Raw genomic sequence first — 64,439 nt, 5'->3', positions numbered from 1 at the left:
CATAATACACCTGTACTGTATGTGTGCTCAGCCTTTTGTAAACCTCTAGAGACCCTGTACAAAGATGTTTTGTAAGTAAAGATAAATCCCATGTCAATGTGTTTCCAGCTCTGTTTTTATGCCTCTGCGCCGGCTGCTGTGGCTAGAGGCGTCATGTTCATGTGTTGTCTGTCTGTCCGTCTCTCCATCTCGTTCTCTCCAATGCAATTTTACAAACGCCTTGAGGGAATTTCTCCAAATTTGGCTCAATTGCTCACAGGGGATGCCAATCTTTGACCTCAGCTTGTAGTGAGGTTTGTTCCCTGGTGAGGGGGGCGATTTGTGCTTGATAGAAGTCTTTGCGAGCGTGCTGCAGGAGCTTAATCTTTCTGTCTTATTTAAAGGTGCACTATGTAGTGTTGGGGAAGACACTTCAGATGAAAAAGACCCTGCCACTTTTCTAATTTCAAACAGTGTTCTGGGACCTTATTTTCCTCTGAGAACAGCTTGTTTATTCACTCCTGGGAAAAATAAATATTTCTGATTCCGTATTATTACCTCATTAATACTGTAAATATTAAAATCTGACTGAATTTCTTCTCCAAAACTACATATTGTCCCTTTAAGTGTGCTAATCTCTTAAATCGCTTGGAAATATCAACTTCCAACATGCAATGGATTGCATCATTTGATTTTGGTGGTCATGGGACAAAGGTCAGCATCACTGTGACCTCATGTCCATCCCACTGTTGTGAATGTGATATCTCAGGAACGGCTGAGGGGAAAACATCCACGTGGACAATGGTCAATAATAAACTTTATAATAATACATTTTATTTATATAGCACCTTTAAAAACAGAGTTTACAAAGTGCTTTGACAATCCATTGTTCAGTTGCTAATTATGACAAAATTTTCCACAAATGTCAAGTAGAATAAAATGACAAAGTAAAAGGTCAAAGCTCAACCTCACTGTGACATTATAACGTTCTGCAAAAACACTTTCCTGGCCATCATTCAGCACCATAACTCAGGATCAGGAGGGGAGATTATGACCGTATTTCACATTTGGATGGACGCTGAATTGGTGACACTATCTTGGGTATCCACCTTGAAACCGTGCTGATTGTAGAAATCTGCTGGAATATCGGGTTGAGGACGTGTGTGAAACAACCATTTATATCTGTTACATTGTAGTCCACCACAGGCTGATTGGTTTTGTTGATTTTGACAGGTGATGGTCAGTGCACCGTGTGATGGTGCTCTCTATCAGGCCTCTGTACTCCTGTAAAAATAGTCTCTAAGTAAAGACAGCATGTAATTCACTCAGATCATACATGTCCACATAATGATAACTACCATTTGCTAAAAAAATACTCTTAATACCTTTTATTAAAATCCATCCGTCTTCCCTGCATATATGGTGGAGACAAACAACTGTGAGGCGGTAATTCCAGTTAATTTCTTATTATTTGATCTTTTTTCTCTCTCTGCTCCCTCATCAGCATTTTTCTCCAGTATCTGGCAGTGACCTATGTCTGTTGAGATAATTTATAATGATGGTGTAACCAAGCTCTATTCCTTAGGGGAGAAGCAAAGCCATGAGAAAACAAAGATCTGCACTCTAATTCTACCTCCATTATTCTTGAGTTGGTGCGCAAACAAAAGATTTGAAGAAGCCCCCAGGGATATAGTATGTGCCAGTACGGATGTGTGCCTTTCTACACACACACATACATACACACACGCACACACTGCTGAGAAACTATCAAGGCTAAGCAATGATTGCATCACGCCTCATTCCTCATATTCACACGCTTATGGTATTTTTCACGGTGCATGCATGTGTCACAGGTACTGGCAGACATGTTAATGCTCCTCACACACTTTCCACACAAACATTTTCTGTGTACCTCCCTCAGACATAGAGAAAATAGTCCATAGCTGCTGTTGTACTCAGATCCACATATCAGAGTGTCAGGAGCAGCTATGTTTAGTCTCCCTAATGCTCTGCATATGATAATGAAGCTCAGATGTAGTGCATCTCCATGATGAAGTATCATCTGAAACACTTGCCTGCAACATGACAGAGGATGAATGTTCTGCAGGAGGAGGCTGCATACAGACACACAGTGCAGGGAGTCTATTTGGATAAGAAGTAGATTAGCCTGGAGCATAAAAACACATCTTTACGCAGGATTTATGACCATTTCAAGGTTTTTTCCCCAGCAAGACTAAATATGTTTACCACTGTGGAGGGAGGAGGAGAGCATAATAAAGCAGACAAGAACAGATATTCTTTATTACGTTAAAGCCACTCTGAGGAGGGAGTAGGTGAAGTATAAAGAGAACTGAAATGATGATATATTTTTCCCTTAAAGATGCAGTTCACCAATTTTACAAATGAAGATCAGTTTACGTTTTTATTAGAGTCTAGAAAATACTCAAAAATAATTGAAGGCAACTCGATAATTCCAGTCACTATGATCCTGTGTATTCTGTGTTTATTTAAACTGACATGTTGGTCCCATCATGTGGTTGATTGTGATTGTGTGGGAAAAAAACAAGCCCTAATACAGAGACAGGATTGTTCTCCTCTGCATAAAACACTTTTATGATCCATGGAGCACATAAAGGCAGTGTGGATGATGAACTATTTTGATGAAACCATTTAAGCCCCCCCCCCCCCCCCCCCCCCGTTTCCCCAGCGGTGTTCAGGGCAATGTGTTTTTTAAAAACATTAGTAAATAATGGCTCTCCAAAGTCCTGCATAAAGCACAATAGCAGTTTTATGACTTCAGTCTGTGAAGTCAGATATGAATTAACAAACAATACCAGACTTGTGGGTGTTTCACATGTTTGCGGTAACTTTTCGGGTCACCTACTTAGAAAATGTGCATTTCATTTTCTGCATCCTTAAATGATTGTGCACCGCAGAGGGTGCAGATCACACTTGGTGTTTTCAAAAATTGCACGACATCTCATGCACGCTGTGAGCTCAGAGTGTTCAGAAGTGCCCCCTCCCCAAACACTCACAGAAGTTGGCCTTGGTCGAGAGGACTCATTCTAGATGAAAAAAAAAATGCTATATTTGATGTGTTAAACATCAAAGGCGGTGTGTTTTTTCCTTGAAATGGACCGTGTGAAACGCGCATTTAAAGGAATTGGAATGAGATGGCGACCTGCTGTGCTGGGACCGGCGTGGGGCAGAGCGGAATGTTTTATGTCTATATGTTTGTTAGAAATGCATTCTTCTGATTATGACTCTGTACTTCAATCTAATCGCACACATCTGTTGGAGACATTCACACATCCCTCCTTTCTCTCTAAAGCATTCATTTATACTTTCGTGATCATGTGGACAACCATAATTAATGACAACAACATCCAAAATGGTGCTCCAGCTCTTGTAATGCTGCAAGGAATATTTTAGTGCTCTACACATCATGATTTTATTGATTATGTGACACGCAGGCTGCCTTGGTGCTAATGTCCTGTGTCTGTCTTTACTTATTTAGTAGTGGTATGAGCGGTTTACAAGGACAAAGCAGGACAAAGATATTTGATAATGAATTCTTGGCTCCAAATGAGCAAGAAGACCTTGTAATGAAAATGGAATTTTGTAATTTAATTTGATGGAATGTGCCCTGCCCTGTGGAGGGCTCTCCAAAGCTGCTGTGCACACAATACCCTCAATACACTGAGGTAAGACCACTTAGACAATCAGACAGAACCAGTCTTTACATCGTGAATGTACACTGATCATTTGTTCTATGTGTGGACATCGAAGGCCATATGCCAGAAATAAAAAATACCTCGGCTGGGTTTATAATCTGAAGTTCTTCAGGTGCAGCTGAATACTGAATACTCGATTCTGATTGGCTGCAAGGTGTCAACTAAATCCTGATATACAGACACATATGGAACTGCTCACCATTCTAAATTAATACGTTACAGCCTGTATCTAAATTGAGTGGCACTGGAGTCAGCTGGCTGCAGACAGCTCAACGTTACAGACAAATTAAATAAAAAGCAAGTCTGAATGTCTTATTTACTACACAGAGCCTGACTTCAATTGAACATCGGATAACCGAGCTTCAAAACTCCTTCTATCCTGCTTTCTTCCCTAATGTAAATATTCAAGCTAACGTTGTGTGAGTGGTTTGCACTGAACTAGCGTGTAGCCTTATGAAGAGAGACAGAAAAGAAGAGATCAAATTATGCACGTGTGACCTGCCCAACGAGAGGATAAGGAACTAATAAGTCACACCTTCTTCAGGTCAACATCTGTATTTAATATACAATGATGAATAAGTCATTTAGATTCAGCCACTTCTCTAATCTTATATACTTCTTGTAATTGGACAGTCCTGGATGTGGGGGCTCACTTGATCTGCGGCTGTCTGTGGTGGGAACTGGCACTTGGGACATCTATACTGGAATAGTCAAAGTGTACCACTGTAGCATGTGAACACTCACTATTGGTCTTTTATGCGATTAGTTCCAGTCATATCCACATTAAATAAAGACAGTAGTGTGCTGATGTTTTTTTTTTTTTAAGTTTTATTTTTATTTATTTATTTCACAAGCTACTTGCAACTCAAGATTGTGATGATGGCCAGCTTGTTTTACACTATGTATGCACAGTGGACAGGCACAGGATCAACATCTCTTGTTGCTGTGGATATTATTCTTTTCATTTCTGTTGTTGTGAAGGCATTTAATTTGTAACATTATAACCAGAGCCCAGCAGGACGCATGTTTATCATTGAATACTTGAGAAAGTAACTCTGAAGTCATGAAAATCGACTATTTTCTTAGCACCCCACATATTGTCAAGCTCCCCCTTAGCACAGGCAGAGAAAAAACCCTGGCGCCGACCATGGTGGTCTGCTAGTTCGTTCTTATGACTGCTCCGATTGTTATGTATTCTTTCATTTTGAAACAGTAACCTTTGGGCTGATGACCATGTAAAATTTTTCTCTCACCGCAAAAGTGCTTCATTCCGGCACTCTTTATGGACACACACCCTTATGTTGTTATTTAGCCTTTCCGAGGCTACAGCAGTGTTGAATCAATACATTTTATTTAATAATTTAATAGTTTTTAACACTTTGAAGCTTAAGGCCACTGACCCAGCTGCCATATTTAACGAGTTTGGAGTGAGAACATGTTGTAAAGAGACACCTTTCACAGTAGTAATACATGCAGTCAGTGGATCCATAATTTATTTAGATATATTTTTAATGCAACTTTTTCTGTGCAGTTGATAATGACAATTGTATTACTTTCTAGGTGTTCCAATACAGAGGGACTAGATAAACAAAGTCCTGTCAGATATCAGAATAAAACAATAAAATAACATCTTCCAGTCCTTCCTTCCTGTTGGCGTGAAATACACTGTCAAAAATGATTAACTCAGCTGTCGGGGGTGGAAAGAGACTAAGATCAGAAGTTCGATACAGAAATGACTCATCCTCCTACAGTGCATGCACCAGCTTACTAATAAGGCCCACAATGATATATAATAGAAACCAGAGGTATTGGCAGCGCAGTGGTTGGGCTCAAGGTAACACACCGTGAACGATGTTGACCTCTGTCAGCCTGTATTCCTGTCAATATTACATTGCTGTGGAAACCCACAGTGAGCTGTGTGGCTGCAGAGACAAACCTCTCCTCGTCATTTGCATGTCCTCCAGGTGACACAGAGGGGGAACGGCTTTTGTTCAGAGCTGGAACAAAGAGCTGTGCATGCCTCGACCGGAGGCATTGTGTTAGTCCATGGTCAGCAGAGTGAGCCACAGTGTTGATTACAACCTTGGATTCATTGATCTGTGCGTTTTACCTCATATAAATGCAGGCCAGTGTTGTTGCAGCCTATTCATTAGATGATGGCTATTGATTCCACTGCATTACTGGATCTCCTAGTTGAGGAGACAGCATATTCTAGAGTATTTTTTCACCCTCGAAATGATACATTTTGTGTCATTTTATTCAAAGAGTTAACAGAAGAAAAGGTTTTACACCTTTGCCGGCTCCCTGGCTCGCCATCATTGCACTAAGAAAGAAGCTCTGAAGAGAAAAACTTAAATAAATGGTGACACAATTCTTCATTTCGCATCCTTCTCACCAGCTGCTTCCTCCACGCAGGCTGAAGTGTTAAGCAGATGGACTGTGAAAAATAGCTAGGAGTGTGTGGAGCACATACAAAGAGGAGTGCAATCGCATGCGTGTGATAATGTGCACCCATACACATGTAAGAACACACCACAGTTGGATGCAGTTATCCCCCCAAGATCCAAATGATGGGGTCTTTGAAGAAGTGCTGTCTGGCAGTTTTTCCTAATGCTGATTTGTGTTCCGTGGCTTATCCTACTCGGCTACAGGTCCTCTGGGATCCACAGAATCACTTGCCCTGTGAGGGAAGAGGCCTCACAAAAGGAGACTCACAGTGAAAACGATCCATCTCAGGCTGATTTGCAGTGCAGTTGCTGCCCTTTCAAAAAGCTCCGAAGTACTACGGTGTTACAGAAGGAGTAGCAGCGTAGTCTAGAGGAGGATTGCTCACTTCAGCCATGAAGGTTATGCAGATGATGATGGATTAAAGCTGCCAAATACAACAATTATTTTGGCACACCCTCGTCCTCCTCAGATGGTCATATTTGTGCCCAACACTTGTCATCAGGGGTCCCAACACATTTTTGGCCCGAGTTTGTTCTCCACGTGTTATCGCTTTATTGATGTCACAGGGCTCTGCCTCTGTTTTTCTGAAAAATACACCTCTGATCTTTGAGAACTCTAGTATTCGAAAACATTTACCATTGTTGTGAAGGTATTTTCATAGTCCTCAGAGACTTTGTGCATAGGAGTGCACAGGAAAAAGAGTTCAGTTTTCCCTAACCAGTCACTAGAGACCAAAGTATGATGTCGTTTTGCGTCGACACTGATGCATAGCCATGCCAATACACAAGTTTTGCAGAGGGTTTAAGAATGGCAAAGTAAACACAAACTACATTGTTGGGCAATATTGACTCCCTGGTGCACAGACTGACAACAGCATGAGTCCTGCCCAAGGCTCTCATTGGAGTGAAAAGATTCAAATGTCTGGCAATAATATGTCTGCAGAAGTGACAAAATCATGCTCTCAATAGCACATTGTTTTTCAGTTGGCAAAATCCAAAGTATATCCCAACACATTCTCACTCCCAACTTGTCAAATACAGCAGCTTAGTCAGTGGTCTTAAAGGAATAGTTCACTCTAGAACGAAATTCAGTCATTATTGACTCACCCACATGCTGAAGAGAAGTCCGGTGTAGTTTCTTATTCCTCAAAGTGCAGCTGGAGACCCGTGGGGGTACCCTCCGGCAGCAAAAATCCATATAACGAGCATAAATTGTGCCCGAGAGGAAAAGGTCCGTAAAACTACACAAAAACTTTGTAATATTCCTCCATACTGCTCGTCCGCTGCAATCCAAGTGTCCTGAAGTGGCGACATCCAGAGTTTACTCGAAAGGACGTCATTTAGTACATTTTTCTAGCCTAAACAGTCACTAAGCTATATCTGCCTGGAGGCACGCTCCACGTTCACGTGAGTCTCCCTCACAGCGTTTGCACTACGGAAGCCGCGCCGGACAAGATGAACGAGACTCGCGATAGATACATACCGGTATTTACATCCAGCTGTGAGTGTCAAAGTTTCAAACCACTAGTGCAGCAGATCCCTCTTGTGTTTGTGTGTCGCTCGGTCGCTCAAAGCAGGAAGTAAATACCGGTGTGTATCTATCGCGAGTCTCATTCTTCTTGTCCGGCGCGGCTTCCGTAATGCAATCGGCTGTGAGGGAGACTCACGTGCACGCGGGAGCGTACCTCCAGGCAAATATAGCATAGTGACTGTTTAGGCTATAAAAATGTACTAAATTACGTTGTTTCGAGTAAACTCTGGATGTCGCCACGTCAGGACACTTGGATTGCAGTGGACGAGCAGTATGGAGGAATATTACAAAGTTTTTGTGTAGTTTTATGGACCTTTTCCTCTCAGTCGCCACTTATGCTCGTTATATGGATTTTTGCTGCAGGAGGGTACCCCCGCGGGTCTCCAGTGGAATAAGAAACTACACCGGACTTCTCATCAGCATGAGGGTGAGTCGATAATGACTGAATTTTGTTTTAGAGTGAACTATTCCTTTAAGCTTCAAACTAAGTCGCTCTACATAACCCTCTGGAGTCAGTTTTGCACGTGAAAGTCTCCTCGGTTGAGTTAACACTAATAAGTTATATGCAACGTGATGATGAATTGAGGAGTCTCACGGCCTCGGGAATGAAGCTGCGCTGTAGTCTGGTGGTACGGCAGCAGATACTTCTGTATCTTTTGCCAGATGGCAGCAGGGTGAACAGACTGTGGGTGGGTGGGTGTTGTCTGTTAGTGTCTTTGGGCTCAGTGCAGACATCTCACTTCACTGATGTCGCTGATGCTCTGTAGATGGTACCAGTGATGTTCTGCGCGTTTTACTGTATTTAGGCAAAATAAAGTACTTGGTTGGGGTTAGGCAGGACAAAAACTTAGTTAGGGTTAGGAAAAAGATCATACTTGGGTTTGAGTGAGGTCATTTACATACTTTCACTTACATGTGTTAAACATGTCCTTTCACACTTGGCAGCATTACACTTTAGCAGTGGATCACATTTTATAAATTTGCCCGTATGATTTTCTGTGTTGCTTTATTCTGCCAGTGCTACAGAATTCTACTGGAGTGCAGAGTGCTGACTGGAGTTCCCAAATGCTTCGATTCAATGATGTGTGCCCATAACGCGATGAACAAAATGGGTGAAAATAACTTTTGCACCTACATGTGTTTGCACATGAGCCTCCTCGCTGATAAAACACAGACAGCCTCATGTTGGTTGTGAATGCATCAGAACTGTCAAGAGGGAAGAGACAGCTGCCCTCATTTCCCAGGTTCTCTCCTCCAAAATGCTAATGCTGTGTTCTCCTGTAGGTCTAAATTACAAGCTGTCCGCTTCATTTAGCCTTACTCGGGCCGTATTGGTGGGATTAGAGCCTTTTAGCTGGCTCACATCATGGCTGTACAGGTTTCATCAGCTCTCACCATGACTAATGTAATTTCCATCAAATCCAAAAAGGAAAATATGCCAAGCTATGTTATTGTTGTCTTTTAGTCTCTGATGAAAAGCTCACTGGCTCCTCCATATGCTGCTGATGGATGATGATTAGGGGTTATTGATATTTCTGACACACTACTCACACCACACAGCTCTGCTTGAGGGGGAGTGTTTATTGACATATGATATGTCGTCAGTGCTTAACGATCAGCTGCAGATATTATTGGTAAACCTTAATTCACTTCCAGCATTTAGAATTATGATCTTAATGAAACAACATTCATGTGATCAACAAAGACCTATTCAGAGTTTAACAGTAAATCATTAAATGTGATGATGATGTGTCTGTAGCCATGCTTGCAGCTCTGTGAGGCTGTATTTTGAGCAGTGTAGAGCTAAGCACTGCTGGCATTCTAACAGGCTCACAGGGGCAGATTATACCATTATTCTATCATCTTAAGACACACTTTGACTCATTAGCCTTTAGCTGTGCCTAATTCTGATTCATTCTTATTATTCTGTTATTGTTACTGCTGTTGGTCCTGCTACAATATGATAGCAACATATATTTTCCTGACATTGTTCTTATTATTAATGCTATGATAACAATAATGATATATTATCATTGTTGTAATTATTTTTAAATTATTGCTTTTACTGTATCATCACTCTTATTTCCTTTTCCTCTCTCGTGTTTGTTTCTTTTTTTGTTTTATTTTGTTGTCCTCTGTATGCTGTAAAGCACGTTGGATCAGCTGTTCCATGTGTAAAGTGCTATATAAGTGAAGTTGAATAGAGCTCATTGTATTGCATTTTTCATGATACCTTAAAGACACTTTACGTAATCATATTATAAAAGGAAACAACACATTAGCTAATTAGCACCATGAATGTATTATTTAGCCCATACGGTGGCGCTACTGAGCCTTGTTTTCAATTTTGCCCAGTGGCCACTTGTGGTATTGCAGTAAAAAGATCCTCTGCACCCCAAAAAGCCCATAGAGCATCATTATGAAAAAGACATCTGGGTTGGCCGGACACAAACAACAGAAAAGTTTGATTATGACTCTTTCTATTGTGAGTTTTTGATCCATGGAGGTCTAATATTTGCAAAACTTTCCTCAAACCGAGTGAAAGCAATTTGACATCATCACAATGCAAAGCTAATGGGCCAAGCAGGATCTTGTGAGTTGGGTCAGTAGGAAAAACACTACAGTGCATATTCAGTGGCCTGCTGCATAACAGGACAACCCACTCTGGACAGACACAGACACCTTGTATAATTACATTCAGCGTACACATTAGTGATGGTATACTCGATTCCTTTTACTGACTCGAGTTTGTATGAGTCACTCACTAAAGTGAATCGGGTTTTTGAGTCACTTGAGTCACTTGAGTCAGTCACCCAGAGTGTGCGCCACTGAATGCGAGTTTCTCAGGTAAGGGAGGGGCTCTACGAGCTGGGAGGGAGAGCGAGTGAGCTGTGAGCTGCCTGTGAACTGCGAATCTGAGATGCTGAGTCCTGAACGGTGCGGAGCAACGAGTTTCACAGGTAAGGGAGGGGCTCTACGAGCTGGGAGGGAGAGCGAGTGAGCTGGAGCTACTGGGTCAGTCAATTGTTCTTTTTCTGTATCAGCCTGTGATACAGCTCAGCTCGGGGCAGAAAGGAGAGGAGACAGGCAAGTTGAGTTGAAATAATGACCAGAGCCGTTGCTTCAGCCACGGAGCTAATACAGCAATTAGCTTGATACATTTACGCAATTGCAGTTAGAATAACAGCTGTGTGACATGTCTCCTCTTTGCAGTTAGCTGGCGGTAGCAGCGGTGAGTCAGTGAACGAGTTAATGGAGACAATGACTTGTTACTCCCGAGTCAGTAAAAAAAATCTTGAGTTTTGAACGATTCGTTCATGACTCGCACATCTCTAGTGCACATGTCATTCATAGAAAGAAAAAAAGTGTTCTTGCGAGATGGAATGGTTGGTTTCATGAATATGTTTAGGTACAACATGAATTACATAGACACAGATCAAATTGGAGCTGCAGATGCAAAGCCATCAATTCACATGCTCAGTGGAATGATGAAGTTGTTTTCTCCACCATTAGGTGTTAATATGTTCCGATCCATCCTCAGGCTGTGTTTTACTCACACAAGCAGACACACACACACACTTTCCCAGTTTTCTCCCCTCTGAGGTACAGAGTCAACACGTCTCACAGAGCACAGCTGAATCAGAGCTGAAGGAATTTTTCTCAGAGCGTTTAGCAGCCGTTTACACGTATGTGCATGAGGCGGCCAGTGGGCAAGTCAACGCTGAGATCAGCAGGCCATCTTTTCTCTGTCTTCAAGAGAGCTTCAAGCTACTTTCAGAAATGACACATCTGCGAAGTGTGAGATGTATTTTACATTCCACATAGGGTTTGAGGGGGAGAGCCCAGCACAGTGTGTGTACTGCAGAATCTGACAGGAGAAAGCAGTGGTGGTCTGTTTAGTATACAACATGTCTTATATGCAGTAAAAGACTTCATGTGGGAAGACTGTTGAGGGACCCCTACGATGTGTGAGAGGATTTATTTGGCTCTGGGTGGGCATCATGACAAGTTGAAATGTGTTAAAATGATAATAAATGATTTGCTTTTTGTTTTTATGTCTTTTAAATGCAATTTTAATATTTTCTCAATGTTTTAACGTCTTATTTTAATGCATTCCTATGTCTCTGTAAAGCACTTTGAATTGCCTTGTGTCTGAATGGGGCTATAAAATTTAACTTGCCTTGCCGTGCCTTATCCATTTAAGGGTCAAATAGAGCTTTACATGGGTTCCCCTATGTGCCTTGGACCAGAGTCATCTGTACCCGGGCCTGAACAAAAATACAAGCTATATATGCTTATCATGCTTTATGTCAATGCAATGGAACTTACTATGTAGCTATTGTATTGGTGTGGCAAAATAATGTACATAATTTGGGTAATATTCTGTCTTTTAATATTATCTTCTTATTTGTCTTATTCAAAACACAAGTCAGTTAAATATTGATAAGAAATGAGCGCTTACAAAAAAAGGAGTAGAAATATGCAGAAAAAGTTACCTTCTGAGGGTAACTTCTTCTGGGATCAGCATGCACATGTCACACATGTGCTTTGACAAATCTGATTGACTTACAATATAAAGTTTTATTCACATAACAAGCCATTTAATGGAAAGAAACAACACACAGCAAAAAATGTATGGTATTTACTGACTCAGAAGGTGCAAGTGGGCTTATATGGTACCTGGGCTTAATAGCACATTACCCCTAGTGTGTCCTATGAAGGCCACTGTAGAAGAAGGAAGAAGTCAAATAAAGTCAGAACTCAAACTAGCATGATGGCACAATAGTACAAAAAGCAAAAGGAGAGGAGCTGAGTGATTACCAGTCTCTGCTTCTCCAACAAAAAGCTACAATTATGAAAAGAAATACAAACAATGACAGCCTCCCTATGGGGACTCTTGATTGACTACTCAGCCAATCACCCATGAATCCCATTGTTTCATTAGTTTTTCTTTGATGCATTTATTTACACACATTAACTTGTATTAGAAGGAGGCTAGTGTTTTATCATTGTGTTTGTATGGCTCGGGCAGTGTCTATCAGGCAAATCAAAACAATTGTATTCATACTGTATAACTTCATTCTGAGAAATATTAAAATTCAAACTAAATCCAGAGTATGAATCCATGAGTTTCTTACTTTAAGGATGATCATCTATTTTGACATGCTCAGCAGTCATTAATCAGAGTTTTAAACAATGTGTGGAACTGTCACGTATGTTGGCTTTATCTAATCCAACCTGTCACCTCAGCAAAAGTTAGACATCTGCTCTGAAGAGAGAGAGAGAGAGAGAGAGAGAGAGAGGACCAAATTAAATGCACCATTACCTTAAGTAAACTTATGGGTTTCTCTGGGTTCGACCATTGTTGGAAACATTTGAGATAATGTTAGTACACAACTCAACAACATGTATGACCAAGGACTAGTCGACATTTTAATGCAGAATTCTTACATATTAAATCTTTAAATGTTCTGCAGTGTCCAGTGTAAAAGTAAGAGGAAGAGGAAAGTTTAGTTTTTAGAGTCAGGTCAGTGTTAAAAGGAGGGAAAAACAAAGTATGAAGGAAGAAGACAGAGGAAAGAAAGACAAAAGGAGGGGCAGGAGGCAGGATGGGAGAGAAGAAGAAATGGAAAAAAGAATAAAGAGGGGAAAAGACAAAGCAACAAGCACAGATGGTAATAGGTTGATAAACAGTAACAAACAAGACAGAAAGTTGTTATACAACCCTGTCTCGAGGAAATGTCAGAAAATGTTTTCACTGGCTTCTCCAGCTTCCTTGAACAGTCCAAAGACATGCAGGCTAGGTTAATTTGCACCTCTTAATTGCTTTAGATTTAAAAATAAACCTTTTGCCATGTACCTCAAGTGGTTGTTCGGTTCTATGAGTCAGCCCTGTGACTGACTGGTGACCCTCGTGGGTGTATCCCGCTTCCAGCCAATGTTAGCTGGACTGGTCTCCAGCCATCATGGGAACCCCCAAAGGAGAAGCAGGTATAGCTAATGAATGGATGCAAGTTTGAGGTTTGTAAATAAAATCAACTCATCCTGATGCCTTTTTATAGTATCCATCACCCTTAAGAATACTGTACAGCAGCAGCAGCATACATACAGTGCCTATAAAAAGTATTCACCCCCTCGGATGTTTTCCCATTTTATTCCTTTTCTAAATGGAATCATGGTCAATATACAAAAAATGTACAATAAAAAAAAACCCCTATTTAATATCAAAGTCAAAACAGATTTCTACAAAGCAGTGTCAATTAATTAAAAACGTATAATGTAAAATAAGTGTGTAAGTATTCACCCCCTTTAAAGTGACTGATTAATAATGACTAATTCAACAGAGGTCCAAGAAATTGGTGCTAGTAGTCTCACAATTACTGAAATGGAGATCACCTGAGTGCAGTGAGTGTGTCTCAAGGGATTGTTACACTCCAAGCAACTCCGTGAGAAGGTTATTGAAAGTATAAGTCAGGGGATGGATACAAAAACATTTCCAAGTCACTGAACATCCCCCGGAGTTCAGTTAAATCCATCATTAAGAAATGGAAGGAATATGGCACATGTGTAAATCTGCCTAGAGCAGGCCGTCCTCACATACTGAGTGACTGTGCAAGAAGGTGACTAGTGAGGGAGGCCACCAACTATTCATGACTATTCTGAAGGAGTTAAAAGCTTCAGCAGCTGAGATAAGGGAGACTCTGCACACAACAACTGTTGCCTGGGTTCGTCACCAGTCAAAGCTTTATAGGAGTTCACCCAAATGCATGGAGGTCAACTGGAAGAAGGTTCTTTGGTCTGATGACACCAAAAAAGAGCCATTTTGTCCATCAGACTAGATGCTATGTTTGGCGGACACCAACCACTGCACATCACCACAAACACACCATCCCCACCGTGAAGCATGGTGGTGGTAGCATCATGCTGGGGATGCTTCTCTGCAGCAGAAGGCTTGTAAAGGTAGAGGGTAAAATGAATGCAGCATAATGTAGGGAAATCCTGGAGGACAACCTGATTCAGTCTTCAAGAGAACTACGACTTGGGAGAAGATTTATTTTCCAGCAAGATGACCCAAAGGATACAGTGAAATCTACACAGAAATGGTTTAAAGACTACAAGGTGAATGTTCTGGAGTGGCTGAATCAAAGCCCAGACCTCAATCCAAAAGAGAATTTGTGGCTGGACTTGAAAAGGGCTGTTCATGCCCAATCCCTGTGCAACCTGACAGAGCTTGAGCAGTTATGCAAAGAAGAATGGAGTAAAATTGCAGTGTCCAGATGTGCAAGCCTGATTGAGACCTATCCACACAGACTCAGTGCTGTGATTGCAGCCAAGGATGCATCTACTACATACTGATTTGGAGGGGGTGAATACTTATTCAATCACTTATTTGATGATATATTTTTAATTAACTGACATTACTTTTATTTTGTAATGTTTTTGTTTTTTATATCTTTTGTATGTTGACCATGATTCATTTAAACAAAAGCAATAAAAGGGGAAAACATCTGAGGGGGTGAATACTTTTTATAGGCACTGTAATATTTATTACATCTACAGTGTCATTTTCAATTCTTGAATATAACAACAAACAATGGAAATCTGTGACTGCATCACTGATTTCCTCAATAAAATACAACACATCTGTGATGCAAGCTGATGTCTAACAGTTTAAAATGGCCTTTGGCTGCACAGGAAGTGATGTGTGCAGGATTACCACTATAACTGTAAAACTGGTTACATTGTGAAAATTGACTGCAGACACTGAACTCCATCGATGTTGGCCAGAGAACTGAGCCTCTAAATTAATGCTCCCAACCTTTGCATGTCCTTCCTACAGTCAAATGAAATCAACATGTGGAGTCTGTCAAAGTGCCAGTACTGAACATCCAGCTAATTAGTTTGATTTTAGACGTCTCCTGTGATCTCTGCAATCAGTCAATACATGCAGATACAAAACTGAATGAAATCAAATGAATATGCCATCATCATGATCAGAGGAAACAAACCATTGTGCAGATTCACTTTCTTTAATTTCTGAGTCAAAAGACATGTATTTTCAGTCTTATTGGATCTTTGCTCTTCAGTGAAGTTTCTTTGTAAGACAGCGTTCAAACTGTTTCTCTCTGCATGACTGAAACCCCGGGGGTCAGGAGTTTTGATTAAGTCTGTTTTATTTGTATTTTTGTGTGTGTGTTGTTTTTCTGTTACTGCAGTGCTGTATTGACTCACGTGCACGTTCATCTGCATCTCCCCGCTGTCACATGCACAGATGCCCCAATTCTGCCGTCAGAGCCGGGTACAGATCTCTCAAACTGCCTCAGGGTGCAGATGCCTTTCATGGCTCTGACCTGGAGTTTGTGTGTGCGTGCGTGCATGTGTGTGTGTGTATACAACACACACACATACACACACTGTATAATGTATATACACACAGGAATGCTGTCTCATAACTCCATTAAGGTTTTATAGAGTGTTTGATTTAGCTCTGAGGGAAATCAAAGCCATCAGCCATCTGCTGTGGTTCAGACCCCTCTACAAAGCAAATAACAGAAAAAATTGTGCATCATGTTTGTAGCCTTTGCTCTGTATAAGTATCAACTCAAGTATTCTATGTATGTCTGCTATGTTCCTATCCTGTTACGCCTTGTGTTTGTTGACTACAAAAGTGTCAGGAACATTTGAAAAGTACTGATTCCTTTAAGTAATAACCTGCTGTTATGATCTTTATGATCCGACTGTGTTGGATGGCAATAAAACGCTGTGTGCAAAGAATAGATGTTCTCAGTGTTATTGGACTCAAATTTGCATCTTAATGTGTGTGAAATGCTGTCTGCAACATTGCTGCGTTAATGGTGTCAGCAGGGGTTAGATTTTCTTACTGAGTGGGTGTTTGACTGTTCAGGTGTATGAAACTTAAAGAACAAAATATTTTCATGATTTAAGCTTATGCATGATTGCCTTGGATATTAGTTTCCGCTTCGATCAGACAGATATTTACTACTTGTTAAAGGTTCATTTATCAGTCATTTTACACCACCAGGGCTGCAGAACCAAATTGAGTGTATATATATTATTGTGAAAGGTTCAGATAGGAAAACAATAATGGCAGTGGTCTGGTGGTGTATAAAACTGTATCTTGGCAATGAGATGGCAATAGAGTGAACAGACTGTGACTGTGGTGGGTGTTGCTGATGATCGGTTGATGATTTTATCACCTGCTGTAGAGCTGTCCTGTCCTGGGTCATGCACGAACCATGCCAGTTTAAGTGTAGTGCAGTAGTAGTATATAGTGTAAAATAATAACAATAATAATGATAATAATAGGAGATTACGTGATATAATCATGAAGGGTTCAGATAGGAGTAGTGGTAATCCTCGAGCTCTCCATCCTGGTTGATTTGGTGACACCTACGTTCAGAACAGAGAAGCAGCTGGTGTGCAGCCAAAAAACACACACTGATCAGAACATTATAGGAGTTTTACAGAGTAGTTGTAGGTGTGTCGCCTGCAGCTCTTTATCTAACAGGCTGCTCACACTCCAAGATGCATGCTCTCTCTCCTCTCTCTCTAACTCAAAGCGATCAGCTTTTCCTGCTTTGTGTCATATGCTCCTACATGCGCTTAAGGGTTAAATCAGGTGTGAATTAAAAAAGCTGTTTTTTGGCACCAGGTTTAGAAAAGGAAGAAGAGTGTATGGTGATATCTCTGGCTCTACTGTATAGATTTTGATCATTTGTTTTTAAACTGCCCATTGTCCAACAGTGTTATAGGAGTGCAGTGTTAGACCAGTGGACTGCTTTTCAGAAGCTTTTGCCTACATTACCCATAATGCAACTTCTCAGTGACATGACTGGAGGCATTTTATCAGATTACATGTAGCTTCCTCTGGAGCGGTAAAAGGTTATATACTACTTTTTTCACATACGCAGTAGTACTCCCCAAGACCTGTAAACACACTTCAGTGCAGAAAATTAGTGGTGTTACCCTTTAATACAGATGTGACACAGCTGTAAAAGGGTGAACACTGTAGCTGATATCATTGAACTCTTGCAGTATAGCTGTGTATCAACATTAACACAGCTTTAACTGTGCGTTTCAGTGTTCCTTCACTGGGTACAAGAAAGATATTTTCATTGTAAGGCACATAAATGGAAAGAGAAGCAAGACAGAGTGATGCTAAACGACCAGTGGCTGTTCTAACTGTGTGGCAGCTGATCAATATTCACTCGCACACTTCAATATTCACTGTATCCAAGAGCTCATGTTATTTTCATTGCTCGTGTTACCCTGAAGATTGAAACATTCAACACAAAAACGTTTTACTTTCTCTAACAGTTCTGATGCTATGTAATGTTCACACTGAGTGAAGTATTCTCTCCAAAATGTTGTTTACAGCTGCACCATTCCACCAGTTAGAATCATCCTACATGTCTTTGTTGAATGCACATTGCCCCCAATTCCAGACAAGTCTAGATTTCAAGCTAAAGTGCTGTCTGAACAACACCAGGCTGAGTTGTTAGGATAGAAAAATGTTGAGGAGATGATCACAGTAATGGAAGGAAATCCAAAGAAATGCTCAAAGACATGCTTGTTTATTGAAGGTTGAAAACCTGGAATCTGTCCATGGACCTCCCTGGTCAAAGGACGCATTGCTTTTTAAAGGTGCACTATGTAGTTTTAGGGAAGACATTTTAATCAGAAAGAAATGTCTTTATTAACAGACTTTTTAATGCCTAAACAAACTAAATAAACAAACTCTCTCCATTTACATGACTGAATAAACAACAGCACAATTTTATACTGTTTTACTTTGTTTATATGTGGCGGACCCTGCCACCTTTCTAGCTTCAAACAGTGTTCTGTGTCCTTATTTTCCTCTGAGAACAGCTTGTTTATTCATTTATGGAAAAAATACATATTTTTGAGTTTGTATTATTACCTCATTAATAATGTAAATATTAAAATTCTGAGTTTAAGTTTCCTCTCCAAAACTATAAATAAAATAAAAGCTGCCTAATGATATCACACTATGGAGTTACCTCTGTTTTGGGACAAACAAAGCATTGTTGCATCCTGCAGTGCTGCTCAACATCAAATTACTGCGTGCTGACCCTGTGACTGATGCTCCAAATTCCCTTTGGGATTGCTTAACAACACTGCACCCTGCTGGTGACACTGCAGCACCCTCTCATTCACCTTTTCATCTGTTCTTCATCAAAACTGCTGAACTGTAAATAACACAAATAATAACAGATCAATGCAACATTTAAAACAAGTGTATAAATAGTTTTGTCGTGTTTGTTTATTCATGTGCATATGTTTAATTGGTGGGGTCCACCGTATGCAACTGAGGAGAGTGTCCAAAGTTAATTTGCACAAATTAAAAGAAACCAAGGAGGGAAATTAATTCAAAGCTTACTAATTCATGCTCACCTTACTACAATCACCTACAGGTACCGGGGACAAAGATCTCTATAAACTACATTCAGTGAGGTCTCCATCCAGTGAAAGCTGGACTCAACAGCATTACATCTTTAACTGTTTTGGTGGTGAAAACAGAGCTGGGAGACACAAGGCGAAGCCCTCCATTTACCGGTTGATTTTCCTCCAATCCTCACCTGTGGCCGTGAGTTGGTCACGGTCACTGAGCAGAGACAAGGAGAATCTGTGGAGCTCAGTGTTGAGCTTCTGCTCCTCTGTACTGACTTATTTGCTGGGATTTGGGCACCTGTGCAGAATGCCCTAAGGTGCTTCTGTTTCATGGTATAGCGAGAGCAAGACACTGGGGGAGGACATGAAGGTGAATCCACAACACGAAGGGTTGTGTGGGATGCTGTGCTTGACCTGCTACTTCAGCTAAGTATATAGCTGTGCTCGTCCACAAGGTACACTTAAACTTTGACCTCCAAACACACTGACCTCACTTAGATGAGGACTGCTGGAGCCCTAAATGGTGCAGGATTTTCTGTGGGAGCAACTCTTGACTAAAAGAAAGGAAAAGTTTTTTTTTTTTATGTGTCTGAATTCCCAGACCCCACCTCTTCATTAACATCACCTATTACTGCTGTGCAGCTGATATTCATTTATACATCTCGTGGTATCCTCAAAATGTCAAATACTGCCAAAGGTGATAAAAAATGGATGAATTTCCAGCTTGATGCTGACAAAATAAAAGTTTCATTTTTTTCTTTCCTTTTCCATTAAATCTACCCTCTGAAATCTAAATATCAACGTGTGAAGTGTTTGATCTGGTTTGTTTGATTCCAGGCTAAACTCAGGCCAAGTGTGTCTCAACTGAGATTAAGATAATTATAATATCATCAGAAATTCCTTTATTAGTCCTGCAAACGGGGATTCCCCCTTTTATTTCATCTCATGCTGACAATTAAAACTATTAAGATCTATTCCCATCAAAATCTGAATCCAGATTCTTAAGCAGTTTCTCTCAAAGTTCTAAAATTAAATTGTTTCCTCACAAATTGAACAGTCTTACGTTCTGTACTTAAATGGCAAAGCTGATTGGAATGATAGGAACTGAAAGCATTAACTCACAGCTTGGGTCTTATTTTTGCAGTTTTGTCCATCATATATCAGTAATGTAATGACAGTGGCTGTAGGCTAATAACAGAGTGGTGTAGCAATGAGTCTCAAAGTCAATTAGTTTTTTTAATTGGTTTTCGGTTAAATGCCTGAAATAAGGTCTGTGGTTACCACAGGCTGAAGATATTTACACGTTTTGTTCTACAAAATAAAACACATCATTAAATGTCCCACAATTTAATTATAAAGCGCTTACGTGTCTTAAAAATAGCAGTGGCTAAATGAGACTACAGAGGTTGACGGGGACATTAAACATCATCACACTGAACGCAGAGACTCATCTACTCACTAGTCCATCTTTACAGGCCCACTTTAGTTGCTTATTATTCTAACTCTGACTTTAAAACTTGTAGATTGGTTAATTCACAGAAAATGTGTGCAGTATTTGTGGTGAAAGACGCTTATTGGTGGTGACTTTCAAGTGATGCGACCCTAATGTAGTCTGTTATCTTTTTACTTCTAGCGATTTAATTTACGCTTCAAAAATCACAAAAATGGTGTTCATCTGAGAGGATTATCTTGATGAACAAAACTTGTAAGTATCATAAACTTGTGTTTGCCACAGAGATTATTTTGACAATAATCCAATATCCAATTCAAAAATCCCACAGGCTTTTTGTCGAAGGGAACCAGGGTGATGCTAAGTTCCAGGTTAGCCTACAAAAATATGTCATCCCCGCACCACTATTGCTTGGAAACATAGAGAAATCTGTAAAAAAGTCACAACAGGTAAGAGAGACATGAGCAGTTAGGTGATCAGACAACATACATGCCAACCTGACACCCCCAAAAATAGGGAGGATTTCGCAACCAAAGCAAGGGTCTGGGGGTCCTCCCCCTGAAAAAGACAACATGTTCTCACTCACACCTTGTCAAATATGACAGCTTGGTCAGGGACCTGAGGCCGCAGTCACATATACACGAATGAATGCAAATGAAATCGCCTGCCAGTGCGGAATATGGACTGTGCAAGTAGTGAGGCACATGGAATTTGTTTGCTGATTTATAGTGCATTTTTGGGGTCAACCACAAACATGTCTTTGGTATTGGTTGTGGCAGTTAGACTTTCAAAACAGTTCACATATTATGACATATTGTGACTTTTGGACCATTATTAACGTGGTCAAACAGTTCTTGGTTTGGTTCAGACATAAAAACTACTTGGTTGGGTTCCATCTGCTGAGGAAGCTCAGGTCCTTTGGAGTGCAGGGGGCACTCCTGACAACTTTCTATGACTCTGTGGTGGCATCAGCCATTTTCTATGGAGTAGACTGCTGGAGCGGCAGCATCTCAGCAGCAGGTACGAAGAGACTTGATAAACTTATCAAGAAGGCCAGCTCCATCCTGGGATGCCCTCTTGACCCAGTGCAGGTGGTGGGAGAGAGCAGGATGATGGACAAGCTGTCATCGCTGCTGGTGAAGGAGTCCCAGCCCCTGCAGGACACTATCACACAGCACTGGGCAGCTCCTTCAGTGATAGACTGATACAAGTGTGTGAAGGAGAGGTATCACAGGTCCTTCCTTCCTGCTGCTGTCAGTCTACAATCAGCACTGCTCCCAATAGACCTCATTCTGCACTCTGCACTGTCAATTTTCCTAAAACCCATATTTATTATTATATAAATACAATTTCACTGCTGTTAATTTTGTACAATATCATGTTTATATGTATATACAAGTCTATTCTATTTCTTACCTTCTTAATTTATATAGTTAATTTTTTATTATTGTTTTTTTGTAAATATTCTGTCCTGTGGCTGCTGTGGCAAACAAATTTCCCCGTTGTGGGACAATAAAGGAATTCTGATTCTGATAACTGTATGTTCAGTTTCATCATATAACATCAGTGATGTAAGTACGTCACTTACATAACTTAAGTTATGTCATCTACGAGCTGATTGTTGGTCACAAACAGGACGCGAATCACACTCTTTGGAAGAAAAGTGCATGACCAGTGCATGACCCATCCAACCACCCCATGGTTGGTTCGGATTTGGTTTTTTCTCCCTCTTTACTCTACTGCACTAGAGAGATGCTTCAAGAAGTGATGCTTGATGGATACCTACAGCGTCAAACTTTGAAGCATAGGGCTACTGACCAGACTGATGTGTTGCCATTTGCCATGCCCTGTTGCCCATAGTGCTGTTTTAATTCAAAGTGGTTCACAACAAACTTATCGGCATGCGTCTGATGCCTTAGTCTTCTCTCAGGTAGGTGTTCTAGCAATTCAACCTGCAGGAGGCTCTGTTCTCCAGCCTTTGTGTTAGAGAGGGCTGACAACCAAGCAGTCTTTGAAGAGGCCTTGAAAGAAGAAAAAAGCTTTAATGCATCAGATAGTACAGACAAGAGAGCAGTGTTTTTAAGAGCCATGCCCAGCGGGAGCGGCAGAAACCTGCAGGGATGTGACTTGGCTGCTCAACACGATGCCTACTGTTAGATTCATGGCAGATGGATAGCAGTGTAGTCAAGTGCGGATGGTCTATTATGTGCACTGCAAGCCATCAAGTGGTCAGCCTTGTCGCAGTGCACTCATTCAAGAAACAGATGCGCACACACAGGCAGCAGTGCATGATATTATCTGAATACACACCCGCACATCATTCACTTTGTATTACAAAGATTCTTCCTCTCCCAGCCCCAGGAGGAGCAGCTGAGCTTCAGCCACTGGAGCTGTGACCTCAGTGGCACTGGTCAGTGTGGATGTTGGTTGTTAATGTTAACAATGATGTCAACTAAACACTACTTTTCTTGCATAGTAGGCTAATGTCAAGCAACACAAGACTAATCACAAGCCTTTTATAAGTTTGCATTTTTGCACTTCTGTTTCCCTCTTCCTAAAGTCGATAGGTTTTTAAATTGGTTTCTGTTAGATGCCTAAGGGTCTGTGGTTAACACAAGCTTCAGAGATTTTCATGTTTGGTTCTATGTCATAAAATATGTCAGTAAACGCCCCACTCATGTCTTAAAGGGGCTCCATGTTTGATATTCACTCTTCCTGCAATGTTTGACCCTAACAACAGATGCCAGTGTTTCCCCACACTTCCACTGCCTCCTAAATTCATCAGAATATCAGGTGAAGGAAGAAAAATGAAATAGATTTAGAAAGCTAACTGAATAGCAAGGACATCTGACATTTGGTGGACTGAAAACATGGTGAGGCTGAGTATGACACGACCATGAATTAGAAATTAAAAAGCTACAGCACTTACAAGTTCTTGATGGATGTGAAACATTGAGTGCTAAAAAAAAAAAATCACACATTTAAAGACAAGAGGAAAAGATTATATAACAACAGACCACAAACAACAGGTAAGCATAATTATAATTCTCCACATCCTCTCCAGCTCCTCTTTCAGCCCTTGGTTTCTGTGGAGATTCTCATGTTCCTTTTTTCAGATGTTTCTGTCGGTTGGGATTGCTAAATCTATCACCACTGCCTTCTTCTGGTGTTTGTCCACCACAACTATGTCTGGGTGTTTAGCTATCACCAATTTGTTGGTTTGTATCTGGAAGTCCCAGCGGATCTTGGCTTGGTCACTCTCCACCACCCATTTTGACCTCAGGGCTTCCAGCCCATACTCGTCACAGATGTTCCTGCACAATATTCCAGCCACTTTGTTATGGCGCTGCATGTATGCCCCGCCTGCCTGCATCTTACAACCTGCTGTTTTGTGCTGCATTGTCTCAGGGGAATCTTTGCACAGCCTGCATCTGGGGTCCTGCCTGGTGTGGTAGATTCCCGTCCTCAATCGATCTTGTGCTTAGCTCCCGTTCCTGTGCTGCCATGATCGTGCCTCTGTGCTGTCTTTCACACTGGTAGGATTTCTTGATATTCCTCCTGCTTTTCCTTCTCCTCCTCACTGAGTTTCTGCGGCCTGAGGTACTCACTTAGCAGTTCATCACTCGGGGCCATCTTCCTGGATGTCATCCTGGACGGTGGCTCTGACACTCATTAGTCCTTGGCCTCCTTTCTTCCGCTTAGTGTACAAGCTCTGGATGCTGGAATTCGGATGCAACCTTCCATGCATTGTGAGGAGCTTCCTTGTCTTGATATCCTTTTCTTTACAACCTCAACACACTGCACCTTCAAGGGAGAGAGGTGGTCTTTGATCTGCAGGCTTAGTAAAATCTATATGCTGTAGATTTATAGATTTCCCTTTAATTCCAGGACACATAAGGCTTCTTCCACTGTGAATATGACCCAGAGTCTTATGTACACTTCCCATAAATCTCCGATGCTGCAGAATTAGCTTTAGGGATTAAAACATAACGATGTTCATGATGATCATCATAATGATGTAATGATGACCAGTGGTGGGCAAGTTACTTCCAAAATGTAATATATTTCATATTACTAGTTACTTGCATTTGAAAGTAATACGGTTCTTTACAATATTATCTTCTGTGTAGAGTAATGAGTTACTTATTACTTTTTAGTTACTTTCACCAAAATAAACATTTAGGACAAGGCATTACAAAATGAAGGCGCGCAATATTTTGTCATGGCGAATAGTCCTCAATTAACTGTAGTTCCTCATAAATATAGTGGTATAGTATGGTATGGTATATAGTACATATTTGTTCATTACCACCCACAGTCACATTTATGAGTATTGTAAAACATGGAGATGTATTATTTATTGTTTTACTTAACTGTTAAAGTATTCTGAGATGATGTGACAATAACAACCATGAAAATCCCTCTGCAAACACAACTGACTTAACAAATTAAAACAATGTTTAATCATAGTTTTGCTCGCGCTGTCATCTTCCACCTGTTTGCTAGCAAGAGGTCGTTTAGCCGCTAGCTTAAGGTTGCTGTGCGCTCTCTCCAGGTGTTTCTTGAGGTTACTTGTACTATTTTTAGCCGTAGACAGTTCCCTCGGCCTCCCACCAGCACATAAAGTGCACCTTACTGTGAGGTTCTTATCCATTTCTGTGACAAATTCAAAATAGTGCGAGTATAACCACTTAGAAAACGTTGAATTATCAGTTGTTGTTGTTGTTGCCATCTTGACATCTGGGTGTGTGACGTGACATGGCAATTTTGCTGTCTTCAGTGTCAAACATGTATAAATATAAAATATTTTTGTCAAAAACCCTCTCAATATTGTGCAGAAGATTATGCTTTATGTGAACATACTCAACATTTAAACAGTTCATCACTCATTTTTTCAGAATTTTCAACCAAACACAACAAAACTCATGTAGTGTGACTGTCCGACACTCTTTTCTCAAAGTAAGAACTTGAATAAAGCTAAGAAAAATAAATGCAAAAATTCTCAAAACAATACAGAAAAATAATACAGATGTCTATTTGTGAGCCTACTCTTTTCAAAGTCCAAGCATAATGTTTTGAGTCAGTTCTGATCAAAAAGATTTTGTCCCACAAATCACAATCACATGGTGTGACACCATTTTGGGATATTTCAACGGGCAACTGTTTTGACATCCTTGGGAATGAGAGGTCCTTCTTCAGCAAGGTTGTTCAGTACTATCAATACCAGACAATGACAGGTTTCTGAGGTGAGTTATCATTTTTATATTTTCAATAAATCAGATTTTGTTGGCACTCTGACAAAAGTCCCACTTCCGGATGTCTTTTGGTGTGACACATTTTTCATAGAAATGCAAAAGAAATTTTATATTTTTTGTCATGATTACATGTAAATCTATGTTGCTTTGTCACAGCTAGCATCTTGTCAGCATGTTAATGTGTAGCTACAAGACTCAAGGTTGTGCTAAGTGCAGAAAACATACTATGGTGTGACTCTTTATCATATGGTGTGACCTGTCTGCCTGTCACGCCATATGATTAGATTGTCACACCATATGATACGAATTGTAATTTCCTGCAGATATAACAATAAATAACAAAGTCCAATGTATGTTTTGTCCTTTCAAATATTTGTTTGGGTCCATCATCACATAAAAGCTGTAATTATCCACAATAGATTGTGTTTAGTTTAGTTTAGTTTTATTCGGTGATACAGATTTCTAGTTTATCAGACAGACACAGCAGACCCCTTCACAGAAACCTTAGAATGCTGTTTAAGTCTAAACAATGTTTTGTCTTCGTCTTAAACCATACATTCCCTTTTCTTTTGTCAGCTTGAGGCAAATAATGACACCCTGCGAGGAGAGAGGAGTTGCTGAGGCAAAGAAAAGAAAAGTAAACGACAACGGTCTGTTTCCATTCGCTGACCAATAGGAAGGTCTGAGGGAGGGTTTTAGAGGGTGCCTTCATTGTTGATTCAAAAGGCCTTGGGGCAGATTTCTTAAAGCCTGGCAATACATGATATCTAAAATATCATTGGACTAGAACACTGTAGGCAGTGCAACTAAGAGGAACGCAGTTATGAAATGCAGAGAATCTCATCTCATCTCAACCCTAATTAATATTTCTTGCCATATGAGTGATCAGTACTCACCAATAGGAAGGTTCATACATGGTTTGCATTGACACATGGCGACATGATCATATGGTGTGACGCTATATCATGTGGTGTGACATTCCAAATTGTGGAAATAACTTACCTTTATTGATGATAAAACGTGAAAATGTTCATGGTATACATAGAAAATGATATGAGCAATAGTCACGAATATTTTTATAATTTTATAGCAAGGTTTGTCACAATGAATAGAAAAAACGTTGAAAGACTGACGACATAGGTCTCACATTGAGCAATGCTTTAGAAAATAATACACAAATTTAATTAATTTTCACAAAACTATGATGGATCACAGTTTAGTTATGATAAAGGACTTTGATAAAGTGAGTAACTTAAGAAAGGTATAATCCATTTTCATTTTATATACAATTATTTCCATGTCACACCATATGACGATTTTAGGCACTAATGCAACAAATTGTCACATAACTTCTGATTCCAATTGAAAATCTAAAAACAACATATGTTTCTATACAGATGAGAGTTAGTGGAACAAAAGTCAATCATTTTATGCCTGTTATTTGAAGTTTTTGAAAAAACACTTTTTTCTGGTGTATATGTCACTGACCCATCTCCAAACTAAACCGTCTTCTTCTTCTGTTGATTTAAAACCGTCTTCTTCTCCTCTTTATTTACGGCTTTTGCGCCTGGGTTGTAACGAGTTACCGGACTCAGTAACTGTAATAATATTACCAAAATATAGTTAGTAACGCGTTACATTACTCCGTTGCTGCCTAAACGTAACGCGTTACCGCCAACACTGATGATGACAGATCATAAAAAAGTACACATAGTAGGTGAAGCTCAGTGACTTCTTTTTAGGATCATCTTTTCATCATTTTTTTTAAACACACAGGCAACCAGTCTTCTACTGTGTTAATCTCAACTTCATGTAGGCTACCAGCCCTCCTCTCAACAGTGATGTGGCCATATCTTTATAAGGATTGCTGTATGTCACCTTTAATGAATAATATATCTTGGCTTCATGGAACCTGTGACAAATCACCTCACAATTACTAAAGTTAATTCATATATTTGACTTAATTCATCCTCTGAACGTCACACCTATCCGTCAAGTTTTGTTTTGAAACTCACAACCGGAAGTGCTGTTTTGTATGCCGGCGAACCTAACGCTTCAAGCTCGATATCGCGAGATTTGCAATTTCCATACACACAAACTCTCGTGTTCCGGAAAGTTTGAGTGTTTCGCTGAGCCTGATGAGAGGGACTGAAGGTAAGAGCGAAACACCTGAGCGTCCTTTACATTCAGATAAGTGCCGGAACCTGGCATCTTAACCCAGTCTGTTGACACGACCCACGAGATTACTGGGGACAATGTGGAGCAATGACTTCCTGGTGTCTGTGCTTTTATTATATATCTGAACCAGGTGTCTGCGGTCAGTCAAAGTTCAACTGGAGAGCTGTCAGTCTGTCAAGTCAGACTTGTGCAGGCTGCTGTGTGACCTGGAGGACTGAGAGCCTGCATCAGAACTGTTGATGAGTCTTTTAGATAATGCCAGTGGGTTTAAGGTGTTGCAGTAGATCTATTCACATTTAGGAAAAAATATCAATATTCCAATGTAAAAAAAAACGTCATTAGTTCTAGTCCTGCAAAATGTATGTTCAAAGCAAAAATTAATTCATAATGCAGACAAGGAACTGACTGATATGGTTTATCAGGGCAGTCACCAATTATTAGCAATCAAGGAGACCAATAGCCACCATTTAAAACTAATATAAAGGACATTTTTCCACTGAAAAGAACAATCAACAATCTCAGTGTTAAAATTTATAGTAACCAGTGATGGAGTGTAATTAAGTACAATTGTGAGGCACTCTTAGAGGTATTTATACTTTACTACTACTATTAATACTATTATTATTATCTTTTATTCATCATATACTATTGTGTTATTATACTATTTACTACACACATTTTTTATAATTATTTCTATTATTGTTAAAATATTATAGTGTACTCATACTACACATTATTGTATTTATAGGTGCCTCTAAATAATACAAAATAACAATATGCTATACTGCTATGCTATACTACATTGTTGCAAAAAGTACACACAAGTCATTCTTCAGTTAAAGCAAAGATACCCTGTTGAAATATTACTTTGTTAAAAGTGAAAGTTACTTATACAAATGGTCTTAAAGTATCTGATATTAAATGTACTTATGTATCAGAAGAACAAGTAAAAGTAAGTGACACATGCATTTACACGTATGTAGAATCTGTTGTAATAATCTGATTGTGTGTGAACATTACTGAAGCAAAATTCACATTAAATTCTTAGTCTTATTATTTCCTTTGATTGTGACTTTTTGGTTTCATAACAGGTGTGTAGACATTGTGCTGTTGAGCTGTAAAAACAGGAAACAGATGTCTACTTTAATCACATCATTATTATGCTTGGCTCTGTATAAGGAGGACATACACATTTACTAAACTCAGTTTCCTTGCAAATTAACACGTTCAAACGCACAGGCTGCAGACGATCAGAAAACAATAAAAAAGGTGCTACTTGTGCTTAAAGTAACCAGTAACTAACGTTATCATATACATGTATTGGAAAAAAAGTACAATATTTGCCTCCAAAATGGAGTGGAGTGGAAGTATAAAGTAGCAGAAAATGAAAATAGTCAGGTACAAGTACCCCATAATTGTATTTAAGTACAGTAATTGAGTAATTGTACTTAGTTTGTAAAGTAATTGTAAAGTAATTGTACTTAGTTACCATCACTTTTATACTTTATATTGTTGTACTACTACAAGGGCCTCCTACATTTAACTTTCCAATATGTAAGCCTAAACTTATATTCCAAACATTCCATTAAACTTTATGGACATTTCATGCAGCATCCTGGATTTGTGTCTTTAACACCAGAGCCTCCTACTTCTATCTCTATTCTACTTAGAACCAGTTTGTGCTGTTCTTTAAAGGAAGTAGTACGCATACCGTTGGATGAGATCTTCAGTTTCTTGGCAATTTCTCACATTGAATAGCCTTCAGTTCTCTAAACAAGAATAGACTGACAAGTTTCAAAGTACATTTTTTTCTGGCCATTTTTAGACTAAAGTCGAACCCACAAACGCTGATGCTCCAGACACTCCACTAGCCTAAGGAGGGTCAATTTTATTGCTTCCTTAATCAGCACAACAGTTTTCAGCTGTGCTGACATGGTTGCACAAGGGTTTTCTAATGATCAATTAGCCCTTTAACACGACAGACTTGGATCAGCTAACACAATGTGCTATTGGACCACAGTAGTGATGGCTGATGGAAGTGGAACTCTGTAAACCTGAGGAGATATTCTGTTACAAATCAGCCGTTTCCAGCTTAAATAGCCATCTAGCACATAAATAAGGTCTAGACTGTATTTCTGATCAATTTAATGTTATTTTAATTGACAGTTTTCATTTTTGTAACTAAATAAACAAACTGACCTTAAAGGACAACACAATTTCATACTGTTTTACTTTGATTATATGTGGCGGACCCTGCCACTTTTCTAGCTTTGCTTATGGAGAAAATAAATATTTCTGAATTTGTACTATTGCCTCATTATTATTGTAAATATGTTTTTAAAAATGGATTTTCTTCTTAAAACTACATCATGCCTCTTTAATGCTATTGGCATTTTTAATAATTTCAGTGAAATTTTATCCCAGTAGTGGAAACTTTATAAACCTCTGTTGCATCTTCAATAACATAATCCACCCTCAAAAGCATCAGCAGTGAGTGGGAGGAAACAACAGGATATGTGGATGCTATTGGCTGCTACAGGAGAATCTGTGGTATCTGTAAACTCCACATGTATTTGGTGTGATTTCTCCTCTAGTGTTTTTGTTCTGACAACATGAAGTCTATGTGGCTGCCACCCTCTCTGCTGCTGCTCTTGGAGGTGTGCTGTGTGTCTCTTCAGGAAAGCAGCAAGCCCAATTTTGTCCTGATGATGGTGGATGACCTCGGAATTGGAGACCTGGGCTGCTACGGCAATACAACACTGAGGTAAAAGTGTAGTGCTGTTTTCTCTCTGAGTCTGGATTGCTTGAGTTGAGTTTCACTGCTGTGGGTTAGGAATATGATTCACATGGAACAGTCGTTCACACAGAGCAACCTGCAATCCTGCTGGCTGCTACTACTAGAGCTGAATACCTGAAAGCACTGGATTTTCATCTCTATTTTACCTGCTATCTTTTCCCCCTCCTTCCTCCCTAATATGGAGTAACAACTGCGGTTTGACTGTGGTACTTGTGACCACTTAATACACCATCGTCCCTGGGAGGGTTCAGGCAGTCATATCTGATACTCATGCCTCCAGGCAGGCATCCTGACTCTAGCTGGACCAGCCTTCCAGGCAAAAACACATCTGATTGTCACAGCTAATGAATGAAACCTGCTTTTTCTGCCACACCAGTGTCTGCCATGAATGCATGACCAAGCCAGAGGTATCACTACCTTTTCAAATTTTGGGCATCCCTTAATGATTGTATTATTATAAACTCTCCCGTTTGGAAATGTTTAATGCCAAACAATTTCCATTATTGTCTATTTTCAGGTCACAATTCAATTTGATTTAAAAAAAATTTTTCCAACACATCAGACTATCACTTCTGGATTTGATGTATTTTCAGTGTTTCCTCTTGGATGGAGTTGTAACAGCGGAGGTGACACATGCAGAGAGTTGTTTGTATTTTCAAAAAGTGCGGCATCCTCAAGTTTCTCATTTGAAGATTCTAACATGCAAGGGCAAAAATCTATTAAAGACTTTGGCGGGGACAACTCTGTGAGAGGGACAGCAAAGCTGTAACTCTGCTAACAAACACTCTGTCACCAGCTGAGGAACACTACATTGCTCCTGCAAACACTGCTAATTGTGTTTACAGTGATATACTGGGGGGGTAAATGATATTTTTCTCAGGATGGGGTCTCATGCCCCCACTGCCCCCCTGCGATTTACGCCTATGTGAATTGACAAACAAGCCATTAGTGTGTGTTACCCCTGTTTACATCAACTGGATGTTAGCTAGCTGTCATTCATCCTTCCAATTATTCAGTCTTAACTCTCCTTTTTTTCTAAAATTAATTAGCATCACCACCTTGTTGTATTATCAAACAGTGATAATTAACTTAAATTTAATGACATGTTCAATGATGAAATAAGTTACATTTTTGACAATCTTTTAGAAAGATCAGTGAGGCCACCAGGATGAGGAAAACAATCGATTCATGTGGAATACATGCTGTCTTTATATTAATTATGGATGTTGGAAGTGTTTACTTGCGTAACATTATTCCTATGAAATGATTGCATTTGCTGCGATTGCCTTAAGGTTACTGTGCGATGCTCACGTGAAGTTGAAGGACAGATTTTTTTCCCTTCTGTGAGAATGATAATCAGAAATCGACCCGATGTTTGTTGTCATAATCGTTGAGCTGATATGTTCAGGTAAGCAAAAAAGTTCCTTGTTTAACATACTCAGTAGCGAGTCCTCTCTGTTTCTACTGTAAGCCTTACTGACAAGCGTGTTACAATGCAAGATAATATAACATTAGTTTCAGACGTCCTCTCTTGTCTGATATGAAGCGTCCATAGCGCAAAATCATATAACATTAGTTAAGAGAAAACGCAGCCTCCTTATCCTCCTCCTTCTCTCCTGCCTCCTCTCCTTTTCCTCCCCTTCAGCAGTAGAGTTGTGCTTCTGAGAGGTGTATATACAGGAGAAACACTGATATATTTCATTAATTCAAAGTTTGATTTTTTCCTGGTGGATTTTCACAGGTTAAACCCTTTCACAGGTCAGACAATTTCAAACAATCTTCACTTAAAATAAAGATTCCAGAGTTCAACCAAAAAGCACCACCCTTCAGTGATTCAGCAATAAACAACAAAAGATAGAAATTCAGTGTGTTACAAAGTTAGGTTTCGCAAATCTCCCTCGAGTAAACCCTCTTCCCAAACAAATCAATCAAGGTCTGAATCTCTGATCTCTGAAAACAAAAATAAGCCCTACATCTCCAGTTGCCTCCAATACCAGTCAGCACATCATCTTCTTGCACACAGGATAAGTGACTGGTAGGGCTGGGTACTGGGAAGCTAGCTGTGTCGGCTCTGATGTGTTGTATTTTTTCCTTCCTCCAGAACATATGTTTTTTTCTTAATTTTGAATGAGTTTCTCTTGAATTTCACTCAAAGCAGCATTAAAAGTCTTCCATTTGTCTCTCTGAATGTTGAACCTGCCCGTTTACCACTAATGAATGTGATTTGCAGGACCCCCAATATTGACCAGTTGGCTCAGGAAGGGGTGAAGCTGACCCACCACATCGCTGCAGCCAGCCTCTGCACTCCCAGCAGGGCAGCGTTCCTCACGGGACGATACCCAATACGATCAGGCCAGTTCAAAGACATCTACACTAAGAAAATCTTTACTGACTGACACAGTGCTTTATGTTGGTCTGCAGGCGTCATCCACAGCCAATAGAACTGTTAAACACTGTCACATTAAACAGATTTTTACTCCACCTCTGGCAGAAGGCCCGTATATTTAGGGACTGAATTATTTAGCACTCACCTAACTATTTCAGGTGCGGACATTCATGTCATTTTGAATTCAGACACATGTTCACGATAATTTTTTTTTCGTTTTCTATGATGCAAACCGGTCCACACCCCAATGAAAGACAAAAAGAATTTATGAAACTAAGTAATTAACAACGGCAAAATGATTAATGGGAGTGATAGGCACCAGTGGTTGGATAAATAATGTGTGTGTGTGTGTGTGTGTGTGTGTGTGTGTGTGTCTGGTACAGGAAACTAACACAAACCATCTAAAGTGAAGGCAGGTTGCTCAGCATCAAAGACAACATGTCAAGGATAGCAGCCCTTTTATTTATCCTTTGGCCACACCGTCTTCAGGTGCAGCCAATCAATTCTGACGGCCCTCTCAACACTGGCGCTCCTGGACATCAGAAGAGACATACAAAGGCTTGTTTGGTTTTACTATGAAAGGGACAGCCGTATAGTTTCATGTGGTTTAAAATATTTTCTTTCCTTTGTTTCCTCTCTATAACAGGTGTAGCTGGCAGTAGCAGGCCCGGTGTTTTTATATTTAATGCAGCGTCTGGAGGTCTACCCAGCCAAGAGGTTACCTTTGCCAAGATTGCCAAACAACAAGGCTATGAGACAGCTCTTATCGGTACACAGCAATTATCCCTAATTTCACAAGTTAAAGGGTAACTCCACTAATTGTACACATTAGAGTGTGTACAGGTCTTTGGGAGTTCTACTGTGTATGTGAAAAAAAAGTAGTATAAAGTCTTTTTAGCTCAAGAGGAAGCTGCATTTAATCTGATAAATTGCCTCCAGTGATGTTATTCAGAAGTTTCATCGTGCTTCTATAACACTGTTGGACTCATTGTGGACAGTTCCTCAAATTAGATCACTTAAATGTGTCAAATTTGTGGAGTTATCCTGTAAGTGTGACTCTTATTGCAGATAGCAACTTTATAATGTTCTTTATGTTTCTGATTTGACACATTTGATATGTGCTAAAGGTTTTCAACTGCATTTATTACAGAATGTGGAAAATTGTCTTTCAAGTACTTGCGTTTAAGAACAGAGTTATTGCTCCTTTAACAACACATGCAGGGTTTGATAGATAGATAGATTAAGGCCCAATCCCATTCTCAAATTGTACCCCTACCCCTCGTTTTCAAGTGAACCCCCTGCCCCTCAGAACAGAGTTACAAGGGGTAGTGGGTGAAATCTCCCCCTATGGAATGGGACCATCCCTCCGGACCCTCATATGTCATCATTTAATGTTGATGGCGTTTACGTTACGACCGTAACATTTCCAACATGGCGTCTTCCGCTCTTGGTTTGAAGTGTGCCTCTGAAAAGTCTCTGTTTTGAGGGTCATGTAGCCTTAACACTTGACCCTACCAGTCTGTCCAAACAAGAATCAGGACACCCTACCCCTAGACGTGAAGTCGCAAAGTGAGGGGTAGGGATAAGTGGTAGGGGCAAAGGGATATCCATATACTGGGATATCAATAAAGTGAATTGTAAAATAAACTGAGTGATAGTTTAATGATGAAATCGTCATTCGGAACTGTCTGTCTTCGGCTAATCCAGACAAATACTTGACAATTCAAGTTGATGCATTACATTGGTGCATTGGGTTGGGCTGAGAGTAAAGCTGCATTCACACAGATAACCGTGCATGTTTGGAAGAACACAGCTCTCTCATTCTTTTGAGTATTGTTGACACAGTGGGGGCGCAGACACATCTCGCTCCACCAACAGCAGGTTGAAAACTTGTAGTCAAATTCTTGTGTCAGATGAATGCAATGTTTCCCAGAGTGTTTCTAGCCCAGCAGTCGTGCAAGAAAGTAGCTCTTTTTCGCTTAAGAGCCTGTTTTACACTGTTACTCTTGAAATTCTTGTGGCATTCAATGTCTTTTTATCATGCAGTAGTTACAACACAGTACTTTCTTGTACATTTGCTGTTGTTCCCAGGAAAATGGCACCTTGGACTAAACTGTGAGAGCAGTGACGATCACTGCCACCACCCCAGCAGACACGGCTTTAACTATTTCTTCGGTATCCCCTTGACCAACCTTCGAGATTGCCAGCTTGGACACGGCACTGTGTTCAGGATCCATAAATATTTACCATACGGGACATTTAGTGTTGTCCTGGTCACCGCAGCCTTGCTCCACTACAGCGGCGTCATCACCATCCGCAGAGGGTTGGTTGTGAGCCTGCTGTCTCTGACGGTCGTGGCCACAGGTCTGATAGCAGGATTCATCCATATTATCCCATACTTCAACTGTGTTCTCATGAGGGACCACCAAGTTGTGGAGCAGCCGTTCACATCTGAAAACCTGACACAGAGGATGACTAATGAGGCAGTAGACTTCATAGAGAGGTACATGTCCCTGATCCACATCAGCAAACTGTTCATCTTGTTGATGGTCTTGTTTAATGATCAAACTTTTCATATGCCATGCTGCACACAGCACTTTGGAGAACAAGCATTTCAAAAAAAGCACTTTTAGAGACGAGAAAAAAAGGTGTTTCTTTAAATAATAACATAAAGCTGCAGTGAATGACAGTCTTTGATATGAAATGTCACATTACTTATTCCACTATATTTATTTCAATGCCAGTAAATTAACTGTATTTGCTGTTTCTCCAGGAACTCTGCGAGGCCTTTCCTGCTGTTTTTCTCTTTCCTCCAAGTGCACACAGCCATGTTCGCTTCAGCAGCGTTCAGAGGAACGAGCCCTCACGGCATCTATGGAGACGCTGTCCACGAGGTGGACTGGAGTGTGGGTAGGTCAGCAGAGTCAGAGTTAGTGAAAATCTTGTGATTGTTAAGGAACTGTTAGTCCGTCTCTCTAGACTTTCTGATTCCTCTCCCCTCAGGCTTTCAGCTCCAAGCCTGTTGGTTCCTACTAAAGATGAAATCTTACCAAAAAAACTGTTTCAAATGTTTAATTTTTAAAAAAGCCTCATTCAGTTCCCTACACAGGTGGCATGTTGTCTTATCAAATGTTTCCCAAAGCAGGGAAAAGGGGGGACTTTCTGTCACAGTAGGTTTCATCTACATTTGGTACTGTAATGCAGTGTTTGCCAAACTTTGATTCTGTGAACCGACTTTTTTAAAATAACAAACCATCGTGACAATTCACTGTAGGCCTTATAATCTCAAGAAGACTGAACTTCCTATCCTATCCTGAATAGGTAAACCAGCCATTTCAAAGAGATAGTTTGATAAAACATCGTTTTTATACATGTGTTATTGAAATCAAATGAAATAAAGTCAAAAAGAGTTAACAGGCTTGTCGTTTTAATTTCCGCTTCCTCTACTTTCAGCCTGGATTCCATTTCTCCCACTGTTGTAGCAATCCACAGACAGAAGGGAAATGACAGGACAGTGAAGGGACATTCAATTAGAGAGAAAAAGAGAGCGCGCTGCAAAACATTAACAGCTGTTTTATGCGCACCTCTCCCTGCTGAATTTGAGTGATTATTGTGAATGCTCTCATTAATAAATGTTTATAAAGCCACTGAATTTAACAGCAAAAGACTGGCCAGAGAAAACTAGTAATACAAAACAGTACAGTTCCATTACAGTGGTATTTTGTGTAGGTCTAATGTTAGTGCACCATTTTAACATTTCTTGTCTAAACTGAAATAACATAACAGCTTGTCCTTCAGTATTATACACTTCTGTTAAAATCATTTGAAATATGCCACTTTCTCTCTGCTCTAATTGCTGTTCAGTCTCAAGGACGGCCTCCACGCAACAAGAACCCACAATGGTTTGAATGTGGGCGGCTGTTTTCCTAATGAATGTGTAATTACCCCAATTATTTTAGCTTGAGGAGGATGTTGTCAGCACAAAGGGAGAGGGTAATAACTGCTTTGTTTTCATGCTGAATGGGAGAAGAAATTGTTAATTCCTTTTCTTCCTGGCTTTTTTTTTTATCCTAGCATCTTTCAATCTGGAGGCATCATCCTGAGCTGCACTAATAGTTAAAAAGAATTATGTATGGTAACATTTTACTGACCTCTACGGGGTAGAAAACTCAAGTCTGCTTCCTTTCTGACCACAGCCAACATCACTTGGTAATGTAGCTTGCTTGTTTGTAGGGACTACAGCAGACTAAACCTCCTGCTTGATGTGCCAAATAGCAGTTGCTGTATGCGTCATGTACATTATGTGAAGTACAGCCCAATCATGCACTATTGTACAACACTACACCACAACTGGGTGATAGCAAACTCAGTGTGGAGTCACTCTTTAAAGTTGCATCAATCTATACTTTCATATTAGCAATGGATGAAATGACTGTGGAAGGCTTCCTTTAGCACATTGTTTTGGTTGTATGGTCTACAACTGCACTGTATGCTTAAGGGCAGAGATCTCACTGACCGGCAGCAGGCAGCAATGAAAAGAACAGTGATAAATCTCCTGCACACCACCTGCTCAGCATCAAACAGACAGTTAGAGACTCGTGGTGAACATAGCCGAGCATTTCAGATTAAGTGCCTGATAGCTGGTGAGAGTTGGTGGAGGCCAAATGAGAGGTGAAGGAAGTGAGTATTGGACACACATTCATCAGACGGACACAAACACAAGCCTAGGAGAGAGAGAGAGAGAGAGACAATGAGACCAAGCTGGCATTTGTAACCTCGGCAGAGGCCTAGCCCGGTGTCAGCTACTTGCCCTAACGACCCTTCCTGACTGCCAGCTCCTGCAGGAAGTGATCAGCTGCATCATGGCGAGCAGAAAGGGGGGGGTCGTAACACTGACCACTTGTCGAATTCATACTCAAAACAGATTACCAAAGTAACCGCTAATTGCTGCTAACTGGAGCTGCCATTAGCTAGTTAGCTCAGTTATCTGTGCAGCTAGCAGTCCAAACTGGGACGTCGGGGATCAGAAGAATGTTTTTGACCAGCTGAGGCTAGCTGGTTAGCATGCTAACTTCAGTAGATGTCTCTGTGACACAATACAAAGACGTCATAACGTCACATTCTGATGATCGTTTGTTATTTTTTTTATGTTTTCAACTGAAATTCTTACACATTGCACCTATAAGGTCATATATTACAGTATGTATGTATGTATGTTGTATGTCAGTGTCTGTTTTAAATATCTATTATACCACTTTCACACCAAAATGTGTCAAACCCACTAAAAATAGACAGTTGGCTCCTTATCCATTACCAGGAGGGCAGATTCCCTTTGTTTTTGTTTTTTTCTTGTGTTTGTATTAACAAGTCAGTGACCCTAACTTCAACACAGGTCATAGAATCATGCCTGACAAAATTAGCGTGTCCACCCGGGTGTTTCCATCACAGCCAGTCAGAGCCGGAGCCTGTGACTACTGCAGGGTCATTTGACACGGGAGTGAATGCCGATTGTACATTAGTTGGTTTTTGTCGGTTTTTCGTCGGGGGTATTAGATAGAGAGACACTTCCCAGTTCAGTTTTAGCTACCTTTTGCCATAGTTGTGCATGCAACAATAAATGGTGTGTATTATATGCCAAGGCCACACAGTCCCCTTTAATTCAGTCAAGCCCAAGCGTCAGGATTGAATCATACTCTTTCATTCATTCTTGATGTGCAGATTTAAACCTGGAGGGAAAACAACAAAACCCATCATGCTTTGATAATGTTGTAGAACTACTGCTTTGAAATATATGTTTGTACAACGTTTTTTTGATTTTGTCCTTCGCAGTGCAGTGCTGTTGGTTTGAATGTGGACTAAAACGAGAATAGAATTTGATGACCCCTAACTTTAGAGGAAAACACAGATCCTGTGTGATGATGTGTGGCACCTCATTTTCAGTTGGCCGCAGGCTGTGTAGAACTGCACAGCTACCATGAGCTGATCTTTTTTTTACAATCTCCTCTTGAATGCGAACATGGTATTGGGCTCGGGATTGAAGGGTGAAAGTTAGAATTACTCCTGCTGAGATGTTTAGTTCTGCGGACATTACAGGATTGAAGTCTTAATTGCGAAAACTGTTTTATTAGTCTGCTGAATCCTTGTAAGTGTCCCCCTACTGTGAGGTAAGAGAAGCTTTGAGATGATCAAAATGTTAATATGCTCATCTGAGTCTCCTCCACTTCCTTCTGCGGACAGCAATTATGCTTTAGCAGCAGTGGCCAGTGAGGAAGTTTTTTTTCTGCCTGGTGTTTCACCTCTCAGGAACAGTCAAGCCTAATCCAATATATATGAAAAAGATATATACTCACTCATAGACATAGCTGTGGCCGGAGGCTTTTATCTGTTTTTCTGTCCGTCCAAGTCTTGTGAACGTGATTTCTCAAGAATGCCTGAATGAATTTCTTCAAATTTGGCACAAATGTCCCCTCGAGAATGAACTGATCAGATTTTGGTGGTCACTGTGACCTCACAAAACACATTTTTGGCCGTTTCTCGACAATTCATATGATAATTACAACAAAATATTACACTAAGGACTAGGATAGGACAACATGATGAAGTGATGAGTGATTTTATATCAAAAGGTCAACTTCACTGTGACATCATAATGATCATAATGTGCGAAAAAGTGACTGCAGTATATATTTTGTCTGTTCTCAGGTCAGATCATGAAGACTCTGGACAGACTCAAACTGAGCGAAAACACTTTGGTGTATCTGACTTCAGACCAGGGAGCTCACCTGGAGGAAATCTCTGCCAGTGGGGAGGTCCACAGAGGATGGAATGGAATATTTAAAGGTACAGCATGTGAGGAGCGGGAATTCTTTTGAGATTTAATGCTGATCTTTTTCATCTTCAGTCAGGACACTTTAACACGTTAACACGTTAACCATTTATTGCAGCAATACATATTTAACACATTTAAAGAGCATTCAAAATTCATATCCGACTAAGTGGAGGTAGCAATAAGATCTCAATGCTGTTGTATGCGGACTAAATGAGCACTGAAGATTTATATGGAAAGCCTATTGGGAGAGAGCAAAGCTGCATCTTCACAGCAGAAACACGTGTACTACACAATCAGCCTTTCCCACACTTCACCCTCGACCCCATACTGTATCCCTCTAGCCGCCCACTTAACGTAGTTCACACGAACCATTCGATGCAGCCTCAGCTCCTCTGTGCCCCAGGAAGCAGTTGGCATCCAGCCAGCTTTGATGAAGATGTCAGGAAATCTCACAGTCTCATCTCACACTGGTTAGCACTATCAACTCACAGCAAGATCGTCAGAACCTGTGGCTGGGTTCTGTCTGTGTGGAGTGTGACCTAAGCACACAAGTCCCACAGTACAGGTTGGGTGAAAAAGAGACTCTTAATTGTCCATTAGTCTGAATGTGTCTGTAGTGTGATAGACTGCTGACCTGTCTATTGAATTAAGCCAGTTTTAGTTTTAGCCAGTAGCCTCAATATGGATCTGACCGTCACCGCCCTACATTAAAAAGATGCTCTTGGCTACTTTCCCACATCATAGATTTAGAGGTGGGAGGCTGTAGGTTCAGGGCTGCATGCTGGGTGATTTCTGTCAGCCAGCATTTACTGACTGAGTGAATGGGCAATTGAAATTCAGCTGTGGGAACTGGACAGTTGGGTCACAGCGGTGCACTAGATAAATATAAGAGCAATAAATATAATTGCAGTGGAGTAAATACATTTCTAAAAATTCCAACTTAAAGGAGCACTCTGTAGTTTTGGGGAAGAAATTTCATTAGAAGAGGAAGAATTTTTTTTGCCTAAACAAACTAAATAAACAAACTGACCTTAAAGAACAACACAATTTATACTCTTTTACTTTGTTTATATGTGGCGGACCCTGCCACCTGTCTAGATTCAAACAGCTTGTTTATTCAGTTATGGAAAAAATAAATATTACTGAGTTTGTATTATTACCTCATTAATATTATAAATAAAATAGATTTCTGAGTTTGAATGTCTTCTCCAAAACTACATAGTGCCCCTTTAACAAGCAACCAGTGAAAAAGACACAGATCAGTGTGTAGTATTCTATTTACAAAATAGCATTAAATAATGTATTTTCTGTATTTAAAATACCTAAATACAATTACACAAATAGCTGTCACTCAGCAAAGACAAGTGCCGCTGTTTAAATAGCAATGCCTCAGGTGCACCTACAGTTTAAAGGGAATGGGAGATTACACTCTGATTGGTTTAATACACCAATGACTCATTACAAGTGTAAATACAATCTGTTCGCACAGTGTTCCATTTTTGCTGCCAGATTATGTGCTGTTTAACTAGCAAAATGGAGTTGGACACGCTCTCACACTGCACTTTAGAGCTATATGCACAATGGATCGTTTAAATAGGGCCCTGAGAGTATTTCAGTGGGAGCACAGCAGGTCAGCTGAAAATTAAAAACTGGAAATTATTTGCAGGCAAAGTTAATTTCAAATAATAAATTAGATAAATAAATAATAAATGTTTATGTCAAGGACATTATTCTGGAAATCAAATAACTAAACCAAAATCAGTCTAGTACCAAATTGCATAGTTCCCAGTGGGATGATTATAAGGAAACGATGTAGCAGTAAAATATAATGTAAGGTAAAATAAATGGATTATTAAATATCGAAATAAGACTATTTATCTCATTCACCTCAGACTAGTGGTGAACAGGTTTGTCCTCAGAGAGTCTGCAGCAGACTCTTTGAGACTGGCTGCCAGACAAAGGTTTACAGTGTGGATTCAGATTTGATGTAATCTTTTCTGTTTGGACTCAAAGAGCAGTGAGAGTTTTGTAAAGCAGCCGCTGTGTTCCGTGCTCTTTTATGTCTGCAAGATACCAGTCCTAAGAAGCGAGTTGTTCCCTCAGCTACCAACCCAGCACTGCTTCGACACCAGACATGCCAAGATTCGGTAGCTGGATGAGAAAACATTCTTGACTTTGTGTTTTTTTCTTACCCCTGAGCAGCAGGGAAGTCGACAAATTGGGAGGGAGGGATCCGGGTGCCAGGAATTCTCCGTTGGCCAGGCAACATCCCTGGTGGCAGACAGGTAGAGGAGCCCACCAGTAACATGGACCTGTTTCCTACAGTGGTACACCTGAGCGGTGCTTCAGTCCCAGAGGACAGGTGAGGCTGCACAGCAGTGACGCAGCACTCCTTCCACATGTCAGTCAAAACAAGTAGAGCCTGAAATATAGGTCACACTTTAAAAAGAGAGAGGCAGGGGGAGCCTGAGTGTTTATCTGGGCTCACAGTGATCCAGGATCTGATCAGAGGACACATGTCTGACTGAAGAAGGAGGTATTGAAGTTAAACAGAGGATTTCATCAGCCATTGTGATTCACAGTAATGAGCAGTTGAATGTGTTTGTCAGAGAGCTGATTTACTGTTGATCCCTGTTCTCTGGTCTGAAGGGAAATAGACGGTCACGACCTCATGGATCTGCTTCAGGAGAGAGTTCAAAGGTCGAGCCATGAGTTTCTGTTCCATTACTGCAACAGCTACTTAAATGCGGTCAGATGGCATCCCCCAAACAGTAAGTTCAAACAGTCACCCAAACAGATGCATAAAGAGTTCTTCACAACATCTTGTGTATGAGCTTCATGTACACATACCTGTGTTGTAAAGATAAGGTATAGAAGGTTCAAGGGAATGTATTTGTAGGACTGAGGGTCTGTGTACAGTTTAATAAAACAGAACAGAACATTGTACAGTGAATAAGTTAGGGATGCATGATATGGAACAACCGGTGACCAATAAAAAAAGTTTATTAATACTACCAAAGGTGGAGTTTATGTGCACCTGAGGGGTAAAACAGGCTCAGATGTAGTGAGTGAAGATGAATGATTTAATATTCCAAAGCTCTAACCATCTAACTGTCATCACTGTTCACACAAAAACAAAGCACAGTCTTCAAATGTGCCATTTATTTTTTCTAGTAAATCACATTTGAAAAAATGTTTTGACATAATCAATTGAGACCTGTCAATTTTATTAATTACTCAATTGCTTTGTTACCAGTCAGACTAAAGCCCCTTTCACCAGTGTTTTGCTCTAAATTACATAATTACATAATCGCCATCAGTAAACAGCAGACCCTGTCTGACTCGCTCATTTGCGGGGAGGGATGCTGTTTTCTGGGGGAAAGTTCACTGAAGTCTCAGTCTGGAGGACTCACAGTCGCTGTGATGTTTTTCAATACAAGTTGCCAGAGACAGTAACTACAACAACACAATAGTGGAAGTGACAGAGACATGGTGAGACTGTGAACACCATCAGAGCGACACACACACCCCTGATCCACGCTGCCGGCTTACCCATTCACACAGACACCTGCTCGCCTCTGCTGCGGCTCTGGCTCACCTCCGGAGGCGCATCAGAGCCGCAGCGAAACTGTCCCCTCTCTGTATCTGTAACTCTCACACAGACAGCAATCAGAGAACCGCTGCATGATTCCCGCACTGAAAGGGCAGTGTGAATGGGGCTTTAGCAACCACATCATACAGGGAAGGTAGGGACACTTCTGCAAAGTAGTGGCGGGTTGGCAGAGAATACCTGGGCTCCAAGTGTGCTATTAACCGGCAATATTGTCAGTCTTTGACCACAGAAAAGGGCTGGTTATCAGTAATTGCTTTGGCCTTTGGCTTATTTTTAAAAGACTTCCTGCAGTTTTCAAATGCCTGTTGAATAGACACTAGTATAGGCACTCGTCTTTGTTAGTGTGGCAAAGCTAGCTGCTGCTGCTTCGTATTCCTTTAATACACTTAAATGGCGATGAGGACTTTTTAAGTGTGTTTTAAGTTTAATTTGTTGTGTTAAACTCACAGACTTTTTCCCTCCTCTCAAACCCTTTCAGAACATGCACTGCAAATTGTAATTGTGTTGTCTTCCTCTGAAACTGTGCTTGTTGTCATTCTACTCCCCCTGAACATTATTTTTTTTAATTGTAGAAACAAAAGCTGCAGTTTGACTTTATTCGCTGTGTGTAGAGTTGAGACTAAGCTGCAATTAAGTAAAGTTGACAGTGCATCTACATACAAACTGCAAGAAGTTTCATGTTTTGGTTTCATTTATTTGCTTCAGGTAACTCAGTGTGGAAAGCCTTTTACTTCACACCAGACTTCTACCCAGAGAACGAGACAGCCTGTTTCCACACACATGTCTGCTTCTGCACGCCGGACTATGTGACCTTCCACCATCCTCCACTGCTCTTCGATCTCTCAAGGGACCCATCAGAGACCACGCCGCTGACTCCTGACACTGAGCCGGACTTTTACGCCATCCTGGCTGTGATGAAGGAGGCCGTGGAGACACATCAGAGGTCGGTGAAGCCTGTGGAGAACCAGCTATCTGTATGGAACATGATATGGAAGCCCTGGCTGCAGCCCTGCCGCTCCACACTCGCTCAGCTCTGTCAGTAACAGCAGGATGAATAGGGTGCCATTAGGCTACAACAGAAGGTAATTTCAGTGGTTAACAATCCCAGGGGAAAATGTTCGTTTGAGCTGTTATTGAATTGTAGGTTGGATCTTCAGAGGTATTTTGGCAATCCTTTAAAGGCTGGTGATCATGGTAAGAGGGCAGTCATAAAGCAAAAGTAGTCGGTTCCATAAGAGGCAGAAAATGGAACAGTGGAGATGAAGGGAATAACTGCTGAAAGTGAGGGTGATGGTTTGATTGTAGTGACCTTCTCAAAGGGGCTTTCATCCCCCTCCGACTTTCAGCATGTTTAAGTCCAATTAAATAGCCCTGTCTTACACTGTAAAAGTGTAAGATGGGGCTATTTAATTGGATGTCCTGGGGCCAGGTCCTGCCTGCGAGGTAATTTGTACCGGCACTTTGAGTAATTATTGCTTTAAACATGTTTAAATTAATTAAAGATGATCCTAGGTCCTGGGGTGTGGAAATTTCTCGATTATAGGCTGCTTTGCGACGCGGATGTGGAAGATTCTGTATAACACAGTGACAGAGCATAATCAAAGTTGTGTTTTTTTTTCAAAATATATGATTCCTTAGTAGAGAAAAGGGCTGGCGTTATTTGAGGGGTCACAATGATGATTGAAACAATTCACAGGATTTCACAATCATGCCACCTGTGATCTTATGTTATTGATCAGTGTTAAAGGTGCAATGTGTAGGACTCGGGCCAACTTACATTCATACATACTCAACGAGTTTGTTAATTAAGTTTTGTAAAGGCATAAAAAGATCAGTCAATGAAGATGTTCCTCGAAAATGTCTTCCCCAAAACTACATAGTGCACCTTTAAGGCTTGACGTTACAATGCTTAGTACATTTGTATTTCTCTGGACATCTGGTCCCTCTTATTCAGCCACTAAACTAGACACTCCCAAAGGCGCCATGTGTCGTTGCACAATTCACCAGAAAGACACAGGCTCATGTAACATACCTGAGGTGCTCTGCATGTGCTCGTTGAGGCCACTGTGTTTGAGAACTTGATCTGTTTTATTGGGGATGTTTGTACATCATGTTTTATATGTTGCATTTTAATATGTTGTCTTTTTGTATGGCTACTTACATGAGAGGCCAGGATTTTGATCTCAATGGGAAAGCTGAAATTTAAAAAAAGTCATAATGTAAAATGTGGTTGTTGACAGGACGGGATATGACACTCAATCCATGTGCACACATTTCCACGTGGACTGTGATTTATAAAGGGAACACTGCCTGCAGGTGTGCGTTTGCGAGGTTTTATAGATCCGATTCATTTTTGTGGCACGTCATTTTTGGCTTTTGCGTGCACGTTCGCTTTTAATGTGGATCCGACACACTGTTTTATAAATGAGGCCCCAGGATTCCTGATGAGCCCATTAGACAGCTGGTTCTTAGGAAAACTGCAGATGGAGTTGGAGTCACATCAGTAGAATAAAGTTTTAATAGCAACATGACAACAGGCTCAGAGGCTGTGCTAAAATCTGATTTGTGAATAAGGGTTTCCCTTCTTACTCAGCTGTCTCAGCTGGAAGTGGGAAAAGGAAAGGAAAATCCTGAATAAATAAAGTAAGCAGGAAAAGTCTTTGATAGCTATGATTTTGGCTTAAATGTAATTTTCTCGCTGAACCCTGAAGGTCTGTTACACGCCATAATCACCCTCCCCAAAATGAGGTTAGACATGGGCAGAAGCACAACTCATACACGTTTGACTCTTATACAAAACAGACCTGAGGGGAATTTATTTCCTCAGTGGACCACAATGGACTCACTTTTTACTGCATTTATTCAAGAGGAGTGTCAAACCCATGAATACAGTGTTTTACATGGTGACACTTTGGACTGTCTTCCTGCAGTGACTCAGTGCAGCTCAAACATTCACTTTAACGAGCTGACACTCTGCTTTTCAGTGGATTTCAACATGCTTATCGCAGTAGTAACACATTGCAGGTGCGTGGTGTTTGGCAGTACTGTACAGTGAAGTCAGCAGCTAAATAATTACACTAATAAATGCGCTCTTTTAGCTGGCCTGATTCCAGACAGCAGACCAGTGGTTCATTACTGAGGGCGAATTTTCCAACTAGATGAGCCGAAACAAAACATGTAAAAAACACAAGCTGGAGATTCTTCCACCCCGGGTGGAAACTGTAATTTAAGGGGTGCCTTAATTGAGCCTCATTACCAGAACCAGCAGGTGGGATTATGTAATACCAGAGGGGAATCACTATTTTGTACATCTGTTTGTGTGTCTGTGTTTATTTGGTTTACATACAAAGAACTATTTTGGATGTTAAAATGTTGATAATGCTTTTTACCCTATAATGCTTTATAACACAATTTGTTGCGAGTCAAACAGGGCTGGGTATCATTTAAAGAATGTTTCAATGTTAGCGCTGATAACACACCTGAAGCAAAGCTGCTAACTGTTAAATGTCTACACAAGCAACTGTACAAGAACTTAAAACATATACGATCCAAACTTCTACTACTTTTACTTGCTTTTTCAACCATACCCTGTGGTCTACCTCAGTGGTTGCACTTGGACTTGAACTAAGCTTGGACTGCTTAATTGTTATGGGAATAAATATTGTACCATGCATGCTCCATCTTATTTTTAAGACTTCTCTATCTTGTGTTGGCTTCAAAGCACCAACAGAAAAAACAGACAAATATACATCTGTTAAGTCATAATGCAATGAAAATCTTTTTTTAATCCATCCACTATCCCTCATTAACCTTAATTGATTTCCAATAAACACATATATAAAATATTAATGCTTGCACTTACTTGGACTACAGTCACATTATGTTTTCAGTTCATTTCAGAATTCACATTTTTTTTTCCCTGGTATACGTGGTTTTTAACAGTGTGGTGTTGTATAAATATTTAGATCAATAGGCTGATCATGATGTAGGCCTAGGCACCATTTCCCAGTGTTTGTCAATCAAAAAGATGATTTTGCAACTCAAAGCTTGACATAAAACTGTTAAGACTGAGAAAAGGCATAATTAAAAATACTATGCACCCAATATCACATGGCGTAGTCTTTTTTAACACTTAAATGGGCAAAGAGGTGGAGTATGGATGGAGCTGAAGTGAGCCAAATGAACCCTGGTTATTGAAACACACCCACTCAGCTGGAAGCTACCAAGCTAGTGAATTAAGAGAAGCTAATTTCACCTCTCATTATTGGCATGAGTTTGATCGCGTGATCATTTGAGTTTTTACTTGTGTGAGTTTGATCACATCCCAAAAGCTTAGCAAACAAACTCTGTGCTCCCCTCGACTCCAGGTGTTTATTCCTCAAGAAGTCCCGGATCTGCCCACTGCTGTCTCCACCAGAGCTCGCCAGCTTCAGCAGCTGTCTGCCAGTTAATGCTCATAGGGTCTGTCATTAATCCCAAACACCGGCATCTGTCTATTAAACAAAGGTCTTATTTAATGTTCCAGTTGGTGCCTTTTAAGTATTAACAGCCTGGCTGTGTGTAGATAGTACTACTTAATCAATTTGCCTCTTCTCAGTGAGGCAGCAGGCTGTATGTTTCCCTGGAACATATGAGTCTGTCCTGAGGGAGGAGCAGCTCTCACATACCAGTTCAACTGGCTGAAAACTGATGGAAAACCTGCTCACATCTCCTGACGCTGGAGGAAATCAAACAGTAACCCAGCAGCAGAGAAACCCGTCCAGCACTTCAAAGACGATTCTCTCTCCTCATGTCCTGAGGGAGCTTCCAACATCCGTGACAGCAGCATGGACTTCCTGTGAAGTGCTGCGATATCCAATATTTTTTTCCCACTGCTTCAAGTGGGGGGAAATTAAATGCCTCCTTGGAAAATTGATGAAGAGTCCATGTTCACATGAGGGCTTTTCATCATGTCCAGCTGCTGTCACATAGAGCACAGGAAAAGGTCCAGAATGTGTGTGATAACACTTATCTGATGGAGGCTCACAATGATACACACACTCTTCCATGCTCTGCTGTATAAATATACACTGAGGCCTTGATCCTGGAAAAAAGCATCTTTTTGCTTCACAAACCAACACAGGTGATGTTCACAGACCGGTCAGTGCACACAGAGCTGTTTCTCCATAACATCACTCTTGAAACACTTGGTCTTGATATTTTTTTTGTATTTATTGAAGAAAAACTAAAATCACACCAGAAATAAATACATTAAAATTCATAAAATGCATTCTGTAAACGGTACTTCATGCTTGTTCTTAGAGTTCTTTCCATGAGGGAATCTGACTGTCAGCTCATCCAGGCCTCTCTCTTCAGGAACCTCACAGCGTCATTGAAACCTTCATCACATAAAGACTGCATGCTTCTGGTGGATGGAGGGAACAGAGCCTGGTTCAGACGTTTGATGTTCTCCAAGGAGAACTGAGGAAACACAAGAAAATACTACATTTAGGTCAAGTCTTCATGAAAATCTGTGACAACGACAGAAAGTAACATGCAGTATTTACTCTTAAAGAAGTTAATAGCAGACATGGAAAACAAAAAAAAAGCATCTCATGAAGTTGGCTCAACAGTCTGTATGTGGACAGATTTTTGCCAGCGCATGTTCTAAAATGGGGTGTTTGAAGGGAGGCCTCCTGCAACAGCTGTCAACATGTTGATGTTACAACCCATGAGTTCTCAGAAGTCATTACTACATTAGTAAATGAATACTCAATACTTGTGGGTCACACCCATCTTTAAACTCAGACTCCATTTTGATCTGACTACACACCTGACAAAAATCAGACAGACATACAGACATTAAACACCTGGCAAAGTGCTCAAGACCGCTTCTGTGGTCGATTTCATCTGCCGGCCTGGCTCTATTTGGTTTGACTTGGCACATCAGCCCGGGGATTTGCGTTTCCATTACAACAGGGCTGCCTGCTTGAAGTGTCTTTGACTGATGACGTGCTTGGCTTGTGTAGTGGTGTAGTGGTAGCGGCTGTAAATAGTCTTCCTCCCTGCAGCAGGGAGTTATTTAGTCATTTAAAAGCTTAATTATGAAGCAGCACAATCAGGAAACGCTGGGTTTTCACCAGCAGTAACTTGACATGACTCCTGAAACATCTGAAAGCAAACATGATCAAACAGTAAAATACAGTAGAAAGTACTAGCAACACAGGCTCATTTGAGGGAGAGAAGGTGGTCGTCACGCGTCGCCTGTGTTCGTGTGATGTCGCCGTGGCCCACTTGGATGCTGGGCGGGTGCACTTTGGACCTTCTCTGGAGAAGGTCCATCCCGGGCACGGCTTGGCTCAACTCGGCGCGGTCAAACTGGTAATAGAAATGCAAATCGCTGCGGCATGGTTTGACTCAACCCGTCCTAACATGCAAGTGGAAAACCCCAATAGGTGTTCTATTCATTCTACCATGATGACACACACACACACACACACACACACACACACACACACACACACACACACACACACACACACACACACAAGGTGAAATCAATACCAGCCACACTGTCAGGGCTGGTAATAACTCTTTTCAACAGCAACTTGTTTTTCAAGAAATAGTTTCCCATGATCCTCTTGGTAATCCACAGAGCACACTGACAACAGTTGTTCTTGGAACTAATTATTACAAGTGTATTGTGGATTGACAGTATTTGCAGCAGCAGGACAGTGAATGTGTCAAATAAACTACAGTGTGTATTCACGGCAATAAACAGTGTGACTCACTGATGTGTTCTGAATAGTTGGACAACAATGGAGCTCTGTGGCACAGAGGATTGAGGCTTTATCAGGCTTTGATACACACAATACTTGTTAGTGGGATGCCTTCATTGTTGGTTTGGGTCTACACATGGGATTTGTTGAAGAAAAATAAAGATTCGCCAGTTAACCATTTACAACATCACACAATCCTGCTGCTGGAAAAATGCCCTAGAACACCAAATGTGGATTAATTTGCCAATTTGACCAATAGTCCCCAACGAACGCACTACTTCCTTCTGTTTGAGTACGGTTTGAAAAACAAAAATACAGTGACCAGATGTTTTAAAAAATTAGAAAGTTAAAAAAAGAAACTATATTTTTGTGTCGATTTATGTCTTCAGTAGGAACTAATAACCTCAGGGCTGAGAGTCGCAGACATGGTAGCAAAGTCAGAGAGTATTGAGAGAGAGACAGTCTGTTTTTTCACCAGATTTGTTGATGGCAGGATAAATAACTCACCAACCAAACAACATAAAATGATTTCAAAGAATGCCCCCCAGGCTGTATGGTGCTCATTAAAGGGGCACTATGTGGTTTTGTAGAAGAAATTCAAAACTCAGAAATATGTATTTTTTCCATAATTGAATAAACAAGCTGTTCTCTGAGGAAAATAAGGTCCAGAACACTGTTTGTAGAAAGAAGAGAAGAGTAGAAAAGATTTTGTTTATTTAGTTTGTATAGGTAGAAACAAAAACAGCCAATGAAGATCTTTCTCTTCTGATCTTTCCTCCCAAAAACTACATACAGGGTATATACAGAAATTCTTAAGTTAAATTTAATACCTTTTAATACCTTTTTTAATACCTTCACAATTTTTTTTAATACCAACATGACTTCGAGCTGCAACTGTAGTGGCAACCTTTCGAACTTCAGTGTTGGGGGTAACTAATTATAAAGTAACGGATTACTGTCATTGAATAAGTGTTGTGATGCTTACAATTCAAATCAAGTACCTATTATTACTGGATACTTTGTTACTTTTTTGCCTCAATAAAAACACTGACCTATACACAATTATTTGTTATTTAATCCTAACCCAAGACAAAAAATTATTTCATTGTTATGTGTAGGAAGAGCACACACCACTTCTCCAGCGCTACACTCTTTCTTTCACTATCATTCTATCTCAATGAAGACAAAATAGAGAGAGAGAGAGAGAGAGAGAGAGAAACAAACATCCAACAGAATCTTTACATGCAGAATTCTGCAGATACATTTTACACGTACACAGAAACACACCAACAAATGCATGTAGAGCAGAATTAGGCAGATACCCACTGATAATTAACATTCAACAGAGAACGCTCAACTTCTTTAACCACCTGAAATCCAGCCAGAGACACCCTCCACTCCAAAGCCCTCCAAACTCTGAGCTGAGCCCAGAAGAGTCCCCTATGTCAGCTGGTACTGAGGCTAACTGCCCCCTCTCAGACACAGTCTGACCAGCCTCACAACAACACTGCTTTCCAAACACCAATCAGAGTAAAGCAAATTATAACACAATGTAAAGAAACCTATCTGGAACATTGGAAAGAAGAAACTAAAAGCCAAAGTAGATTAGAACGTTATCTAGCCCTAAAAAGAGATGATGAATGAGCAGAATATCTCTCTACTGTCAGAGATAGAAAGCAGAGACAGATCCTCACCAAGTACAGGCTCAGTGACCACAAACTGACCATCCAAACAGGAAGACACAAACAATCATGGCAACCAAAAGAAAACAGAACATGTGGTCACTGCTTGACAGGTGAGGCTGAGACAGAGATGCACTTTCTCCTACAATGTACAGCATTCAACGAAACCAGGAACATTTATTTTAACAAGTTATAAGGTAATCTCAGACTTCATATCAAAATTAAAAATACTCCTGGGAGAGGGAGACAGGGCATACCTGCTGCCCAGTATGTGTCAACCAGTGACGTGCGGTGAGGTTCATGGCTGGTGAGGCACTGACTCCATCAGAATCAGATTTACAAATATATGAACCCCACAGAGTAGATTATTCACCATTTGACAGCAAGGGCTGGCTCAATTCGTGGCAGCGGCAGCTAGTAGTGGCACTTCCTGCCTTTCACTCCAGTTGCCGGTGTCTGAGGCAGTCACTGTCCTGCCATGGCAACTGCTGCTGTTACTGCTGCTGTTATGGGCATTTGTTTTTATTTTAATTTTATAAAACAGTCGTCAGTGTTGCATTAGAATCGCTGGCAGTAGCATTTCCATTACGTGATTTCTGCATTAATTTGGTTTTATTAATTTATTATTAATTTGGTTTTTACTATGTCATAGTGCACCTTTAAAAGAAGGAAGAATTCATCATGTACCACTTCTTCAGCTAGCTGTATTTCAGCCATAACACCCCCCTGACAAATACCATCAATGCAGGGATCTCTCTCTGGCCCAAACCTTAAAAATTGAGTGCAAAGTATCATATTTATTTTCCATTTGTAAATTCACACTGGCATATTTCATGGCATGGCTTGTCAGAATGGTGCTACTTCTTTACATCAACATTACCAGTTATCTGGATGAAAACAATAGAGATCTTTGAATCCTTACGTATGTCAGATTCCCCTTTTCAGACCAATTTGATAAAAATAATACAGTACCCACCATTACTTTCATGTTGGCCAGTCGGAGTTGAGTGTTGAAGGACCCTCTGTGGACAGGACATACATCCTGCATTCCAGCAAAGGGAGACACAGTGATGGTTCGTCCCACGGGCAGTATTGGCAGGCTGTCGGTGAACCCTCCATCAATCCACTTCTAATAAAACAAAATCAAGCTATGATACTACCAGACTCCCAGGTCATACAATGTCTAGAAGTAAAGTTAAGACTAAGGCAAAATGATGTTTTAGACTTCCACAGAAGTTCTGCTGTTTGCATTTGGGGAAACTCGGAAGAAAAGCAGAGCAGTGTGTTCTTATTATTAACATGTTCAACGGTGAGGAAGTGAAATAAGCTTATTTCATTTCCTTTCACAGAGTGATTCCAAATGGATATTTTTCACCACAGACAGACTAACATTACCACTGGCTCCTGACATTTAAAGGTTCAGTGTGTAGGATTCAGTCGCAGATCCTAAATCCTACAGATTGCAACCAACCAAACACCCCTCGTCTCAGCCTTCCCTACGATTGCCACTAAAAACACACACACAAAGTTAAAGGCCCTCTCTAGAGCCAGTGTTTGGTTCCTTCCTGGGCTACTGTAGAACCATGTATGACTGTGAGTGTACACATAAATGTGGCTAATATCATATTTACTTTCTGCCACTAAATCCCCCTAAATCTTTAAAGAAAACATGTTTGGATAAAGATATATTATAAAGATACTAGACTTGCTAACAGTATCTCTTCATGGTCATGTGTGTAATTAATGAATTCCAGTGGAACTTACAATAAAGTTTTATTGTATCATATCAGATTGTATCATATGTGTTATCTGACTTTGCAGGTTACAAACACAGTGCCTTAACGTATTTCATACAGTCAAAATACTTGATTTAATACTTTGGACACACAAATGATGAGACAGTAAATATCCCCAACACCGTGAATGAGCCCATTACCTGTCCTTTGAATTCTACTGATTTCAGTCCAGCATAGACAGGCACATAGCTGCTGGCCAGTAGAGCCTGGAGAGTGGGGACAGTCAATGAGTTAACACTGAACCCTTCAGCAGGAGGTAGCTGGACACTGAACATTTTTAATCTTGTCCACAACTAACATGAGAAATTCTTTCTGTAAATGTCACATAATGGGGAGACGATGGCTATATTTAGGCCGTCAAACCCACTGCTGATATACAGTATGCTGACAATCATTACACAAGTGTTGACTTTGTCATACTCATTTTCTGGTCGAAGCAATAAAAAACAAAATCTGCATTTGTAGAATGATGGAAAACAAGGATGTAAAATAATCCTAAACATTCAGGGAACAGTGCTGTTTAGAGAGTGGGGGTGTGTACCTGTATGAGCTCCTCCCTGGAGGTAAACCTGGATACAATGTGGTTCTTGCCACTTTTAGAGTGCGTTATTGAGACGTAGAGGCGGTCAGAAGCCAGACTGTGAGCCTCACTGGGTAGAATCTCTTCAATCCCCTCCCTGGAGAGTATCCACACACAGATGCTCATTTTAATAATAATAACCCCACAAGGCATTGTAAACAGGTCTTTGTACAGCAACATGTAATTATTATATTACTCAATCTGTTGAACATAGACCAGACCACCAAAATACTAATGAGGGTTTAAGGTTTAGTGTTTTATTTTATGTTTTTGTTATTATAGGTGTTTCAGTTACACTTGGTAAAAAGGTGGTAATTACCAGGTAACATACAAGAAAATTCCTTGAAATGACCCCAAATTACCACAATAGCTGCCTCAAAATTAAAACTATTATTTGCACAGGTACTTAAATGATTGCAAATATTAACTTGTTTTCCTGTTTTTTTGCTAATATATTGTTTCAAAATATAAATGGGTGTTGGTGGGGACTTTCCCAGAAAATATCACAAGCGGCGCACAGTTAGTGACACGTTCACCCAGCAGTGGTTGGTCAGCCAAAGAGAGTAGGTGGTTCGCCATAACAGTTTTGTTTGTCCTGGTCTCTGCTAACGTTACTGTTAATGCTCATGGCCAAACAAATAAAAATAAAATACCTTTAACAGCGGATGATGAAACTTTAAAAACAAGTGCAAGTCGCTTTCATGTGGTGTTGTTATGGAAGCATGGCAAAGCTGGCAACTGACAACTGACTGACTTCACACAGCCGATACTGGATCTCTGGGAAGCAGTAAGGTCCAATAATACACCTGCAATTACTGCTTCCAGAAATTTTCGAGATTGCAAACAAAAAGCAGCTGTGGCTGAATAACTTTAGTCTAGTTTAGTTAGGCAGGTATTTGTTCATAAACCAAAGAATTCTGAGCTGATGAAATGTCAGAGGACCACCAAAGTTATTGCAATTCATCTTGAGGGCAACATGGACGTCTGTACTTAAGTTGATGGCAATGCATCCAGTGATTGTTGAGAAATTTCAGTTTGGATTAAAAGTAGGACAGACTGACATCCTCCCCTGAGCCCCCACTGTACTTCACTGTGTAACTAAATGCAACCTGCTTATCATCTTGGAATGAAAGAGGACTCTGATGCTCTGACGTGTAGAGAAGAAGCTCCCACTGTCCCACACTGTCCTCACCATACACTGCTCACCAACTGATATTTGGTTCATATTGCAATTCATTTGTGAGTAGTTGCAAGGTTTTGCATCACACAATCTTGTGCCGTGATTTTTGACACCCCTTATACAAATCTTATATTTGTCTACAGTTGTGGTACATTATACACGACTGCTCAGACCGACATCAGTGTTTCAGTGATATGTGCTCAGTAATTACCGTAGTGTGAGCATGAAGTTGTATCCAGGTGTGACGGCTCCAAACCTCTGTCGTCTCACATCGTTTGCAAACCTGTAGGTGAACTCTTTACAGTGCTGCAAGAGAAGGAAAAAAACACTGTGATGACATCAAACCTCATTCAGTTACACCCACATGCTCATATCACACAGTTTCAGTTTTTTGGATGACTGGTAGTGTGGTCACAATAGAAATCAGTTTCAGCGTTTGAGAGAATCAAGGACAACAAAGCTGAACAAAGATAGGTCAAAATAAACACTATTATGTGTAGCACATACCAGTAGGTAAAGAGATAGCTGAATAAATATAAGTCCTTATAAGATGCTTATTAAAATTATGTTAATAAGACTACATAAGTATTAATAATAGCATAATAATATGTATTGTTACTTATAGACTTTATACAAAAGAAAACAAAAGAAACAAAAAAAAAGAACAAAGATGAAAGGTTGTTGTTATATGACTGATCTAACTGTTCATCCGAGTGACGGCCTGTGGGTTATTCTGTGTGGTTGTTTTGGAAGTCAGCTGTCGAGCCAAAGACCACAGTTCGAGATGGCATTACATTTTGTGAGTGCGATACCACTGGATATTTTTAACGAGACTTTGGGCATTGTCAAGCCTTGTTTGTGGAAACAAAAAATCTTTTTTGACCAGAAGTCGGGACAATTCCAAGCCAATTTCAGCCAAAACACGATCCTTTCCTAACTCAAACTAAGTGGTTTCTGTGCCTAAACCTAACCAGTCTATAAACACATTGTTGTCACAACATAACATTGAAAATTGAACCTAAAGAAATGTAAAGTTGCAACATAAAACATATAAAGCTCAACATATCTGTGGTTTTTAGAAACATACATTACCATCATTTATTCTTGGCATTGTTGTAGTCTGTTTCTGTCCTGTTTGGTGCCCGATCAAAACAGTGATGGATGTACACAGGACCGACTGGTTAACAGCAGGCCACTGCATTTGAATGGGTTAAATATATGATGCTCACTCAGGAGTTAGTATCCTGTTTAGAACATTATTATTTGTTACACTATTCACTCATTATTTATACACCAATTATTTTCAGTTTCTTTTAAGTTTTCTGTCACAGTTGGGTGGAGTTTAGGCAACAGAAATACTTGGTTAGGGTTAGAAAAACATGGTTTGGGTTAAAATAGACCCTTTGAAAGAATAACTTCTCCCATGTGCCTATTTTTCAAGTCTTTGTCCCCCCAGTCGTTGAGCTATGACATTACAAAAGCGTGATTGGTCAGTTGACGGTCCTGGAGCGACATTAATTAAAATGTTCTAGTATCAGCTGGATGGACAAATCATGACCTAGATGACTGAGAATCATCTTCTATTCTCTATCTCTATTTAAATTCAACTTCGATCGAAGTTATCCGTGTATTCTCCAAATATTATGATCTTGCTTTATACTTCTTTTTGCTAGTGGGTGTTAAATCTTACAGTAAGAGGATAGTCAGTCCTCCAGCTGGGATGTCAAATCTTTCATGCTGAATATCTGAGAATGGCACTTCAGCCTCGCAAAATCTTTAATTCCACACTCACAAAAAAGTGTCAGCACTGCAGAAGAGGAGATAATAATGGTAACAGTGGAAAATATGACTACAATTGTGACTCTAAAACATTCTGATTTCAGTGTTTTTACTCTCCAAATTATATAAAAATGTATATCCCTATTTCGTTCTGTAAAACGCCTCAAAGACCCCTGAAGGTTTGCCCAACCTTACTTTATTAACCACAGTACTAGTGTATAAACTCTCATTCTTTTCTCTCTGCAGACTGAATGAGGAGGTGAACACTCTACCTCTAACTTGTCAGGGGCTGTGATCATTACAGCAGCCACCAGGGCCCCGGCTGAGGCCCCCGCACAGGCCCTGAGGGAGCCCAGCAGCTTGTCCCCATTGCGGAGAAAGGCCCCCACGGCACCCAGGTGGTAGATCCCCAAAAAGCCACAGGCAGCAAAGGACAGGTTCACTACTGTCATCCTCAGCACCTGCACAAACACACAGACATGACACAAATCATCAGTCAGATAAGATTAAGAAGATAATTATTTTACTTTCAGTGTATCTATTATGGTGTAGGGCTGGACAATGTGACCTTTGAAACCCACAGGACTCAAAGGATCCACTGCCAGGAGTTCACAGGACACCCACAGAGGTCCTGTGTCCATGCCTTAGTGAATTCACCATTTAGTCCTAATGTTGTCACTGATAGGTGAAATACACAGGCTGGTTTTTAAAAGGGACCAAAACCTCTGCTGGCTTCTGCTAAACGAATCAACTAGTTCTGATGAAACTCTACTACTAGTAATGACAGTAACAACAACATCAACAGCAATAATAATAATATGATAATAATAATGTGATGATCAAATATGCTCCCATTACTTAATATTGGAGGAATTTTAAGACCTTGCATGTTTCTGTGAAATGTCATTCTGTATGATTTGTTCAGGTTGTGTTAAGTGTAGAAGCCTGTGAAACATATCAATGAAATATATCATACCTCAGCACCGCTGAGTATTTCTGTACTGTAGAGGTCAGCTGAAGCATAAAGAGACACATTGTGTCCATTAGACAGTAAAGCTTCATATTGTCTGTACATACAGGTCACACACTGATGTACGTGATGAAAGTTTGTGTAATGAGAGAGACAACAGGCAGAGCTGACAACGGTGCTGAACTCACTGTGGTTTCTGTGGACTTTTATAACACTAGTGAATATCACATTGGTCAATAATAATTATTAAATAATAATTGGTCAGTAGCATTTACACAGAAAAACCGCAGAGAGAAATACTAGCAAACGGTACTAATGTAACCTTTAGTCAAGCTGAAGAGAAGAGGGGACGTACCGTGTTCTCAGTCTCACATAGAACACCTCTGGCGTTAGCTCATGTTGACGAGTTGTGTCTACTGTTAGCTACAGAGGTAACACAAGTGGTGTCGATAAAAGGACATGTGTGCCGAGGTTTGTTACTAAACTACACCACCGGCTCCTGAGCAGCTTCACTCAGTGACTACAGAGGATAGTGGCCGGAAACGGTAAACAATACCGCTTCCGCTCACGATTTTCAAAATAAAACCTCCCCCGTTAGGGACTATTTGATCCGCCTTACTTCAATCCGCCTTAATTGACTTCATTGTTTTACATGCAGTATCGATTCAGTATCGATGGGGGGTCAAGGTCTGTGCGATACATTTGTTAAATGCCGTACTCTAAGTTACTGTGGGGGGTCTAACAGGAAAATGAGCCATTGTTTAGTTCAGCCTGTCCAGTGTAATAAATATGGAGGGTTTTAACGGACGAAGCCAAATATTTAAATACATAAATGTTTACATTATTGAATGCTCAAATAAAATAAAATATATAATATATAGTTTTATATATAACTGTATATGTTATAATAACAATTTAAATATATATGATTATAATTACATTATTTATGTATTTAGTTCTGGCTCTTAAAACCATCCATATTTCCATGTTCTCATTTCAGTCAAAAAATGCTCAGACCCGAATACAGCATGGCCCTGAGCCAAGCCAGACAGTGATAAACTGTCAGGCAGGTTTTTTGGGCATAGCATACAGTTATCTGATCCACCTGGTTAGATCAGTGGTTAAGGCTTTCATGTTAACATTCCTCTTTTTTATTCCAGTAAATGTTCCAAAATGTTACCTCCCTCTAAGGCACGCTAAGAAATACAATGCTAACAGTTTTTTTGTTAATGTTGTGTTATGTTTATAGATTATTAACATCTCTATAATGCTGTTGATATGCATTTTGTGACATACCAATTTCTGAGTTCTGAATAGCCTGTTTTTGTTCTATTAAGAAACTTTGCAACACTGCATTCTCAACATCAGTCTGTAATACATACATTACATTTCTGTAATGTACATACTTTTCAAGATTACAGCATATTTTATTCTGCAAATTCTGTTTTTAACTTTAATTATAAGGATGAGTGTCAGATCTGGTCACGTTACCCAACAGATTCCATTGGCCCATTCACAGTAGAGTCATGTTTCTGTATCGTTTTGTACATGTGAGGAATGACTCCTGCCTCCTTTGACATATCAGACCAATAAGGTTTAATTGTCGTGGCCTCTTGATGATACACGATACAACTTGTTCAGCACATAAGCTCTAACTCACAGAAACACAGGAGCCCAATTAAAAGTCTGTTGCTGTGGCAGCTTTTGTGTCAGGTAAGACTGGAGGTCTGTCTGACACAACACACACCTTTCATCCACAGCTGCTTCGAAAACACAAGAAAAATCATGTCTTTGTGTGGAATAAGCCACACATTCTCCAGAATGAAGATCCTGAACATCTTAAATACTTACAGTATTTGAACAAAGCGGCTATAATTTCAACCCAAAAAGTAGTAATGAAACTCCTCCCACAGGATGTCATATAACAAACCAAATAATAAACCAGAGTGCACTTTTATTATTAGCTACTGTGTCATTTTTCCACCTAAAGCAGTGTCCCTGGAGTGCAGTTCTTCCTCTGCTAACCCTTCAGTCAGCACTTATTTTCCATGGATTCTCTGCGTTTTGCTCTCCCTTGCTTTCCTGGCACGTCAGCACAAATTTCCCGCTCCTTTAGTGTTGCTTATGATTATGTATAGCCTGAAGTGGCTTAGGTGGGTTACACACTGTGAAGAAGGAGCAGAGCTTAACTCAGTCAGAGGAGGTAATGGTGTTTGTGGGCTGCTGAAATAATGGAGGGATGATAATGCATTTTGTTTGGTGAACAGTCGACGAAGATGCCATTGATGGTTTTGAGGCAGCAGAAATGTTTCACTGTCTGGAATGAGTCACAGCATGACGAGCTCTCACGATGATGAGTTGATGATGATTTGACTGAAAACATTTATTTTTTTCGTTATTCTCAGAGTGATCTTTGAAAGTCTATTAAAATATATACACTTCTTCGTATATTAATGTTAAAGACACAGTTCTGAATTCGGGAGGTGCATGAGGAAAAATACAGGTTACAGTAGCTTCATTTACTGTAAGAAACATTTAAAGGGTAGAGGTTTCATGCCAGTCCACTACTGGTCAATGTGTTATTACTTTTATGATATATCATTTGAGCAGAGAAACCCTGCAGCATGATGTACAATTAGATTATTTAACTGTTCACAAAACAGAGTCATCAAGTAGTGAAGATGATTTTGTGGTCTTCTCACTTCTTGAACAAAGAAAAATAATTACTGCGTCCATCCGATCCTGAAAACCAGACAAGAACAAGGAGAGTTTCACCTGCTGATGAAGGAACTCAGAATGATCCCGATCACTCCTGGGTGTATGTCAGGATGTCAGTGGTCCAGTTTGATACACTGCTGGCTATGGAATCACACAATAAAAAGAATACCACCAATTTCAACAAACTACTATGTCTAAGGTTGGGCCATCAGAAGAGTGCACGCTAGTTTCACCTGGATCTGCACATATTCAGACAAGATCATGGTGTTTAATAAAACAGACTGATCTCAGAACAACTACTGTCCTGAGATCAGTCTGTTTTACTAAACTCTTTCTTTCTTTTAGTGGCTCTGAAGAGTCAGACAACCCTCTAAAGGCTTTTGACGGATGTAAAAAAAACACAGAAAACCGAACCAGTTCCATAAAAAATGAATGATGGACAAAAGTTTCAGAGTCAGTGTGTAAACAAGATTGACACAACATGAGGTTGTATTTATTTTTAAACGTGACTTCAGACAAAAAGAAAATGTACTTGGTGTGCAGAGGCCTTAAGTCAGGCTGCAAAGGAAGCAGCAGAGGAAGCAGCAAAAATTGGCAGAAAAGCCCGATCACACTGAGACGCATCGCTAGAAACACAATGAACAAAGCAGTACCATTCTTTTCCTAGGGTATGCTGCGCCTGGCAGGCGCTCCTCACCTGGGCTGCAGGTTGCTTTTTTCTAGCAGTTTTTAGAAGTTGAAGGCCGGATGTGCATTCAGCCGAGCTCCACGCATTTTCTTCCTGGTTGTTCCTGTTTTTTCTATTGTACTGTAATTTTTTGTGGCAATCTCTGGCACAAGAATTTCCTTCAGGATTAATAAAGTTCGATCTCATATTATCTTACACACTGTTTTGTCCAAAAGAAGCTTTTTCAATGCATTTTTAAAGCGACTGCACCTTAAACAACGAGTCCCTGTGTGATCGGGCCTTAAAGCAGCTTAAATAACGTGTCCTGTCGGAGATTTTCCAATTGGATGCATAGAGGGAATCAGCTGAGCCATCAGCTGAAATTGTGAGCTGGGCTTGACTTGACTTGTCTGCCAGAACCAAAGTTCTGTTCAATTTCTCACATTAGCAGTTGAGTATGAGGTGAGGTCAGTATGCCAAGTCATGGTTATACTAGCATTATTTTAAGAAAGCAGTTTTTTTTCCCCATGAATGAATGTGCTGCTACAGTATCTGTAAAATGAAACAAATAAAAGAGTAGAACAGGTTTTGAAAAACACAGCTGAAAAAAATAGTACAGCTGCTGTGATGTGACCTCGCCTGTTTATTCAGAGCCTCTTTTCAATCAGAAGCCAAGGAGAGCAACACATGCACCAAAGCAACGTTACCCTGACTCCTTCAACATTGTCCAAGTACCAGTAGAGGTCAAAACTCATGATTCTTTAGTATTTAGCTGTGATTTAATTATTCCCCTTGATAAAGGAGCTGGTAGTTCGTCAGTGGAAAGCCTGTGGCAATGAAAGCGCATGTATGGGACATACTCTAAGCCCAGAATCCATGAAATTCAAGGATAAAAGAAATGAAGAAGTCCAATTTCAGATATCATTCTCATTATCCAGAGAAAAGTTATAATTAAGAGGCACTTGCTGGAGGGAACATTATCTGAGTCACATCCACTGTGAGGAGTGGGCTGTGTGTTTCTGTGTTTAGCTGGAAACAGTGGGGGTAATTATACTTCTCAGGGCTCGGGCCAGCTGATAAAGTCTTAAAGGCTTTTTTATGGGCAGATTGAGGAAAAGGCAACCCCCTCTTCCACCTTTCCCCTCTATATCCCCACACAAGTGGTGCTGGAAAGACATCGCAAGGTCATACAGATAAAATAAATCTGTTAAAAGATCAAATAGTTCCTGTAGATCGAAAAAACGAAACGCGGAGCCAAAGCAATAGTGGGGAGAAATCAAAGTGAAATTGAAAGCAGAGCTGAGAGGCTGAGGGAGCGATGGAAGGATAGCATGTGGGTGTGAGGACAGAAGGAAAAAACAAAAACAGAAACAGACTGGATGTGACAGATGAGAGGGGAGAGGTGATGGCTCGCTGAAAGGCCATTAGGACAATCACATCAACACAGTGTAAACATGTACCTGTCATATCGCTGAGGAGAGAAGAGAGATTACTCACCATTGGAACATGATTCATCATAATGTCGGCTCAGTATTAGAAGAATTTTGTTTGCAAAGCCCGGGCCCTTTGAGGCTAATTAAAGATTAGTTACTGACACACAACAAAGAGTGCTGCTTTCCTGCACAAACACACAACAAGCAGCCTTGATTGAATTAAATCTGAGCAGAGATTGAGCTCAGGCTGAAGTGACAGCACAGTTTTGGCCTGAGTTCAGATGTTAATATTCAGAGGCAGCGCATATGTACAAAGAAGGACAAATGCATCGATCACAGGATTGAGCAGTAGCCCGTCGTCTACTGAAATCTTACTGTGTCTCCTCTGGAAAATGGAGGACAAACTATGTAAGGAAAGGAAAATTGGATATCCTTCAGGAGGAGGAAGGAGGAAAAACAGTAATTGTGATTCTTCGAACGGATACACAGGCGGGGGAGGAAGAAAAAAAAACCCCCAACAGTATCACATTTAGGCCCAGTCGAAACTCAATCGCTTTCTACAATGGGACAAGTACTTGAAAGGAAAGAGCTAAAACTTTTGGGTTCTTGGTGTAATTGGACAACTTCACATCCAACAACAAGACTGCAGCATCCCAAATCTTTGCTTCGATTTGGACATGTCACAACAAATGACCAACACACAGCCTGGTCTGTTTGTAAGCCTCAGTGTGAACTAAATCCCTTCTTCTGTTCACCGTAAAGTTATCATCCCTGGAAGAAATGCTTGTTTTAAAAAACATGACCCCATCTTATCAGCTATGATCAGTATCTAGATACATTATCTGGGTAATGACATTGATCAAACACAGATTAAACCCTATCCTGCCCACATTGTGATAGGGTCTCAGTATAAATCGGGAAGGTGGAGCTGGAGGAGTAGTCAGGGTCGGGCTAGATGTTCAAATTTTCCAGCTATGATTGCTGATATATTCCTGTGGGTGTTAAATAAATGAAAAATAAATGGAAACAAAACTCAAGCTGTCAAGAAAGAAAGGAAATATTATTACACCTATTTTCCTTATGAACAGAAAAATACAACCCTACACCTTCTGGATTCAGGTGTCTTCCTTTAAACCAAACTAAGACGAGCTGATCGATATAATATGTAAGAATTCTGCATTAAGATGATGAAAATGACTAGACTTTTGTTATTTGTTGAATTGTGTACTTAATGTTTCCAACAT

At 40.3% G+C, this 64,439-nt stretch overlaps 2 protein-coding genes across 4 annotated transcripts; one reads left to right on the top strand and one right to left on the bottom strand.

Moving 5' to 3' along the window:
* Positions 1-27,940: 27,940 nt before the first annotated feature.
* sts (steroid sulfatase (microsomal), isozyme S) lies at positions 27,941-47,736 on the top strand. The gene is made up of 10 exons (XM_073462622.1): positions 27,941-27,983; positions 30,602-30,771; positions 33,035-33,156; positions 33,837-33,959; positions 35,282-35,693; positions 35,964-36,100; positions 39,893-40,030; positions 42,222-42,381; positions 42,669-42,790; positions 44,338-47,736. Exons 2-10 carry the CDS (start codon positions 30,620-30,622, stop codon positions 44,673-44,675), a joined length of 1,704 nt encoding a protein of 567 aa, XP_073318723.1. The 5' UTR covers positions 27,941-27,983; positions 30,602-30,619; the 3' UTR covers positions 44,676-47,736.
* Positions 47,737-48,755: 1,019 nt separating this feature from the next.
* Positions 48,756-58,875, bottom strand: pnpla4 (patatin-like phospholipase domain containing 4). 3 transcript variants are annotated; one of them, XM_073462421.1, is made up of 7 exons: positions 58,733-58,875; positions 57,680-57,868; positions 55,840-55,934; positions 54,410-54,545; positions 54,009-54,074; positions 53,049-53,201; positions 48,756-49,092 (listed from the first exon to the last, which is right to left on the bottom strand). In XM_073462421.1, exons 2-7 carry the CDS (start codon positions 57,857-57,859, stop codon positions 48,961-48,963), a joined length of 762 nt encoding a protein of 253 aa, XP_073318522.1. In that variant the 5' UTR covers positions 57,860-57,868; positions 58,733-58,875; the 3' UTR covers positions 48,756-48,960. The 3 variants fall into 3 exon arrangements, with proteins under 3 accessions (XP_073318522.1, XP_073318524.1, XP_073318523.1); XM_073462423.1 differs by lacking the exon at positions 58,733-58,875 and adding an exon at positions 58,384-58,410; XM_073462422.1 differs by lacking the exon at positions 48,756-49,092 and adding an exon at positions 49,585-50,080.
* Between the last annotated feature and the right edge of the window lie 5,564 nt (positions 58,876-64,439).

This window comes from Pagrus major, chromosome 24 (assembly GCF_040436345.1).
Source record: "Pagrus major chromosome 24, Pma_NU_1.0".
Taxonomy (NCBI): domain Eukaryota; kingdom Metazoa; phylum Chordata; class Actinopteri; order Spariformes; family Sparidae; genus Pagrus; species Pagrus major.
The sequence above is the reverse complement of the archived record's forward strand: the minus strand, read 5'-3'. Positions and strand labels throughout refer to the sequence as shown.

Excerpts from the sequence above, each read along its gene's own strand:
- pnpla4 (XM_073462421.1), bottom strand. The coding sequence starts at position 57,859 with ATGACAGTAGTGAACCTGTCCTTTGCTGCCTGTGGCTTTTTGGGGATC. Across the intron at positions 53,202-54,008 it reads CAGTAGAATTCAAAGGACAG|AAGTGGATTGATGGAGGGTT; the intron begins GTAATGGGCTCA and ends TTGTTTTATTAG. Across the intron at positions 49,093-53,048 it reads TGGCCAACATGAAAGTAATG|TTCTCCTTGGAGAACATCAA; the intron begins GTGGGTACTGTA and ends GTGTTTCCTCAG.
- sts (XM_073462622.1), top strand. The coding sequence starts at position 30,620 with ATGAAGTCTATGTGGCTGCCACCCTCTCTGCTGCTGCTCTTGGAGGTG. Across the intron at positions 30,772-33,034 it reads TACGGCAATACAACACTGAG|GACCCCCAATATTGACCAGT; the intron begins GTAAAAGTGTAG and ends TGTGATTTGCAG. Across the intron at positions 42,382-42,668 it reads GCTTCAGTCCCAGAGGACAG|GGAAATAGACGGTCACGACC; the intron begins GTGAGGCTGCAC and ends TCTGGTCTGAAG.